At 40.1% G+C, this 61010-nt stretch overlaps 1 protein-coding gene across 2 annotated transcripts; it reads left to right on the forward strand.

Moving 5' to 3' along the window:
• The first annotated feature begins 357 nt into the window (after positions 1–357).
• Positions 358–57227, forward strand: usp25 (ubiquitin specific peptidase 25). 2 transcript variants are annotated; one of them, XM_074671936.1, is made up of 24 exons: positions 358–606; positions 10457–10534; positions 11471–11615; positions 12152–12275; positions 15843–16005; positions 19337–19423; positions 25478–25615; positions 27680–27753; positions 30952–31025; positions 32696–32847; positions 36004–36131; positions 36221–36316; positions 36448–36612; positions 37013–37251; positions 37366–37436; positions 37533–37761; positions 39990–40265; positions 42371–42510; positions 46570–46748; positions 48291–48369; positions 48501–48580; positions 50282–50405; positions 53900–54092; positions 56345–57227. In XM_074671936.1, exons 1-24 carry the CDS (start codon positions 565–567, stop codon positions 56515–56517), a joined length of 3249 nt encoding a protein of 1082 aa, XP_074528037.1. In that variant the 5' UTR covers positions 358–564; the 3' UTR covers positions 56518–57227. The 2 variants fall into 2 exon arrangements, with proteins under 2 accessions (XP_074528037.1, XP_074528036.1); XM_074671935.1 differs by having other exon boundaries at positions 27677–27753; positions 56345–57226.
• Positions 57228–61010: the final 3783 nt, after the last annotated feature.

Consider the following 61010-nt stretch of genomic DNA (forward strand, 5'->3'; position numbering starts at 1 on the left):
AGAAAAGCGGAAGGTTAAAAATAGATTGAATTAAAAATTGTTAATTCTTATTGAGATACTATCTACGAGAGGTTATATCATAATTGTAAGATGTTAGGCCAAATAAATAAGATACAATCTTGATTAGGGGACAGTAACTTAACCTATCGTTTTATTTTATTTTTTCATTTTTGTTTTGACTAGCGGAAATGGGCTTCAGTGCTTATGAGTTAATGTTATTGCAAAAAACTCGGCAACAAACGACACTATGAGTTTGCACTCGTTATCAAAATCACAAATATCAGGCATGTCCTCATATTATTTATACATTTGTTCGTGATTTACAAAAGCCTGGTCCGTGACGTAAATGCAGTTTAGTAAGACATGGGTAATCGATCCCAGATCTCAGGCAGGGCAGAGCAATGTTTTCATTCCTGCGATAGTCACTCTGCCATGGCGCCCGTAATGTCGCTGATTAAGGAGGGGACGTCATAGCATCGTGTTATACTTCGCGTTAGTGATCAGTATCTCCTGTGTTTTTCCAATCCAGGTTTCATTCAAACAAAATATATTTTTAAACCCGCCATGACCGTGGAGCAGAATGTCCTCCAACAGCATTCTCAAAAGGTAAGCTTACAGAAGCTAACTCAGGGGCTAACTTTAGCACGAATAGCTACATAGTTTTGGGATGCAAAGTATTTGAAGAGTTAACTGTTCAGCACATTCGGTGTTGAGGTTGGTCTGGAATATTTGTTTTAAATGGCTCAATCGCATTCCGTGGGTTGCAAATGTCTGTAAATTGAAGTAGATTTATTTGCGTCAGGCCTGCCGTTATGCTAACGTTTAGCGTTATCCAATATTTTGCTAGCTGTTAGCCGCTGTGAGCTAACGGTTCTATGTAAAGTTTCATCCAAAACCAGAGAGTTGTTAAATGGATGTTAAAGAGCGTTAATGGGGGCTGGCATTTTTATATAGATATACACTGTTTATAGCCTAATTGGAAAAGTTAGCGTCCTGAGCTAAGTGTGTCGTCAGTAGAAATAAGGCAAAGTGACAGTCACAGATTTACCGTTACACTATACAACCCCATGGTAGTAGCAAGTATGCGTTCTGCTCCTCAGTGTTCATGATGGGGTCAGATGCTTCCTGTCACCAATCCTTTTTGAGAAGTTGGGACGCTGTGGGAAATGTAGACTCAATCATATTATGTTCAACGAGGAAAACAGACCACACATTTTCGTAAAAACTGGCCCATGCATGGCGAATTTAATTTGGAAATTGTGAGAATTAGCGACTGTTGGCGTGGGGATTGTGTTCTTTTTATATTTTTAATGCCAGCAACATGTTTGGTAAAAGCTGGGGGCAATACTTGCAAAGTTGTGAAATCCATAACTTCAGCACCTGGCTTAACGAGTTACATTCAATGGAGATAGCTGCCAACATGTCAGTAACAAGGCTGAGTCTTACTAGACAGAAGAGGGATAAAGCAGATGAGAAAACTGAGGAAGCTGGGTTTTCCAGATGGAAAAAGGAAATGATTGGTAGGGGTAAACTGAGACACTTGCAATATTACCACACCTCTGTTACCATTAATAAATATTATTCTTTTATTTATGTTCTGTCTTCAAAATGTCCAAAAAGGCTTGAGTATGATATTTTTTTTAATTAACAGGAACTCGGGTAAAGATGTGAAAGTCTTATCAGGCAAACATTGCAACTTTTGGAATCTTGTCTGTCAGAGTTATGAAGATGATCAAAATAGTTTGGATAATGTGATGAAATCTCTGTACCCAAGTGTCATGGCTGAAAATCAATATTTGATGGCCGTGATTTCAGGGGTCCCTTGTTAGCATTGGAACAAAATCGGAAACTGTTATGGTTCTCAATGCGTGGGCTCAGGAGCACTTCCAAACAAGTCTTCTCTGCATCTACAAAAGCAAGTTAAGGCTCTAACTTTTAAGAGAGGGTGTGCTAAACTGCAGTTAAAACTCATCTCATATTAGCTATGTGCTGTTATGCATTCTTAAATATGAAAGTCAAAACTGTTGAGGACATTCCACTTTCATAATGAAGGCCTCGATGTCCTCAGCCTCCAAGTGCTTACAGAAGAGGTGATGCAACAGAGTGGTAAACCTGTTCCAGTTTTTATTGGAAATATGTAGCAGGCATCAATTTCAAAATGAGCATTTGTTTTTCAAATTAATGACATTTCACAGTTTCAACTATTAATAAGGTGCAATGCTTTGCAAATCAACACATCCTCTTTCTGATAATATTCTTCGTACAGCCCGCACTTTTTTGGGGCTAAATTTTTCAGGATTTAAAGGGGTACATTTTCTAGCACAGCAGAGCACTTTGCTGAAAACTTGTCCTGTTTTTCGTCACTGTCTTTTTTTGTGTTCAGATGTTTCCTCAGTTACCCCTCAGATGTAGATTGTGATATGTTTGTTGACACAGTATGACCAGAGGCTGCCGGAGAGTCATACCCGAGCCTCGATGCTTGGCATGGATTCTGTAACATTATCCAGACAGCAAGCCAAGTATGTGATGGTTTGTAACAGAGAAAGCAGATCACTAGGTTATATCTGATCACACACCCAGTTTACGCCTGTTCTAAGCTTATGGGGTTATGGGATTTACTCTGACCACCCTGCCCAGCATTGCATAGCTCTGGTTAGTTATGTAACCACTTTACTGATGCTGCTAACCGTGGGTTATATGTTTGCTCTGCTACTATGAATGAAAAGAAAGAATACTTTGCATAAGAGTTATGTAACCACAGTTATGTTGTATCACACCGCCTGCTATGCTGTGTCTCTGTTCTATGGCATGGGCCCACTGTTTTGGACCAAATCTGACATAGCTCACATTGCTGAGAAGACGTGTCTGTGTGAAATTAGCATCTGATGGGATCTAACTGTTGGCTGCCTGGAGCTCAGGCAAAAATAAATACTTATGTGATGACTCAAACTCAGAAGTAGCAGTGTAGCTCAAACCTTACTGTGCTGTCTGACCTCTTTAGGGACGAATGTGCTTGTAGATTTGCATCAGCAGTTAGATCATTAAAAATAATTTTTTTTTGATCAGCTCATCTGATGGGGCTGCATTTTTTTCTCTGTGGGAGCTCCTAGCAGGACTCTATGAGCACATATGTAAATAGTTGTGTGGCATATATGGCTTTAACAATTCATCACTGACTCAAGAAAAATGATTTAAAACAATCTTTTGAGAAGAATTACTTCAATCGATGCATTGATCAAGACTGCGCTTGTACTGAGTAACATTTCTTTGATTACTGGATTAGCCACTGGAATATTCAGTAGATTATTTTATTGCTAAAATATTCAGTACTGCATCTCTAGTAACCAAGGTTATAATAGTTAACTAAAACGAAAACTAAAAATTTTAAATACATTGCAGTTAACTCAAACTAATAAAAACTAGAAAAGAAAACAAAAATGATAAGTAAACTAAAACTGTATCTTGTCTTCACAAAACTAACCAAATAAAGTATTTCCTATTTCTATTTCTATTTCTATTTTCTGTTTCTATTGAAACTAACTAAAATTATAGAGAAAATGCCCTTAGTTTTAGTTTCTGACAATATTAACAGCCTAGAATTTAAATTAATCCGACACATTCTCCCAACCAATGTTACGACAGTTTTAGGCAGTTGTTAGCGCCGTACAGCACCATCATAGCAATGTACTGGGTCGTGCTTGTTTACTGCACTGACCGGCTGTGTGCTGTGCTGCGACGAAACGTAGTGGAGCAATGAATTAGAGCATCTGTAATAGTTTAATTTCATGTGAGTCTGACTTTAATTGTATTTAAGTCTGCCTTTATTGTTACAGAGTCCAAGTTTCTAAATATTTAAGCTCATATTATATGGTTTTATATAGTTTTTGTTTATATTATTTTTATGTAATTTAGGTTAACATTATTTTTATATAATTTATTTTTATATTTTTTATATTAAGTTTTTATAATTTTTTTGTTTTAAAGGCAGCTGCAGCCAGGTCAGAGTCAGCATTAACTGAGCAGTGAGCACTATGTTGGACTGGAAAATGAACAGTATTACAAAATATTCACTCTGACCTTTTTGAATCCTGCATCTGGCAAATTAAGTATGAAAAAAAACTAAAATTAAACTAAAACTAAGCCTTGTTGCAAAAATCAAAACTAAATAAAAACTAGAATGCCTGCTCTAAAACTAATTAAAACTAAACTGTAATGAAAAATAAAATGTCAAAACTAACTAAAACTAAACTATAATGACAAATCCAAAAGTATTATAACCTTGCTAGTAACATATGCACAGTGTTCTTGATTTTTTGTTTGCTGGTTTTGTCAGATTTTTCTGCAATTCCACAATTTCATTTAGCAGACGCTTTTGTACAAAGTGACGTACAACACAAGCAAGAACTTAAACTGAAGGGAAAACCTTAGTGTGAAAAGGTGCTTCAAATTACTTGGCTGCAGGTGCAGCCATCAAGTACTACAAGAAGTACTTTTTTCCATGTGTATAATGTAGCTGTAAGTAACCACAATTAATCACTGCAATAATATAATTCAACAACATTCAATATCCAGTCCTAAATATTCACTAGGAGCTGAATCTGAGACCCTCTGACTCATTCTACCCCTGAGGACAAAGAGAAGGGTCAGATTAAGTGCTTTAGTGTTCCCTGAACAGATGAGTCTTTAGACATCTCCTCAAATAAAAAGGGACTCTGTAGATTGTATAGAGTTAGGTAATTCATTCCACCATTTGGGAACAACAGAGGAGAAAAGTCTGGCTAGAGATTTGGAGACCTGGATGAGGGACCCCAGGTAGGCAGGAGCTGTTCTTGTCAATGTTTTGTAAGCCAGAAGAAGAGTTTTGAATTTGATTGGAGCTGCCACTGGAAGCCAGTGAAGAGAGACTAACAGCGGGGTAACTCGGTCATCTGCAGAGGTTTCAATGTACACGCTGCTGTGCTCCATGCGTGAAATCACAAGGGCCTGTACCAGAAGCTGGGTGGCCTTTTGTATGTGGTAGGGTCCAATCCTTATGTTATAGAGGGCATATCGACAAGATCGAACAAAGTAATTTATGGTGATATTGGTGATATCATGATGCAGAGTTTTAGCGGCACATAAAAAAGAGCCTCCCAACAATAATAGAGAGACTTTCTGAATGGTGAATAGTGACTTAGAGAACATCCTTAAAGGGACAGTTCAGTTTTTTTGAAGTGGGGTTGTATGAGCTCTATGTGACCACTAAGGACATTAGATACAGTACAAAGGTGTCTCCTCTCCCTCAGTAAGACACAGACTGTAATCGATGGTGACGAGGAAATAGGCGCTAACAGGGAGAGACCGTACCAAATTCAAAGGCTATTTTCTCTGCCTACAAGAACTGAAATCAAAAAGTAATACCACAGTTTAAGAGTACGCTACATAAAATAATTTTTAAGTGCATTAAGTCTTCGGAAATATAAACATTTATTAACATCCGTGGATGTTTCCTCTGTATTCCTTTCAGTCGCCATCTGTAGCAGCTCCTCTTCTGTGTGCTCCGGTTCATACAGGTATCCTTTTGGTTCCAAAGTGAATGGAACTACATCGTCGCTGTCATAGTCACTCATTTTGAATTTCCTACGCTGCCTCACAATGCTTAGAGTACAAACAAAAGAATTACGATACTTGATCAAACTTACACGAGGCTACAACCGGTACCTGAAGCATAGCTTGTTTACATTCCCTACAGCTGAAAGGAGGAGGGGGACGGAGCGCACTAGCGCTGCGAGGAAGGACACATGACCAGTTAGTTAGGTCCGGATAAATGTTTATATTTCCGAAGACTTAATGCACTTAAAAAATATTTTATGTAGCGTACTCTTAAACTGTGGTATTACTTTTTGATTTCAGTTCTTGTAGGCAGAGAAAATAGCCTTTGAATTTGGTACAGTCTGTCCCTGTTAGCGCCTATTTCCTAGTCACCATCGATTACAGTTTGTGTCTTACTGAGGGAGAGGAGACACCTTTCTACTGTATCTAATGTCCTTAGTGGTCACATAGAGCTCATACAACCCCACTTCAAAAAAACTGAACTGTCCCTTTAAGCTCATATATCTGTTCAGTCAACATACATATCTGTAAAAGTTAGATATGTGTTGTGTTGGTGAAAGTGTATCAGTGTCTTGTGGGAGTAAGTCAGTCATTAGAGTTGCCCTCCATCATCAAAGAGGCTCATTATAGCAAAGGTGTGGTGCTGGTTTTCATGTAGTGACCTGTTGAGAGTGAAATGAGGTCATGTTTGAAGAACTATTAATCCCAGGAGACATTTGTTTTTGTTTGCGACTCCTCTCTCACATGCACGTACCAAGCAGCCGAGGACGAGGCTGCAGATTCTCTGGGAATGCCCCCGTCTACAGCTTGCTGTAAAACCTCAAGCAGAGAATTATGTGGTGTTATTCACAGGCTGCCTTTTAATGGCTGATGACCAGCGTGAAAGAGAGCCATGCCAGACATGTCTCATAGAGACGAGATCTGTGTGTGTATGTGAGTGTATGTTTGTGTTTGTGTGGGTGTGAGTCTGTGCCCACATATCTGAGTAACTGGTCTTGTGGTTGACTTGGCCTAAATCTGTCAGAGGTGTAACTTCCCTCACACTTCACCAACCAGGCCACTCTCCATGCCAACAAACCTGCATCTATCAGTCTCTGTCAGTGACTCAAACACTCTGCCATCTTCTTGTTTACTTCTCCTCAGTGGGTGAAACATGGCAGGTGTAAAACTGTTAGAAGTGCAAGAGTTAAATCTCTCCACACACCAAACACTGGCAGCCATAATAATCAAATCAAATCAGATCAAACTTTATTTATAAAGCGCTTTTCATACAAAAGATATAAGTCAAAGTGCTTTACAGTACAATTAAAAACAAACATGCCACCCTTTGCCCACCAACCATAAACCCACAGTCAACAGAAACTAAACTAACCTATCTTTTTTCCCCCAGTTGTTAATCTGTGAAATTTGTCGTTATCCTAAACAGGCATGTTAAATAAGTCAAAGCACACAGTCATGTGGTATTTACTAGCCTCCTGCTGTGACCTTACATGCTCCCCACTGAGTTGTGAATGCTTGTCTCGTAAACTGTGGGCACGGTCACGGCCCCGACAAATTGGGTGCAGTGCATTATTTATGTGCTGTTACTCTTACAAAGCTGTGAACTTTATTTACACCCACCGCACAGACACTATGGCCTTGGGGTTTGGAAAAGCACCCGTCTCAAGAGCTTACATGAGCACCTGTAGCTGAAATCTTGTTTGAGAACAGGTACAGAAAAGCTCCCTGGAGGCTACAGAATCTGAGCGTCTAACTTCAGGAAAGTGCAGAGAAATAACTTTCTGATGTCCCGACTGAACAGTCATTAAACACTTCTTTTGATACTACTGTTTGATGGATAAGTTTTATAGAAGTATCCCTTTGAAAAAATCTTCAAACATCTTTTTTTATGTCTACAGTGTAGGGATAGGTACTTTTTACATTTGAAACAATATGGTACTGATGCCTGGTATCTGGCAATATATATCAGTATTCAATGGTACTAGTTTTCGGTACTTTTGTGTGTGTTTATGTAGTAATAAATGAAAACTTGTCTAATAATAAAATCTCAAAGTTTTCAGTTTAACATATTTATTTCCAATATAAATAAACTTACAATGCTGTGTTCATGTCCAGCATTAAAACCACCTTCTCTTCTACCCCCTCACAGTCGCAAGGATGTGTCTAGGTTCCGAAACATGGTACCATTAGATTTTACACAAATCAGTACTTGGTACTACATATGGTTTTCAGTTGGTACCTATGAAAGTACCTAATTCGGTATCCTTTCCTAGACGGTATGAGAATTTGAAACACGGCTATTTACCGTAAAACTTGTAATAAAAACCCGGTCATACTGGCAAACCATGCTGTCTGTGAATGTGTTGGGGCGAGAGCTTGAGGAGAAATGTGAACGCAACAATGAACAAATGGCATCCCGTCACACAAATTACATAAATAACTTAAGGGTATTTATTTTGGTTATATAATAAAAAAACAAGGTTTGGACCTGATTTATGAGAGCTGTAAGTCTAAATAACTCCTGCTGTGATCTGGCATTTTATGGAAAGTAAAATTCACTCAACTTCCGGGGGGGGTTGGTGCCTCTGTCAGGGCGGGCCGCCCCCACCTATATAATGGTAGAGGAAATGCTGTAGTTTTAATGCAGTCGCACACTTTTTTGGGGAGAAAAGGCTTCCTGCTGCTACACATTTTTGGAAAGTTACTGCACTGAACTGCCAACCAAGTATTTTCAAACCCTAACAAATGCCTATGTTTAGTTAGTGTGGCCTCCTCCTGATGCGGTTGGTTAGGATCAAAATTAAATATGTCTGTACTTTTGTTTCTCTTCATCCTGGTGGTGGTATATCTCTACAAGATATTCATACACATTACTGAAATCAAATCTTGGCAAAAACGTTATTTTTTTATGCGGGCAAAAAATGAGGCACAAGTGTTGCATTTCAATTGTGAGTGCCCAAAACTTTCAGTTTTTTCTACATATCTCAATTTCTCATTCTGGGGTTGTATGGTGATGTACACATTTGTCACCTTAAAATGTTTGAAAATGAACAAGCCTTTGCTGCACCTCTGAATAGTTTTTCAATGAAGGCCAGCTTTTGCAGAGCTCCCTTTGCTGGCCAGGCGTTTACGGTGGCCACATGACTGTAAACTGTGGATACAGGAGTGGGGCACAGTCTGTGGTTGTGTTAGTAGTAAGATATGAACGGACACACTGTTAGCAGCCAATTGTCTGAGACGTGTGTTACTGTTTTCTCAAGTTGGAGGGTGTCTTGAATCAAAGCACTCTCCCATTTTTAATTTATTCACTAAAATGTTGACTATTCAAAAATCAAAAATGGTAAAAGTGTGTATGAGACACCAAATCTACTTATTGAGATAAAAGTTGAAAAATATTTTGGCTTTTTTATTTTGCTTTGAATAATTGTTTTGAAAAATGGTGGCATCAGTAGTTTTGATTGCATATTCTAAGCTGAAATAAAAAGAGACAAAACAAATTATAAGTAGCAGCTCTAAACAGTTTTCTTTCATCATTTCATGAGAGAAATAGAAATAGAAATAGAAATAGAAATAGAAAATACTTTATTCAACCCTGAGGGGAAATTCAGGAGTCACAGCAGCATTTAAGGAAACAAAAATAAGAAAGTGTATAGAAAGTGCAAAAAGGTCCATAAGAAAATAGATGACGACATCTATGATGATGATGGCATTGATTGTTATTGTTTGCTGCTGCTGGTTTTCCTAAAACAGATTTTAAAAACGTCCAACACTTAGATGATGTCCGCTGTGTTAGAAACAGGCTCTAGTACTGAGCACTAAACCAGCAAACCCCCTTATAACTGACACAAGTATCTGCTGCCTGCTTCAGCCTCTACAACTGTCAGAGAGAAGCCGGAGTCCGTCTCACTCCAGACTGAAGCCTCCAGCCTCAGATACTGACATGAAGTGCTCTCTGCCTTTATTTATAGAGCATTTATTCAAGCTGTGCACTGCAGGTGAAGTGTGGTGAGGTTGTACAACCGTCCAGGTGGGGCTGACATCAGTAGGTCACCAGACTTTCATAAACTTTTAGGAGGGATGTGAATCAATACCTTGATAGTACTTTTTCAAGTGAATTAGATATGACAGTCAGGGATTTATGATATGTTTGACGGTTAACTTCAGTGCAGTTGGTGCTGATACAGATCAGTCACCAGTGTCTAAGGCTACGTTCACAGCATGCCGCAGGCCTTAATGCTTAAATCTGATTTCATTTTGTTTGACTGTTCAGATTACATTTTAAATGTGGCCTGTCTGCATACTGCAATGTGATCAGCTCATACTCCTGACGTGCTCAGTTGAACATTAATGACGTCACACACACACACAACAGTTTTTACAGACCTGAACATGGCGGTGGTCTCTTTGACTTATGTTTTCTGATAGAAACAGAGTGAGGCAGAAGCTGGCATGTTTGTGAGCAGGTTGTGTTAAAAGGAGCAGGAGGAGAAAGGTTGTTCATTGAGCGTGACTCCTGCCTCTGTTTTTGTCTGTGGCACAGAACTGTTACGTGCGTCACTCCAGATTGATGTCAAAGTCATAGTAAGTTAAATGCAACCTGGCTGTTCAGACCACAGTCGCCTTCAAAAAAATCTGATATGTTTCCGATTTGGTACTTCATTCAACTTATTTAGGAACTATTATCTCTTCACTTGTGTCCAGCTTTTGAAGGATTTAATTCTTGATTTAGATGAAAAGTTCCTTTTTAATCTTTCAATTTTGACCCCTATAGGATGTATTTGTCAGAACCTTGTTGTCCATCATATCCTGCTTTAAACATACCCCCTGAACTGTAACCTTTGTCATTTTTTCTCTCCTCTCTTAGCACCAACAGACGCTACTAAACCAGTTGAGAGAGGTTACAGGCACCACAGACGTTCAGCTGCTTCAGCAAGCCTTGCAGGTACATCACCACACACGTGTGTTTAAAAACCACCCACAGAGCAAATTAAAAAACATATATTTAACGAGAAAAGCACTCAGAGAGTGCAGACCTCTGCCAAGCATATTGTGATTTTCACGCTAAGTCCTACTTAATGTTATACTCCCTTTCAGCAGACTGACTGCTTCAATTCGGTGTTAGTTGCAGGTTTGTACGATAATTTGTTACCTGATAGTGTAAAAAATATGATGGCCCAGTACATTTTTCATATTCCAGATCTTAGTATCCAGAATATTGTCAGGATTTGAATCGTACTTTAACATCTGTCAGAAATTATGGTGACCTTGTCTTGTATTGTTTGCAAAGCAATCCAATAATTTATCATGGAGTTATACACACATATGGTGAAAACAGCCCTATCACACAATGATAAAGAATCCTTTAAAAAAAAGTTCCGGATCCAGACAGAGATCCAGATCACCTCTAAAATTTAATCTCTTCTTCATTATTCCATTTTAAACATTTCCCGAAAATTTCATGAAGATTCGTTTGTTAGTTTTTGAGTTATGTTGTTCACAGACAAACAAACAAACAAACTCTCCAAAAAACATAGCCTCCTTGACAGAGGTAATTATTTTAAATTTGAACACTCATCTGAAACAATTTAATAGTGTGATCAAACTGCATTCCTGCACAAAACCACAACCCGCTATGACCTCAGCGGTGGAGTGAAGTGGGACTTATAAAACACACAATGTCACAGATTTACACAGAAATAATGTTAGTTAGTTTTTTGACACAACACCCACAGTTACCAAGAACTAATTTATCACAAAGACATTTGGAAAAGTCTGAAACACCCTTGAATTCAAAGTGAAGTTACTTTTACTCATTAACACCCCTTTGTGTGTTTATAGTCAGCTGGTATAAGCTTTAACAAACCCTCTGTTTCTGCAGGTGAGCAATGGAGACCTGGCCGAGGCTGTGGCTTTTCTGACGGAGAAGAATGCAAAGGTTCCTCAGCAAGATGAGACGACCTACTACCAGACATCACAGGTGGCAAGCGACAGATACATCAGTGTGGGCAGCCAGGCAGATACAAGTGAGTAGAAGATCTTAAACAACCTGCAGGCTTTTGATGGTTGATAGAATATTTGAATAGATGGTTAAATACTTTTGGTTTTACTCTGTATTTTCAATTATGGCTTAAAAGTACAACAGATAACCAGACATGAAGGGTTTGGTACTCTGTATGAGGACGGTTAATGTTCTGTTTTGAAATTAAAATTCAGTTCTAATTGAAAGGTACAACAATTTTGCTTTCAATTAGAACACATTCAGGAAAATCAGAATAGGGCAAACTCATTATCAACAGGTCAAACTTTGATAAAACTGGAAACCAGAAAGGGACAAAAAAATTAAAGTTGCCCTGTTTTGAGAATTAACTGCTTCATCAATTGACAGAATTAAAACAACTTTGTAGTTGAACTGTGGATTAATCCCTCCAGCTGTTAATCATGCAAACATAAAGAGTCTGCAGTCTCAGTTTCAAAGATACTCGAGACAGCGCAAAAACAAGGCGTATGCCAGTGTGATCATGTATGTTTCTCCTTTTCTCTGTGCGTGTTCTTAACATAGATGTAATCGATCTGACTGGAGACGATAAAGATGATCTGCAGAGAGCGATCGCCCTCAGCCTGGAGGAGTCGAACCGGGCGTTCAGGGAGACGGGCATCACTGATGAGGAGCAGGCCATCAGCAGGTGGGCCTCACAGCATCCTTGATGGATAACAGCAAAATATGCCAAGAAATTCTGGATTCAGTATCCGAGCAAACACTTAAGAACACCCACACTCACCCTGCCTTAGATGAATATCCACACTAAACAGTACCACCTACATGGGTTGGCCCAGGGTGGGATAAAATGTATCATGTTTGCATTTTTTGTTGCATAATGCTGATTGTTAACTGACATGAAAATTGAAACACAGAATCCTTTACTGGAATCAGGGATGTCCTGAGCTGAACCTGCAGATTCTTCTTGATATGATCAGGCATTTTTGAAAGTCAGTGTTTGATAAAATAAAGATAATACTGACAAGTTTTTACAAAAATTCCAAAATAATTATAGATATTGACTGCAACACCTGTCGTAACCTAACATTTAACCCACAATGCATTGTGTCATTGAGCAGGTGGATTTGAAAAGTTAACATCAGCAGTCCTACAGAGGTGAAAATAGCATGCCTCTTTCTACCCTAACATGAAAAATCAGCTAGGCAAATTGTCATTTTAACCCTGCGTGGACTGGAAAGTATTTATTTATTTTACCATCAAGTCCAAAAACCAAACAATTGGTTTGGTCTGCTACAGGTGCATTGCACTGCTGTTTGATTATAATGTCCAAAGACACCACGCTGAAAAACATGCCGTGTTTCAGACAAAGTTTCCTGAGGGATATCATGAGGGGGTGACCAAAATTCAGAGTCTGACTGCGTCTTGCAACCGGAGCGGCACTACAATGAAGCAGACTTGGAGAGGACCACAGCAGCTTAACTTTGCTGCAAAAAAGTGCTGTAGAGTCTTTTGGTAGCCCTCCACTCCCTTAAAAGACTGCAAATTTAAAAATGTGCTAAGCATCTTGGAACATCTAATGTATTGTTCTGAAGAGGAACTTAGGTCTATGCTAGGGCTGCCCATCTTTCAGCCTAACAATTAAAACAGTGAACAATCATAATACATAATTTTAAAATATATTTTTATTGCATTTTCATGGACATACATCTATTATTATCAGAGACACAAAAGCCAAAGTGGACAAGGAAGGAACACTTAGGGTGCTAGTGAAACGTATCGAGCACCGCTTGAGCATGAATGAAAACCTCCTAGGAATACAAAAAAAAATATATACCAAAAAAAAAAGTATATATTAAGCACAATGCAATACAAAAGTAAGATAAATGTTAGAATTGTAATATTTAATGAATAAGAAGCTGAGGAGTAAAACAAAAAGAAAACACTCACACACCACCAATTTAAACAGACAGACTCCCACATACACATATTGTACACACACTCATGAGGAGAGGGGCTCCAAAAGTGCACAAGGGGTAATAAATAGAACTAAAATAAGAAAAAAATTAAATGCAGTTTAAATTAACATACTAAAATGAATGAGTAAAATATAATTCAATGCACAGATTTCAGTAAAATCTTTTAAAACCAGTCAAACTCTACAAAAACAATGACTGTACTGTTATATCACTTTGAATTAAAAATGAAAAAAAAGATTAAGTGGGTCTCAGGTTTCTGTTTTCTTTTTCAACCTCAAAGGGCAGGGAGCTCCAAAGTTTGGGCATAAAAACTTAAAGTTTTCTCTCTGCTGCTTGTGTGGGAAGCATTTGAGGACCTCGGTGACCTAACTGGAATGTAAAATGAAAGTAGGACTGCAATGTAAGGAGGAACAAGGCTGTGTTTCACTTTAAAAATAAATAAAATAACTTGTTCATCAGTTTTTTTCAGAAACAGGGAGCCAATGAAGAGTTTTAAGGGGGACCTGGTTTCTTTTGTTTTGTTAAAACTCTTGCTGCAGAATCCTGGAAAATGTTTCGGCAGTCCAGTAAAAAGTGGATGACAGTACCACTGCATACATCACTGTTGCAATGGTCAAATGGTATATTTCTCAAGCCCGCTCCTTATGGATAATTTGATCATTAAAGCTTGACTTGATTGCCAAACCCTCCAAAAGCTTTTGCACATATATAACAAAATATGCAAAGCATCTGATTGACTGAGAACTCAAGTCAGCGACCTGGAGAAGGCAGCTTTGAGACTGCCAGCAGGTGCAGATATGTAAAAAAAAAAGTAGAATAATGATTATATTCCTTAGCAGAGAGGCTCACGAGAAACATTCAGACTTTAGCTTTCACAAAATAAGATAAACATCATATCATATCAGCCTGAGCTGGTTAAGGCGAATTCTCACAGTAACTTGACATCAGGCCAGCTTTAAAACTTGGCTTATTTTTGTATTTGTAAGCTCTCTGCCAGCTGTCAGTGTTGTTTTTCAGGTGAAACAAACAGCATTACACCATGTTCTGATGAGATTTGACAGAGTGGGTTTTAGCTCTGATGACTTAACTGGATAAATGTCTTTTCATAAGCATGTTCCTCTCGTTAGACTGAAGATATAATAAATGGATAGGAATAATAAACTAGTCGTGTTAACCCCAAAGTTCTGTGTTCAGAGTTCTTGTTTCCTAAGGTTTGAAAGATTAACAACAAATTACTTTTCATAGAATTATTTTGTTGTGGCAACAAGTAAACACTTTATATTCCCTGTAATTCTATGGCTGAAAATACTAAAAATAAAATTCTGTCTGCTGACTGTATTAAGCTATTAAGCTAAATTATCTATTGAGTTTTAGCATGAATCAATCAATTAATCTTTAGTTGTAAAAACATTAAACCTGCTTCTCTTGAGCTTAAACTTTTTTGGTGTTTTTTGGAGGGGTTGATGCTTTCATTCCAAGGGGGTAGGACAAAGGATAGCGCAGGAAAGAGGAAAGAGAGACAGAGCGCAAGGAGTGACCACGGACTGTAAATAAAAAATACATGTCATCTTGTTTGGCTTGAGGTAAGGTTGCCACAAAAACTGCTCTACCTGGTGGCTGGCTGCAGTATAGGTAAAAAAAAATCTGGCTCCCCAATCATTCCAGATGGGCTGTGGTCAAACTTCAAGAAATAAAAACACCTCGTAGAAATGTTTCTCACGTCCAATAATTGTTGTGGTGATTTAAAGATATCATGTGGCTGATTTTTTTTTCTGAAAAGTTTTGTTTTCATCAGTTATACAAGCTTGAAAACAAGGTTGTACATCACGTTTAATGATGATTGACAGCTGCCGTTCTTGTGTATTTTTTTGGAGATTGTAGAATGTTTCAGGAGGTAGAGTCAAGAATGATTAGACTCTCAGAGAAAAAAACAGTATTATTTTTGTCACTCGTCTCCACTCAGATTCTCCCAGAATCCCTCACAGTCTTTGCGACGCAGTCTCTGGCTGCACAGCTGCTTCAATGGCTGCGTCTGTGGCTGGAGTATTTTGGCTTCAAAACCGTACAATGGTAAATGGCAGGGCCACGCTGTTCGCTCTATATACGGTCAACGGGAGTGACGTGCAGGAAAAGTGGTCAAAGATTGGAATTGAATCTGACTGTGTGCTTGAGGCCTATGCTTCTATCATTCTGTCACTGTCTTTCCCCACAGTGTTTGCAGATTGTATGGTATTTGTTAACCTTTCTTATATTTCTGTCTCTCCCTTTTTATTCAGAGTGTTGGAGGCCAGCATTGCAGAGAACAAGGCGAGTCTGAAGCGCACCCACACAGAGGTGTGGAGCGATTCACCCAACCCACACGACAGGAAGAGGATAGACAGCTGCCCTGTGGGATTGAAAAATGTCGGCAATACCTGCTGGTTCAGTGCTGTCATACAGGTGGGCACTAAAAACACGACACATTCAAAAACATGACAGTAAATCCTGTTCCTGTTTGTGATCTTAAAAGAATTTTAAGTATTCTGCTCTTACGCCTTCTTTTTTGGCAACCCAAAAGTTTTAAAGAAATCTACTCTGAAGAGTATCAGTGGATTGAAACAGCCACCTGAATGTTAAGATGAAGGGAAAACACAGGGAACTCTTCTCAGTATTAGCAGGCTGTCACAAAGAGTCAGCCTCTTGTGTGCTGTGAGTCAGTGGTAGAATGTGACCTGAGCTGAAATATGCCAGATGAACACTGGATACACCATCACATGATGCTGGCTCCTCTGTGTAATGTTACCCCCACCCTTAAGCTGAAGTCACCGCTTGAGTCGGATCCAGCTGCACTCGATACGAGAACACCAGTAAACAACTTTCTCTTACAAACCAGAGATGTAGGAATCCTGAGGGCTGGTGAATTTACTTTGACTCACAAAACAGAAACACAACTTTATGGTCCAGGATAAAAGAATGAAGCAGCAAGTACATCATCTTTAGCCTTAGTGTGTGTTTTTTAAAGCACACCAAACGGAGTCAAATGTCCCAGCAGTTATTATGTAGAAATGTTCTGATGTGAGAGACTATTTTAAGTCCTTCCTTTTCTCCGTAACCTCAGGCTGTTACTTAGTACTTGATGCAAGACATGCTATCATATTGTGTCATGCTTCAAGGAAAGGGATGCAGAGGGATGAAAAGAAGGGGCAGTGCAGCAGAGGAAACATGTTAAATAAAACTTTAAAGGTGATATATTACACTTTAAAAAAAACTTTGAAGTCAAGTGATTTAGAAATATGGAGTCCCCAAATCATGTATGTAGCGCTTTTCTCCAAAAAAACAGGATGATCATCAGTTCAGGCCTGCTGAAAATCCCTCTATTTCACTGCATGTCCCAGCGAGCTGTTTCATCCTCTGGAACAGAATATGCAATGAGCCCGGGTTTACCCCGCCCCTTCAGGAAGCATTCTGTTACCATAATAACTTTACTACTATTTTCAAACTTGCTTGCTTGAGGAGAGATTTTCAGAAAAGACAGGCTAGCAAAAACAGGGTTGGGTGGATCTTTTTCATATTGTTGATATGCAAGTAGCTGCGTTTCCATTACACTTTTTCACAAAGTGTTTCCATTACAAATAGAATTGCGCACAACTTGAGTAAAGTAAATTGTAACTTCCGTCTGGACGCTGCACTCATGATGATGCAGATTCATTGACATTAGAGTTTTTATTCACTGTTCAAACTGTCGGCCGTGACCACGCCAACTCAAAACAGGCAGGAACAAAACGCTAAATGAAAGTCATCATCTCACATTCTCACACACACACCTCTGCCCCTTCCTCCTGCTGCTCTCTGACTCTGACCCCCTCACAGCAGTCCTGATGCCTCCACAAATGTTGGTCAAAAACACAAACATCTGCAATGAACACATAACTAACAGTAGAGCTGTTAAAATATTAATACCAGAGTCCATATGTGTTCCAGTCAAGGTTATAAGAGTTTTGGATTTGTCATTATAGTTTAGTTTTAGTTAGTTTTGACATTTTATTTTCCATTATAGTTTAGTTTTAATTAGTTTTGGAGCGTGCATTCTAGTTTTTATTTAGTTTTGATTTTTGCAACAAGGCTTAGTTTTAGTTTTTGTTTTTTCATACCTTATTAACCAGGTGCAGGATTCAATAAGGTCAGAGTAAATATTTTGTCATACTGTTTATTTTCAAGTCCAACATAGAGCTCGCTGCTCAGTCAATGCTGATACTGAAATGTTGGCTGCTGCCTTAAACACAAGAAAATAATATAAACCTAGTGTAAAAAATATAAGCATAAATTATATAAAATAATGTTGACATAAATTACATAAAAATAATATCAACATAAATTATAAAAAAACAATATAATATGAGCTTCAATAAATAAAAACTTGGACTCTGTAACAATAAAGGCAGACTCAAATACAATAAAAACTTGGACTCTGTAACAGTTAAACTATTACACATGCTCTGATTCATTGCTCCTCTACGTTTTGTCGCAGCACAGAGCACAGCCAGTCAGTGCAGTAAACAAGCAGGTCCCTATACGCAGCTATGATGGTGCTGTGCGGTACTGACAACTTGACAACTGCCTAAAACTGTCTAAAATTGGTTGGGAAAATGTGTCGGATTAATTTAAATCCTAAAGGTTATTAATATTGTCAGAAACTATAACTAAGGGAATTTTGTCTCTCATTTTAGTTAGTTTCAGTTAGTTTTGTTAACACAAGATACAGTTTTAGTTTACTTATCGTTTTTGTTTTCTTTTCTAGTTTCTATTAGTTTGAGTTAACTGCAATGTGTTTTAAATTTTTGTTTTCGTTTTTAGTTTCGTTTTAGTTAACTATTATAACCTTGGTGCCAGTAGTCACGTACGATGAGGTGAGGGAGGTGCGTTGTTATGACAAAATGACGTTTTTGCGGATAAGGTGTTTCTATTGCACTTTTGTGAGAAACTTCAATATCAAAACTTCTGAAAAACCACCTCATGAGAGCATAATAACTTTTTTTTTTATTTGAGAGGTTTTTTGAAAAGGTGATGTTTCCATTACCATTTCTTTATTGCAATATTTATGTTTAGCCCAATTCTAGGTGCAATGGAAATGCACCTAGTGACACATATTTCTGTCAGTAAACCAAATAAAAGTGGATATTGTGTAATGTATCCCCTTTAAAAGTTCTGGAAAAGCACACTACAGACAATGCAAATACGGAAAAAAGAAGTGCAAAGTAGACGACAAGCATGATGATTTGACTTTGAAATATATTTTTAATTTCTTCGCCACAATCTTTGTGCATGCTATATCAGGGACATTTCCCTGTGTTTGAAGTGAAGACTCATAATACAATTTACAAGAGATGAACATAGACTTAATCCAAGACAAACACTACTTATTCCAGACAAAGGTCAAACGGATGGTCCTCACAGGCCTTTAAATTGGATTACTTTGTGAATCCCTTTGATGTGTTAAGGGTCTATTCTTTGTTCTTGGGAGGTGGAAATTATGTAGAAAACTTTGCCAAAGATATGAGCAGGGCCTCTCTGACTTGACCTTTTGATTATGATGGTTTGCCTGGCAGAAATAAGGAAGAAATAAGTACATGACACTGAGCTGTTCAAGAATCTGAATTTGGTTTTAAAGTTAAGTGACTCTGCACAGAGTCTGTGTTCAGTGGGCTGCAGCAAGGGTTCTATCATAAATGGGAATTATAACAAACAGAAATTGTTATATCCTTCTAAAAATAACTGTTTCTCCTTCCTCTAGTCTCTGTTCAACCTCCTGGAGTTCCAGAGGCTGGTGCTCAACTACTCCCCTCCAGCCAGAGTCCACGACCTGCCCCGCAACCAGAAGGTAAGATCCCTGCTGCCATTTTTTTTCTGCCCTGCAGCAGGGAAACAAAAAAAAGCCAACTGTGAATATTTTTTTAGCCTTTTTAGTTCGGTTGCTTTCATTTGCAACCTCCTGTCAGCTCTGTTTACATCCTCACAGCCCTTTTATAGCTTTATCACAGCGAGCAGTGCTTTAGCTCCATGGGTCTCACCCTTCCTTAGCCGAGAGGCTTCGTACAGCAGCTGTGTGATCTGGCCCTTAGGTTACAGCAGCTTAGTGTTTGGCCTCTCACTGTTCACATTACTCAGTGCTAGCAAGATACAAAGAGTCCCCAGTGGAGGGAAATGTTTCATATTTTTCTGTTTTTTTCAGGGACTGATCTTAACAAACACCTGAAGTGTGTGTTTTTATGGTCCCAGTGTGTAAACTGGGGCGCCACTTCATGGGCCAATAGTTCTTTGCTTGTTTTGTTGTTCTCCATTTCTCTTCCCCAGTCGTCGCCATAGGGTCAGAAGCTAGCCGCTAATCTGGTCTGAGCCTCTGCTGTGGAGCTATGAGAGTCATCTCTTCATATAGGTTCCCCTGGTCCTATTTACTGACCTTTAACTTAAGCGGCATGAGACCACCAGAGCTTAGAAACTAATCTTTGCAGCAGCATCCGTCACTCACAAGAACAGGAAAGTCAGTTATTATGCACCGTTAAGTCATGTGAAAGGTCTGATGTGGAAGATCAAGTGATGAGGGTGGTGGCAGGTATTACACATTAATTGCTGTGAATGCAGCAATGCATTCACAGCATATGTTCTTCTGTGACAAAAAAATTTCTCCTTCTTCTTCTTCTTCTTCTTCTTCTTCTTCATTCTTCCGCCCGCTTTTTGGACCGCTAAAACTCCTACAAACTCCAACCGATTTTCACCGTTCAAACTTCAAAACGTGTGTTTCAGTGGGGACAAGGGGGCTATGACTCTTCAGAAATTTTTCACGAATACTTTCCAAGAAATTCAACGATTTACGAAATTTCCGTCCCATAGAGATGAATGCGAAATTTTCAAAATGTCCTCTCTTCAGGACATTTTTTCAGCCTGCTTCAAACCCTCCTCATTTAGTCATACATTCAGCTACAAACTCCATTCAAACTTCAAAGTATTCAGCTATCTGTTGGCTTCATTCAGTGGGTTTCAAATGTTTCAAACATTCATAGTTTCTTCACAATGACCCTTCAAAGGTCATGATGCATTTCAGCTCTTTGAGCCGTTTAACATTGGTGTGTATTGGACGGAATGTTTCAGCTTAGAGTGGGAGATTCAAACGACAGAGTGGGGAGAGGGGGAAACAAAACCTGGAAAATTTCTGGGTAAACTGCTCTTTTGGTCACAATTTTTGCTCCACATAGGCATATTATATGTCAAAATGTAGGGAGGCTTGTCCTGTTTCTGACAAAGTGGTTTTTAAAGCAAAAGGATGAAGTTCAGTTCTTGACCTTCATGCATGAAATTTAGACGGACAGCTTCCTCTGGGTCTCAGGATTCCTACGGTGTGTTCATTTTTATTCTAGCCCTCACGGTTTTGGCAAGGTGACAGGAGATTCGGACTCTTGCTTTGCCACAAAATCTTCAGAAGATTACAGTAACAAGGGCAAAGTTCTGCACCTGCACCTGCTGCCCTTAACGAGCTGGTCTCCGTGGAAACCTTTGATCTCATGCAGCAGTTTATTTTAACTCATCAAAACATCCAGGAACAAAGACATGCGTGTGTGTTTATTTATCAGTGATCACCAATGTAAAATCTGGCTTCAGATAAGCCTCAGCAGACAGGTTTACATGATTGAACACACACACACACACACACACACACACACACACACAGGGCAGAAAGTATCACACTTTAACAGCATTTGACTTCCATTTCCCTAATTCAGCTCTTTATTTTCCTAGATTTTTTTCTTTAAATTTAAATTCCTTCCTTTAATTCCTGAATTGATTCAGCCATTCAAACTTTTAAATCCAATTTTAGATTACACTGATTCATGCTTCATCATCATTCTTTTTGTCAGAATTGCAAGCACCTTTACACCCTGATTTCAAAGGGAATGTGTTAGGAATCAACAGACTCCACCAGCTCTCTGATGGCAGTTGGTAAACAATGATCACCATGGCAATATCTGGCTTCAGATGGGCCTCAGCCTACAGGCTTACATGCTTAAAAAACTCACACACAGGACACACAGGATTACATTTTAACAGGGTTTAAGATATTTGACTTGCATTTTCCCTCAGTCAGGTCATTATTTCCATAAATGTTCTTTGAAATTTAATTCCTTCCTTTAATTTTTGAATAGACGCAACCATTTAAACTTTAAATTCATTCATCCATTCCATTTACTTGTCCATTCATTTCCTTTCATCCAAGAGTTCATGGCAGGCTAATTCAGCATTCTGCATTAGCAGTTGAGCGCAAGCTTTTCAGGAGTTCTTTAAACAATTTTCAGACATATCCTCAGTCATTCATGTTCAGCATTCTACATTAGCAGTTGAGCACAAGCTTTTAAAGACTTCATTCAACCATTTTAAGACAAATCTTCAGTCATTCATTTTCAGTACTCTGCATTAGCATTTCAGTGCAAGCTTTTTAACACTTCATTCAGCCATTTTCAGACATACCTTCGGTCAATCATGTTCAGCATTCTGCATTAGCAGTTCAGCGCAAGCTGCTTCAGCATTCTGCATTCACAGCGCAATTTCTTCAGAAATTGCTTTTCTAGTTTAATACATATGTTTCATAATAATCACAGGAGCCATGGCTCTTTGAAGGTGAACTTTAGCCAAGCTCTTTGTTCTTCTGGGCGTTATTTTCCATCCAGCTGAGGTTGTCTTTGTCTCTCGAAAAGAGAACACGGTTGTTTGAAATTTCCAACCTCTCCCCTAGATGCCACTAAGTCATACACACCACTAATTAAAGTCATATTGGTAGTAGAGGTGGGTGATAAACGGGTTTCATCGCCATCACCGGTATATGTTGCCATGAAAAGAATTTTGCTATACCGTAATTACCCCAGTAAAAGATTGTTACACATAATTTAGTCCAAGTAGGACGAGGCATCTGGTGTGCATGACAACAGCTCCCCTGTTTTGGACACAGGTTGTACATTGCCATAGGTAAGTGTCAATGGTCAAACCTCACAACCTAAAATGTGACACAACCATTTTTTAACAAAAGTAGTGGCATCAAAATAAATATTTTGAAGCAAACTGAATACCGTAGTTTGCAGACTATGAGCCGCTGCATTTTTCACACACTTTGAACCCTGCAGCTTAAACAGTGGTGTGGCTAAATTATAAGTTTTTACAGTCTAACAGGCTTCATAGCCTTGTAGCATCAACACCAGTAAATTCCTTGACTATTTTTTTTATCAGCAAAATAAGTGCCAATGAAAAATATGAGTTTTGCTAAGCTTTAACAGGGTTTAGGCATAAATACAGGGTTCGTACAGGTCCTTGAAATCCTTGAAAATGCTTATTTTTTCATGTTGTGTTTTCAAGGTTTGAAAAGTACGTGATTTTCTATTCAAGTGCTTGAGAATACTTGAATTTATAATCGTATATAACTCCCTACTCAGCTTTCTCACTCAACAGATCGATCAAATAGAGAGAAATAAAATAAAATTGTGGGGGAAAAAAACGTTCCATCTGTTGAGCTCGCGGGTGTAACATAACTGCTCTGTTTATATGTGCGTTGTGACGTCTCCCCCATGAGGATTGTTCCTTTAACAGCATGCCGGGAGGCATGACGGTTGGCTGGAGAAAGAAAAATACTAATTTTGGATTAAACGTAGCACAAATCCCCGTGCAGCATACTGCAATGTATGTAAAAAGGAGATTGCAGTGGAAGCTATGGGCGAGTCGGCACTCGCCAGCCACATGAGAGGTACCCTGTTAGCCCTACACGTTAATTAGCCAATTAGCCTGCTACCTGTTGAAGCTAGCCACCTTTTTATGCTACATGCTAGGCATGAGTGATGAAGGTAGTGTCCCATTCAACATAAAGGTAGTGTTGCCCACGGGTGTTTGTCGGGGTAGGTTATAAAATAACTGCGGTCGGGCGGTGACAAGTTCTGTCTACAAATACCGGGTCGTGCCTGGTCTGAGCATACGGCCGCGGCGGAGTGGGAGGCTCGCCCTGTACATACGAAGGAACGAAACTGCGTTTCTCATTGAGACCCGGCACAGACGAACAACGGTCATGTGATAACCTGCCCCGAGCATCAAACCATAAAGGTTGGATGGCTCGTTCGTGCTAAAAAATCGATTCTCAAAAGTAAAACGATCCTCATTTTCAAAATTTGACATCGATTCATAAAGTCAAAGCATAAATCTTTTAATCAAAAGAAAATATTCCCTTTCTTGGCCGGATTTCAGTTTCGGACTGCAGGTGCTCCACACAGAATATTCCGTTCCTGCAAGTCAGTGTGGGATATATAGTCATACCCTATCTGTGTATAACTCACAGCGAGTTTTTGTAAGGTTATATGAAGTAGATATCAGCCCAAGATGCATCTGGATCAGCGCGTCTCCTCACGCACTCCTTTATTAGGAGATCATAACTTTGGCATGCAGCAGTCTTAGCGTAACAGATTTTACTTAGCGTTAGTTATGTTTGATCAGAACTGCAGAGAGACAGCGTCAAACCACCTGTTTCAGTGTTTTTGCCCTGCTGCAACATGACGTCTGTGTCAGATTATGAGAAAACGGGTGGTTGTTTGTTACAAGGTGTTCAGATTAATTCTAAGGGTCTGAACTGGAGATATGACTTCACCGTTTGTCTTCAGACTGATCCACTGAGAGCTGTCAGCTGCTTCAATAACATACACGGTGTTGGGAAGGATGCGTTTAATTTGTTATCCCAGTCTGCCCTGTTTGTGGACCATCTACTGTGGAGGGATGTTGTTTTCACAAAGTAGGGAGCTGCATTAAAAAAATTGTTGCGACATAATAAATATAATATAAATCCTCATAATGCTCCTATTACTCTTAGTTTCAAAGATAATGATACCAGTTTCGTCAGCAAGTTATGAGAATCAGTTCTTTGAGAAGTAGAATAAAGACAAGAATCAGGAAAAAATGCTTTTTTTTTGTAAATGTGAGTCTTCTCTGTGAAGTTGTGAACAAATGTGCTGTTGAACACAAAACAATGAAATTGCCATTTTGTGTGCGCATCAATTTCTTAACATTATGAAATTATCAACCACTCACAGTACTTGAAAAGTTTGAAAATTGACCTTGAAATTCCTTGAAAAGTACTTGAATTTGACCATGAACAATCTGTATCTGTATCTGTAAATCTGATGAACCCTGTAAATAGCCAGCCTGCACCGGTGCGTCCAACGGAGTGTCCACTGTCATGTCAGCAGGTGTTTCTGCTGATAGAAAAGGTACAAGTGTTGTGCTAATTTGCTAAAAGTTAATTTACTTATTTTGTCCAATAAACATGTAGCTACAAAATGCCTTTGACAGACTTTTGTTATGAGGATGAAGCCTGAGTGCTGTCCAGCACCATATCATGTTGTTCTGGCAGGACAGGTTACTGCTTTACTCCTTGTGAGTGATGATGAAAAATATCTTAAAAGAGCTGTAAATGGTTCAGGAATCTTACTTTGAATTGAAAAAGCTGTAGATCAAGCAACTGCCTCAATAGCAAAAAGTATTTCTTATTCCTCACTCTGAATAATTTTTGTGCTCAAATTTTTGTCTTTTTGCATCATTTTATCATTTTAATATAGTTTTGTGTCCTTAAAATATGTTTTGAACTGTACAGTTTTTTGAGGACAAAGTTTTCCTGATGTATGGAAGCATCTGTGACCTCCAGCTCACATTTGTTCCAACTAAAAATATCACACATACAGTGCATGTTTTTACCGACTTAAAGTACTAATCGGTTTTCATTAACACTGCAACATATTCAAATTACATTTTTAAAATTGCACAGTAAATGGTGCCTGAATGAGGGAGTTTTTTTTGTTTTCTTCTGATATGAGGAGACAACCTGATTTAACAAATGTAACAAATGTTTTTGTTACAGGAGCACAGGAACCTGCCCTTCATGCAGGAGCTGAGGAACCTCTTCTCCCTCATGGTGGGCTCCAAGAGGAAATATGTGGATCCATCACGAGCGGTGGAAATCCTCAAAGACGCCTTCAAGTCCAGTGAGTCGCAGCAGGTAAGCCTGGATCTGCTTTTATGTGCTCAAGTTCAGGCAGAGGTTAAAAATGAAGATCTTCAAAATGTCATGTAGAGATTTCCAGTTCAAGCTGCTGTTTGAAGCTGTAAAGCAAAAGAAACCAAACATGAGACAAAAAAAGAGTAAGTACATAAGAAATTGTGTGATATTTGTTGGAATGAAAGAAATACTCAGGTGAAAACAGAGAGCAGTCAGGCATTTAGGGTCACTGGTCTGTTTTTATGTTAACCTCAGCAATATTAAAACACAGATTTGAAAAGATTAAACAGCTTCCTTTAAAAGCTAGTGATCATGTCTTAAAAGCAGTCAGGGGAACCTTTGATCACAGGATCATGTGCTCTTCAGCCCAACCGCTGTTTGTAATGTCCTGCAGCATTCAGAGGGATTATCAGTCTACGTCATCATAAAGACACGCATACAGAGGCAGAGTTTAGCTCCATTCATTCAGATGAGTTAGTGGTTTTTGAACACTAAATTCAACCTGTTATCAGCATAAAAATGAATTGTTGTTCTGTGATCAGTTTTTAGAAATGATACTATTCAACAGAGACAACGTCTATCAATTTCTGACCGTCACAAAGCAACCGGTGTTTTGGAGTTCATAGCAACTATGCTAACTGGTGACTCTCAGCCCAGATCTGATTTGGTGCAGTTCCCTGGACGTAGTTTTCTGATTCTTCTATTATGAACCGGCTCTCAGACTCGGCAGTCTGCGCTTTTTTTGGTCTGGGCGGGTTTCTGATCTATTGACACGCGTTTACGTCCTGATCTGTCACAGTCTGGAAAGTGTCCACGGTTAATGCAGTCATGAGCATCAAGTGACAGTTGTGTGTTTAAATTGCTCTCTGGGTACATGACCACCGAAAAGGTCTGTCCACTTGCTGATCTCTTCTGTCCACTCACTGCTATTTCACAAACATGGGAGCTGTTTACCATCCGTAAAAGTAATGATATTTAGTTTAAAAATGTGTTTTTTGGTGGTTAACTCTCCCACGTCAGTTGACAAACCATCACACCCCTCAGTACTTCTGGCAAGTTGCACGCGCATCCGGCGTTGTTGGTAAACAAATAATCCCTCTATACACACTCTTCAAAGCGTTGACTGTGAGAAACCCATTAATGACATGAAATTAACTCAGTCCTAATTGACGTAGACCAGAGTTTTATTCTAGTTGAGCAGTAAAAGATTTCTTCCATCTGTAATGTAATATCTAAAATCCAGTTAAAAGGGGACATCCAGTCCCAGGTTATCAGGAATCAGGAGACGCAGTAATGTAGAGCTGTGTGTCATATCTGAAACACTGCTGGCTGTACTCAGACACCAGAGTTTCTACTCAGCATCAAGGCCTTACAGGAGCATAAGATGTATAATGTTTTAAAGAGTAGCCTGCTTTATACACACATTCTGAATATTAAACATCCCTTAACCTCTTTCTCTGCCTCATCCTCTCAAACAAGAACCTCACTGCTCAGTATTATTATCATTTTACCAACTCAGCTCCACTGAATGTACAACACTTAACCTTTCTTATCCACAACTATTAATCCTCAAGCCCACATCGCCCCCCTGAACTGTGCAAAAATCATATTGATGGGGAATTAGCCGTGCTGTGCATATATTCTATAATGTGCTGTGACTGCCGAGGTTTCGTCCTTACCGAAACATCCACACTAAGCCAGTGGCTGTGCAGAGGTTAACTGAGGTCAACCCTCTGGCCTTTGTGCTCATCAGTCATGTCACTACCCTGTGTAGAAGTCAGGTTGGAGGGGCGCTGACCTGAATTAGCGTTTAGCATTGATGTCTATGAGAGAGTGGCCTTGTGGCATGCAGGTTCTCTTTGAGGTTCAGCGATCAGTCGGCTCAATGAATCATCTTTTATCCGAGGCTCAGCGTACAGCAGCACATGACGGACGTAGCATTGATTCGGCTGATTGGGCTTTCTTTCTTGTAGCTGCACTTTGACTCTGTGATCCTCATGCCCCTATCGGCAGTTGTGTAATTGGCCATTTTGTATGTTCTGTCTATGCTTTGCTCAACAGCAGGATGTGAGCGAGTTCACCCACAAGCTGCTGGACTGGCTGGAGGACGCCTTCCAGATGAAGGCTGAGGAAGACAGGTAACTACTCAACTTGGGAGATTAACTTAAGAGTGCATACAAAACTTTGAATTTTTTTTTCCCAGGTGTTATCTGCCTTTTTTTATAATCAAGATATCAGTTAATGATGCTGAGCGGTATTTACCCAGAAGATGGCGCTATTATCCAGCCAAAGCTGTGGCAGCGACATTTTCTGTCATGACCGCCAGTGAAGCTGCCACTGTCACCCACTGCACAAGTGGTGGCTTTACTGTGCAGAGCATGCTGGGAAAAGCAAAGTTGACCAGGTCAACGATACATCCAAAGACAATGGTGTCACACTACTCACTTAAAGGGATAGTTCAGTTTTTTTGAAGTGGGGTTCTATGAGCCCTATGTGACCACTAAGGACATTAGATACAGTAGAAAGTTGTCTCCTCTCCCTCAGTAAGACACAAACTTTAATCGATGGTGATGAGGAAATAGGCGCTAACAGGGACAGACGGTACCAAATTCAAAGGCTAAAAGTGAATGAAACTTCATCGTCGCTGTCATAGTCACTCATTTTGAATTTCCTAAGCTGCCTCACAATCCTTAGAGTACAAACAAAAGAATTACGATACTTGATCAAACTTACACAAGGCTAAAACCAGTGCCCGAAGCATAGCTTGTTTACATTCCCTACAGCTGAAAGGAGGAGGGGGGACGGAGCGCACTAGCGCTGCGCGTAAGGACACATGAGTTAGTTAGGTCCGGATAAATGTTTTTATTTCCGAAGACTTAATGCACTTAAAAAATATTTTATGTATCGTACTCTTAAACTGTGGTTTTACTTTTTGATTTTAGTTCTTGTAGGCAGAGAAAATAGCCTTTGAATTTGGTACCGTCTGTCCCTGTTAGCGTCTATTTCCTCGTCACCATCGATTAAAGTTTGTGTCTTACTGAGGGAGAGGAGACAACTTTCTACTGTATCAAATGTCCTTAGTGGTCACATAGAGCTCATACAACCCCACTTCAAAAAAACTGAACTATCCCTTTAAGCCCCATTCCCAGCAAGTGGTTCAGTTCAGATCGTCTCAGCACGGCACACATTTTGAGGCATTTCCACTGACTAATTTCAGGACAGACTGCCAAATAACTGCGACAAGCCAGCCCACTTTTTGGCACCCTTCCGTAGGGGTGCCAGACTGAACCGATCTAATCTTGGAAGCTGGAGCTACAACACTGCAGTCCGTTGATTGGTTTTCACGCGACAGCGGTTGCATTTCTTCTGGTGGCACACAGTTTCCTCTGTAACAAAGCTTGATTGCACTTTGTATCAAAGAGCCACACGGCAATCACAAAGAAAAGTAAATGCTGGATGTCTTCCATCGTTGTTCTTTGCTTAATGTGTCACATTTTTCTTCTTTGTTGGATTTATTAGTGGGGTACACTGTGTTGCGCTGCTATGGTGTCACGCTGTTGTGTTACTGCTGCGGCTGTTGGCACCCAGCTTACATGCCGCCTACCTTGAGGGGGCACGGTTGGCTGTGGAAACACAATCATACTGATCTAAACCGGACTGCTTGGTGGAAACTGGGCTTTAGTAAACCTGTCGAGTGCTGGTTGGAATTTAAATACTTCTTGAGACTCCTTCTTTAAGACAACAAGTGAACAGAAAAGTTACACTCCAGACAGAATAATTACAGAGCGTCAGACCTGTACTTCCCAGCTTTTAATTAGGGATGCACCGATCCAACTCCTCTAGTTCTGCTATGATACCTATTCCTGGGCTTTGGGTATCAACCAATACTGATATAGATCTGATACCAGCGTTAAATAACAACCTGCATGCTCTTCTGTGGGATTAGACTGGTAATGTTTTGGGTAAAAGGCAAAAAATGAGTGTATGGGATTATTAAAGTCAATATTTTTTTAAACTATAAAATATTTATTTAAACTATAAAATATTTCAAAACTTTCCAAAATTCTATTCAGTTTTTAAATTGTAAACCATGTAGACTGGTGATAAATCAAAAAAAAAAGAAGAAAGTGCACATAGGTAACATTTTAAATTAAGTAGCGAAGAGCGCTGGTGCAAAAAAAAAGGCATAGAGCTGGTTGGCTGGATTGGCACCATGAACTGAGCCCTTTTCACTGATAACAATCCAGCTTTAAGGGCCACAAGTACCCAATACCCAATACCAGGATCGATGACAGTGCATCCCTACTTTGATATCAACCTGTGCTGAGCTCGTCTACATGCAAGTTTGTTAACCCCACATGGTAACAACAGGTCGTACTAAAAAGAGCTCTACAGAGCCAGCACCTTGTAGACCTGGAGTGAAGAGGGATTTATCACCCTGAAAGTCAGGCCAAAGCTTTTTACTTATAGAGACTCCCAAAACAGACCTGGCTTTATTCACCTGTCTGACTTCTGTTCCTGGTTTTGTGACTTTACATTCATTTCTCTATCAAGAATATCTTCCTTTTCTGAACAGTCAAATGCCTCACACACTGTTAAGTGTTGCCTTGAAAAACGTAGCAAAGGCTACTTTGGCAGAATCCTGTAAAAGGCCTCATCTGACACTGACCTTGTATCAAGCAGAGTCATTGAATAGAAATGGAAAGAAAATGTTATATACAACCAAAGCTTGTAGTTACTAAAAGGCCTACATGTTTTTTTCTTCTTCTGATTTATTTTACGGGGCTTTTGAAGTCTTTTGCGAAAGGGCAGGACTGTAGATAGACTTGGAAACAAGGAAGCAGGAGTGAGCATAAGGCAAGAGTCCCATCCAGTGACGCGCAGCCGTCGGCACATGAGGCGACATGATGCAAAGTTTGAAATACCAAGCAAAAGAGTGAAAGAGAAATACCAAGGGCCCATGGATAAAATAGTAAGTTCAAAGTAGATAGCAGGTGCTCTGCAAGTTTGAAAAAGACACCTGGTGAGTTTGGGGGGGTGGCACCAGGATTTCTTCTTTCTGGCATCTGAGCTAAAAGAGCACCTTAAGAAAACGGTGCTCTTTTTGCAAAACAAACAGTGAAGAGACTCATTCTACACTATGATTATTCAAGTAGAATTTGTTTTCTCATTATTACCATTCTTGACCTTATTGTGCCACAGGTTTTTATATCCCAAGGTTGTTATCATAGACTGAGCATACAGTCAACAGATACTCATCAGAGAATGTAATGTTTGCTGTTTACATGAATCAGATTTGTCTCCTGTTACCAGCTCTGGTCTCTCTGTGCTTTCAGGGAGGGTGAGAAGCCAAAGAACCCCATGGTGGAGCTTTTCTACGGTCGCTTCCTGGCTGTGGGCGTCCTGGAAGGTGAGATGAGCTGTTAAATTAAAACCAATAAAGAGAAAAAAAGTGAGGGGTAGCCAGAGAATCACAGAGAGTTAAAGCATTAAGTGGGTTTGATTACATCAGCCAGAAAGCAAGGAAGTCCTCGCCCCCAGTAATGAAAGGTGACCTTGTCCTAATGAGATGTGCTCCATGTAAAGAGGAGTGCGGTTGCATTGATTGTGTAAGACCTTGATGGCTGATTGACATTGTGCTTATTATGCATGACAATACTGGCTCAGAGCCACAGAAAGCTGGGCTGGCGGACTTTGCTGCTCATAAAACGACCTTAATGCCTCATCTGCATGTTCGCTAGAAACTCCACTCTTCTTCTTTTTTTTTTTTTTTTTTTTGGGGGGGGGGGGGGTTCCTCATCAGTGGTTGAAGCGGGAAGGTCTGTGCATCTGTTTAATGATGAGTGAGTGACTGCTGAACAAGTAAAATCAGCTTGGATGCAGACGGGTGTGAAATGGCTCGTTATTGCTGCTTCTTCTTCTCTCACGCTCTCTGCTTTTCCAGCTCTGCTGACAGAAATCTGACCCGTGTACAGTGTTCGATATGATGAATATGAACCACTTAGTCTATCACAATGCAGGTGACACATCTACGAGCATTAAACTTCAATAACGCAAAAAAAAAAAACACTTAATGTGGACTGCTACTCTCTTTTTTTGCTAGGTCAGCAATTGCAGTCTCTTACATCAAATGCTACTGAAAAGTGAACAATACATATGAAATATTACTCCAAAAAAAATCAGGAGCTTATGATCGTAAGTAGTGAGTTTTAAGGAATCCAAAGTTGTCCTCAAAGGAGTCCTGACTAAAAAAAAAATGAAGGCTCAAAAACAGGTTTTACCAAGTAATAGTGCAAAGTTGAAGCTCAGAAAATCTTCGGCACTTGAAAAAGAAGCCAAATGTGTTAAACCTGGAGACAATACAACCTTAACTGAGAAATTAGTTTAAAACACATGGCGCTAGACATGGTTTGAGGAAAAGGGTTGAGATGCTAAGCCATTCAGTACTAGGTGTCACAAATTAAGGGAGCCAAGTGTTTGCTTCTGCAACATGGGTTCAAGGAAGTTTGTCAACGGCAATACATTCTTTAACCAAATAACCAACTGTGTGTGCAACCAAAAAATAGGAATGTGCACGTCATAACTGAACATGATTTGTCATTCAGACAGTGCACAGTCTCTGCTCAACCTGTGTAAAAGCTTTTCCAAACTTACAAGTAAATCTTACCCTAGCTGATCCAATTAAAGAGAATGAAAAGGTATGAATAATCAACAGGTTATCTGTTCATCATCAAGTGATCTAGTTAATATTTGAAGTAAAATAATGAGCTCTCTGAAGTAACTATCCTTTTTTTCCTTTTTTGAAAGGTTGAAAAGGCTCAAAACATCAAACACTGACATAATTAAAGTTTGTCAGTCTTGTATAAAAGTGTTCATTTTGTAAATCTGTTTTTATCTTAAAACATGTTACAATTATGTTTTAAGACAACTGAGGACACAAAGTTATGTACATGTAACATGCTTTTATTACACTGCTGGTATGATACTTGATCAACTTTTCAATTTTCGCAAGATCTTCCATCAGGAATTAGAGGTCATTGGATATCTTGTAACATCTATCATATACCTGTTTTTTCCCAGGTAAAAAGTTTGAAAACACAGAGATGTTTGGGCAGTACCCTCTGCAGGTGAACGGCTTCAAGGATCTCCACGAATGTCTGGAGGCAGCCATGATCGAGGGCGAGATCGAGTCGCTGCACTCTGCAGAGAACTCGGCCAGGTCTGGACAAGAGGTCAGTGAAAGAAGACAACATATGACTCTATTTGATATCCTTTTAAACTTCTGCATGTCATGAAGTACTGACATGACAGTAATTTTCTTGTACCAACATGTAGTCAAAGTTGATTGGTTGAAAGTTGGCATGGCCTATTTGTACAATAAACAAACTGTTAATGGCGCTGTAGGAAATCCCATTCATTTTCATCACAGAATGAAAAACCTCCTTTTTCATCAAACATCTTCAGTCACTGCTCATCAGTTTTACTTCAGATAATCAGGTTAAATCATTTTGGGTTACTGAGTAGATCCTCTCCAAAGAACTAACCCCCTGCCCCTTGTATGACACCTGAGCTGTTCAGGGTTTGACCTCTGCTTAGCCTGGTCCACACTGTCCCACAGCAGCGGGCAGCAGCTAATTAACAGAGCAGTGTGGCAGCAAGCCATCAGCAGGAGGGAGGAGTGATGCTCTATGTGTAGTGATATAACACATGTTGAGTCTGATGGAGAGGCTGATTTTGTTTTATTTGAGTATAAGTACTTTGTGAATGTGAGATAAAATAATCCAGTGAATTAGCTAACTGGAGTTCAGTATTAGTAAAAAATATCAAATTTTATTAAGATATCCCAAACTTATGAGGCACTGAATTTTGCGTTTTCATTTACTGTAAGGCATTATCACAGTTAAAAGAAATCAATGCTGAAATATTTCATTCTATATTTGCTAAATCTATGTGTCATAAGTTTCACATTTTGAATTTAACTTCTGAAACATGTTAATTTTTCACTATGTTCTTACTTATTGGGTTGTACCAGTATATCATGCAGAGACTCATTTCAGCTGCATTAACTGCCCAACACTGACTTGTTTTCACCTTAGCTAGGTTTGAACACAGTTTGACTGTGCAGAGTCTATTTAGCCAAATGCTTCTCTTGTCTTTACAAATGAGTGAATTTTCTGACCCCTCCAAACTCCTACACCGCCCCTCCTCCATTTATCAGCAGTACCTGCCAGGCAGTGAATCAACATCAGCAGAAACAGGGAGAAGGAAAGAGGGCAGCTCTAATGACTCATATTGACTGTTTTTATGTTCTGAGTGTTTCAAGAAGATTAATTCTCCCAGACTTTTAGTTTGTTTCCAAAGCCCTAAGGTTGTTGTTTTAATAAACCTTTCTGATGTTGTGGATGTAAACTAAAAGGAGGTATGCTTAGTTCCTTGAGGATAAAAACATATTGTAAAAAATACCAGTGGCACAGAAAAAAGTGCTGATTGTCATAACATATCACAGTGTTTAATACAAAGCTCTGATGCTGAGATGATGATAAGCCAGAATGAAAACAAACTATTGTTAGGTGTCTTTGTTTTTGTCTTTTGTCAGTCTGAGTCATAGCTGGGCGTACTAGAGATAACAGGTTAGGCTGAGGTTTGGTTTAGCCAAACAAGACATGAACTCAACCCCTAAAAGACCGGTTTAGCCAAGTGATATTTTTAGTTAAGGGTAAACAAACTTTGACACACCAGTGCTTCCAGTCCAGAATGTTTCCTCTTTCTCTACCCAACTGTTTAATGTTTTATGGTAATACTAGGGTTGTTTGGTTGAATAAATCATCAAGCATCATTACCCTGTTAGTCAGCACCACAACCATTTGTTTGTTAATAGAACAATGTATGTTTTCTTCACCATAGGCCTAAAACACCACTTGTGTTGTTTACAAGCTGTAGTGCTGCCACCTGCCACAAGCTGTAGCTGTAGCACAGTAAAGACTTATAGCATGGTGCTTTTGTGCTCTACTGCTTAAATGTATAAGCATAAATAAATTTCAGCGGTTTATTTTGATTCAGAAAATAGAGACAAAACTGTATAGGCTGTATCTGATTTCACTAGTGTGTTATCACTTATCCAGAGTAGTGTGTAACCAGCACAGAAATGTGGATGTTAGCTTGTAAGAAACTCTTACTTGCTCTGCTAATGGTAGCTACACGTCACAGTTTTCAGATCATTTGCCTGCAGAGTCTGTGATGGGGATATTAGCTCAATTAAAAAAAAAAAAAATCACATCGATTGGTTTTGGCTGTTTTCTGAGTGTTGTACCACTCTCAGAGGAGTCAGTTGGTCAAAAGTTTAAACACTGTTTAAAGAGTCAGATATCAGTCATCTCAAAGAGTATTTTAAAAAACATTTTTAACCTCAAGTTTATGTTGTGCTCTGATTTTCCAGTAGTGAGTTTGTTTCTGGTTTCTATTTGTGATACAGTGAAAAAATATATGAATTAATGAATTTGTCGTCCCAGTAGGGATGGGTACCAAATTAGGTACTTTTGGAGGTACCGACCGTATTATGTCAAAAGTACCAGGTATCAATTCATGTAGAGTCAAAAGGTACCATGTTGAGGTACCTAAACGCATCCTTGTAACTGTGAGAGTGAGAGAGTAGGAGATTTTCCATGCTGGACATGAACACAGCATTTCAAGGTTATATATTGAAGAATATATTTGTTAAATTGTAAAAAAAAACACACATTTTATCGTTAAACAAATTGATATTTTTTAACCACACAAACACAAATAAGTACCAAAAATCGGTACCATTGAGTACCGGTACCAATTGCCAGGTACCGGGCATTGGTACCATATTGTTTCAAATGTGAAAGGTACCCATCTCTACATCCCAGTCAGCATTATTTATAGATGATGAGAACAATATTTAAGAGTTATGCTTTAAAAAATAGAATTCAAAAATTGAATCACTTCATAAGCATCATGGAATAAGAATAATAAAATGTGTAGTCATTAGACTAATTTTTTTGATGATCAGTTCGAGAAAAACCATTCAAAATTCACAAAAATACAAGGTTAAACAAAATGAGCCGTCCTTCTCCTCCCAGTATGTTTGCTCAGCTTCACAGCTAGTATTGTCAAAACTGTCTGATTATGTAACTATCCAAAAAAAGATGGAGAGAAGGTGCATCACCCAAACAAATGTAACAAAAACACAACTCGATCCTTGCTAAACTTTTTGAATTTTAGAGACTTTTGATTCACAATATTCCTTTTAAGAGAAGTCTGACAGTGACTTGTTGATGCCTGTTTCTTAATTCCTGTTGCTTGTAAAGGGATAAACATATATGATACAATCAAACATTAAATTTCAATCACTTGCTCTGTTTCAGCACTGGTTCACAGAACTTCCTCCTGTGTTGACCTTTGAACTGTCAAGATTCGAGTTTAACCAAGCACTGGGGCGACCCGAGAAGATCCACAACAAGCTTGAGTTCCCATCCATGCTCTACATGGACAGGTACAACAAACAACTTGTGTCAGAATAGTTTAACCGTCTACCTGCTGGTACCTTTAAAGACTGAACCCTCTGTTCTGCTCTGTCCTCAGATACATGGACAGGAACCGAGAAATAACCAGAATCAAGAGGGAGGAGATCAGGAGGCTGAAAGAGCATCTGACGCTGCTCCAACAGCGACTAGAGAGGTATGAATAATAACTCCACCAGTGCATGTTTGTTTACTAAACTCCCTCACAGTCCTGAAGAGAAACTGCTCACTCTGGCTGTGCCACCTCTCTGTTCCTCCTCTTTTCATTCTGCTCCTGTTCCCCTTTAGGTATCTGAGTTACGGCTCCGGCCCCAAGAGGTTTCCTCTGGCAGATGTCCTCCAGTATGCTATGGAGTTTGCCTCCAGTAAGCCAGTGTGCACCTCCCCTGTTGAAGATATCGACTCATCAGCACCTCCTGGTGGCACAACAGGGCAACAGCTGCCCCCTCCAAGGTATGGTGTCGTTTCTGTCAAAGCATGTCGTTTTTCTCCACACATGAATTTTCACATTTTACGGATAATTTCAGAACATTAAGGCCCAGATATTCACAGGAACAAGATGTTCACACATACCTTAGAGAGTGGGTGGTTTTGTGTCAGACACTCAGTCCTAGACACACTGCATTTGGTGAAGGTGAGGTGAGATGGGGTGACTGGCTAGGTAGCATGTTCAGAAGGGGGGGAAGTAGTTGTGACGCTTACTGCAGGCTGCAAGACAATTCATGGTCTGCCCACTCCAAGTTTTTTTTTTTTTTTTTTTTTTTTTTCACAAAACCACAGCATGTCTAAGGATTATTGTCATGTTCAGTGATTTAGGTTTGATTTTAATTTTATAATCTGTGTCCCCCTGCAGCACAGCCGAGCAGGACCCTCTCCCTCCCTCAGAGAGCTCAGTCTCTGCCTCGGGTCCCGCCGCTGCCCCCGCTGCAGCCCAGCAGCAGAGAGTCCCCATTCATAAGCCCTTTACTCAGTCCCGGTTACCTCCTGACCTCCCCATGCACCCTGCCCCGCGACACATCACTGAAGAGGAGCTGAGGGTGCTGGAGGGCTGCCTGCACCGCTGGAGGAGTGAAGTGGAAAATGACACCCGCGGTACATCTATCTGCTTTCTGTTGCAGTCATGGTTCTTTCTGCTAGATAACCTTTCTGATAAAAAAAAATCTACATGCCTCTTGTGGAGATTTGATGCCATTTTCTTCTTCACAGATCTGCAGGGCAGTATAACCAGAATCCACAGAACCATCGAGTTAATGTACTCAGACAAATCTATGATGCAGGTCAGCAACACATTTCTGCCAGGAGCTATTTATGCAATGAGCCCAATCTTTTACATATCTTAACTCGCATCGTGTCTCCTCTGTATTTTCCTCCAGGTTCCGTACAAGCTTCATGCAGTCCTGGTCCATGAGGGTCAGGCCAATGCGGGCCACTACTGGGCCTACATCTATGACCCACACCAGCGCTGCTGGATGAAGTACAATGACATCTCTGTCACCAAGTCATCCTGGGAGGAGCTGGTCAGGGACTCGTTTGGAGGCTATCGAAACGCCAGTGCCTACTGTCTCATGTATATTAACGACAAGAAGCCCTTCCTCATTGAAGGTACTAATAGACACAGGTTCAGCATTTAACAGAATTAAGTTTGCTTAAAACTCTTACAGAAAGAACTAAAAGGTCCAGCCCTCATCTTTTGAACAGTTTTCTGGTCTTCGCAGACCAAGTATTTTTTATCCATTGTCTTTCTGCAGGCTCTGTTTGTATGCAGGGCACAAGCCTGTGTAGAGAACAGAATGCACCATCACGGAGCCCTGCACCTTTCTGTAGTCCTACGAGGATTGATTTTAATTAAGCTATTAACAGAGAAGTGCAGTGAATGCTCAGCTCTCAGAGCATGTCACTGAAGTTTGACTCCATTTATTCTTCTCAAGTTCAAAGCAGGGCAGCAATTACTGGACGACGATCAGAAGAGGGAGACTTGGCTGGAAATCTGTAACCAGATAGGCCAGCTTCTGCTTCACTTTGCAGTACTCCTCTGAAACACTGGGGGGCAGTGTGGTCTGTATGACCGACGGAGCATCTGTTCCAGTCCCACTGCGTTATCTTGTTTTTTGACATATTATGTTTATCATATAGAAATTATTATGCCAAAGTATAGAGAGGAGACATGGAGATGAAATGTTGGGCCTTTGTACAGTGATTCAGGAATTACAACCACGCTCAGCAAACCAATCACAGGGCTTACAGGCTACATATCAAAAGTGGTTAGGGATGTAACGAAACTCTCAACTCATGATTCATTATGATTTCCGATAAAGGGTTAACAATGCGATTGTAAAACACAAACCATGCAGTGAATGCAAAATTTAAAACACACACACACACACATATATATTTTTGAATGTCTAAAAACTACAACCATTTTCTCTTATTTTTAACAAACTAAAGAGAATTTCCCTTTTAATTCTCTGAGGTAAAAAGTGACAGTGAAATAAATTTTATCTTAACTGAAAAATAAATCAAAAACTTTTTTTTAAAACAAATATCACATCAAAATTAATAAATGAATAATACAAATAGACAAAATCTATTCAAATGAACAATCTAAGGTTTGCATGTGTTCGTAGTTTAGGATTTACACGTTGTTGTTTTTTAAGGAAAAGCAGCTCTCTCCTGTTTAGACAGGGCATCAAGATTAATTTTTTTATCTCAGCTGATTTGAATCTTCACACATTTGTATTTATTTTTAACTGTGATGCAATGCATCTATACACCCCTAACAGTGGTGATGTAAGACTGTGTGTATACTTCTGCACCAAAAAGGGTACACACAGACCGAAATCTTAGAGTATGCTGTCAACATGACATGAAAATATTATTCAAGCTCAAGGGTAGGCCTGGGCTGATAACAAATTTCGCTGGATGTGTATTGTCCCACAATAATTGATGATATTATTGTCAATATTATTTTGAGACCAAATCAACTACTAATATGAAAAGTATATATCATAATGATGCAATGCACCCTTTTAAATGCAATAAACTTTTATTTCTCAGGAGTATTTTTACTAATGTAATTGCAATATCAACAACTTTCAAATATCAAAAAAACCTAAATGATACAAATTTTGACTCAGTCAAAGGTTGCACTAAAATAAAACCTGAGATAAAATGAAGAATTTCTTTTGTGATGAAGGTAACTACACTCTCTGTGTCCATGTAAGTTCTCATCATCCAGCGCAGAGTTATTCTGAACACTCCAAACCATGGCAACAAGACTGTTCAGAGTTTGTGAAGATGTTTCTCCTCTCATCCATGAGGCTTCATTGACCTCATCAGCTTTATCCCAAACTACAAAAACAAACACGCACGCACATGGCGATATATATTGAGGCCGGCAAAATTATTGAGTTCATTTTATTCATTAAACGATCAATTGATTTATTGACCATCATCTCAGGCCTACCTACTCTTGGAGCTCTGGAAAGCTGGTTGCTTCCAGAGACTACTGTCAACAGACAGTAACCAATGGCCTCTTAGATCAGGGCTGCTACCAACAAAATAATTTCCTTGTCAATCAGTCATCTCCTCTGTGGCATATCTACTGCTTGGTTGTTTATATAAGGAGTGGTAGCATCTTACACCTTTAAATTAGGTCACCAAAAAACATAATAAACATAAAATTAGTCAGCGGAGTAATAATGTCATCAGTTTGAGTAGAACAACAAATGTTCCTCACTTGATAGAGTTTGTATCTCATGACTCCTCTGTTGCCACGTATTAATCGAATTGTGTTTATTGTCTCTCCATCTCTCGCTTTCTCGTCTGTGCAGAGGAGTTTGACAAAGAAACGGGACAGATACTCAGCGGCATGGACAAACTGCCTCCGGACCTGAAGCAGTACGTCAAAGAGGACAACGAGCTGTTTGACAAAGAGATCGAGGAGTGGGACGCCCTGCAGGCGCGGAAGGCCCAGCAGGAGAAACTTGCCCTGGCAACAGCAGCCGCCGCAGCAGCAGCAGCCGCAGCCTCAGCAGCGTCCACAACCACCACGTCTTCTTCCTCTCCTCAGCCCATGAGTATTGAGTCCAGCCCTCCAGACAATGCAGGTCAGGGTCACAACGCTCAGAATAGAAGAGAAGAATACTTAATTGAGAATCAATACTGGGTGGGAAGATAAATACAGCCAAGGGTTGTTCCCTGGAGAGTTAAAAAAATGAGGAAATGACCTTGAAGAGCGTACAGTCTCATGACTACAGCTGCCTTTGACAACATTTACTGTAAATCATATCACAGGGAACATCTTTACTGACTGCTATCAGCTTTAGAAATAACTGAGGCAAGATGTTAACAACAATCATATGGAAACACTGTCATCATTTGCTTAGTGATAAAGTGTAAGTATTGTGATTTTTCTGTAACTCTCCCAGTATGTGATGTGTATTAGGTCTGGGCAATATAGCATTTTATCCATATCTCAAAAGTTTTTGGCCATGTCAAGATTTACGATATATCTTGGTATGATATATCATATATCATGATATGCATACAATCAAACCGGAATGGCAACACTCGGTATTGTGCGTTTTGATATTTATTATGATTATTGATATTAATTATGTATCCACTTTGATGTATGAACACATTGGACCTAAATTTGTTAGAAAAAAGATCAGAGTAGGAAAAAGTCTTATTTTTTCCTTGTGGAAACCATAGACTGTAAAAAAAAGTGGACGTCTGCTTGCTCGGCTCGAAGTGAGGTCTCCACAAAAACTGCTCCCCCTGGTGACTGGCTGAAGTATAGGTTAGAAAATCTGTCTCCCCAGTCATTCCAGATGGGCTGTGGTTAAACTTTAAAAAAATAATACTCCTCATAGAAATCTTTCTTATGTGTGATTGTTGTGATGATTTCAAGATACCATTTGGCTGCCTTGTATTTAAGTCCTCCTTTTTCTGAAAAGTTTTGTTGTCATTAGTTATACAAGGTTAAAAACGAGGCTTTACATAAGGTTTAACGATGATTGACAGCTGCCGTTCTCATGTAATTTTTGGGGGGATTGTAAAACATGTCAGGAGGTAGAGTCAAGAAGTGATTAGACTCTGGAAAGAAAAAAAATTGTCATTATTTTTGTCACCCAGCTGCCAATGGCTGCGCCTGTGACGGGGGTATTTTGGCTTCAAACATACAGTGACAAATTGCGGAGCCAGGCTGTCCACTCTATATACAGTCTATGGTGAAAACCACAAACATGCAGTGGTTCATTTAAATAACTTATGATGCAAATATAAATAATGAATTTCAAACGCTAATGTACAAATTTTAGCAAATAATACTGTTAACTGTTTGCACCAATACGGGAAATCACCTGGCTTTTTTTCTATTTACAAAACCATCAAGTGTCAACAAAGATTTTAAAGAATTTTCATGAATCACCTCATTGCGCTGACACACAAAACTCAAAAACTACAGTACGCACTCGACACTCATTCACACCAACAATATAATCCAAACACATTACAAATCACAAATAGATCACTCACTTTTGCACATGTAACTCCCAAAACTTCCCCTCTCTCCTAGCAACCGTATGATTTTTCTGATCGGCTGAGGTAACGCACTTTGGACTAATAGGAAAGGAGTGTTAGGTTTCTCTGTTGTTTTTTTTTTAAGTTTGCTGGCACTTTCAGCACTCTGCTCAGAAGCACCCGCTTTTACTGTTTCACTCTGCACTAGACGCCTGACAGAACTCAGGAAACAGGTTTTCAACAATTTTTAACAGAAAACGTTTTCATGCTGATCATCTGAAACACTGAATCCAAACCATCTCCAAAATATCAAGCTATCATTTATCTTTGACTAACTTTTCTTCAGTTGCTGAATCTGTCTTGTGTTGTTGCGGAGTGAGGGGAGAGGGAGGGGTGTTTGTCACGTCACAGAGCTAAGCAGGTGGAGCAGAGACGCTGTGTGTGAGAAATACAGACACAGAAAAAGGGAGAGGAGAAATGTACGGGAAAATGGCACGCAAATCAACTTATTCAATACAAACAATAGAGCTATTTCTATATTGCGTTGAAGAAATATATCGATATAATTGAAATATCGATATATTGCCAAGCCCCAATGTGTATGTATGTAAGAAGTAGACAAAGACTTTAATGATCGACAGAAAAGTGGATTAACGTACTCTTCTGATGTGTCGCTATCCTCATGCAGCTCCCCAGCAGGATCCAGAGTACATGGAGCAACCGTCACCCACAAATGACTCCAAACACCTGCAGGAGGACACAGAGAGGGCCATCTCCAGAGCTGCAGCTGAACAAGAGGAGAGAAGTCCTGAGGCTCTGTTAAACGCCGTATGTAAAATAAACTCAGACTCACTGAACACCACACTCACACCAAAGCTGCGTGTGACTGCAAATACCTACTCAACTGGCTCAAGTAATGAGCATCCCCTTAAATACACAGTTTTTCACAAAACAAAGCATGATTTCCTCCCCTTCCTCTAAATAAGAACATTCAGAGGAGAGCTTCTTGTGGTCTTTTTGAGCAATTATAGAAAATCTTGTCATTTAAATAGTATTTAAAAAAAAAAAAGGTTTGATCATCTTTTTAATTTATATTTCACCGCATGTCTGTTCTTAACACTTTTCCTTCCCTATCATTACATCAGTACTCGCTCCTTCCTATTTCATCTGTCCCATTCTCTCTACAGTCTCCTCCCCCTCCTTCCTCCCCTAACCCTGAGGTCCAGGTGAGCCCCCCCTCCTCTCCTCCTCCTGATCAGCTCACGGAGGACGAGTCTCCCGGCCAGCGCACCGTAGAGGTGGCCATCCCTAACGTTGGGACGTTTGTGATTGAATCAGAGGAGGGGGGATATGATGACGAGGTAGCGCTCGCCTCAAACAAACCCTCACTTCTTTGTTGATCCGAGAAGTCTGTGTCTGTTTGAGAAACAGAGTGAGAGCATCTTTCACGTGGCTCTGATCGAGGATTTTCACACCTGAGAAAATCTGACTCTAAATGCTAACTGGGTTTACTTTTAATCCTGCAGAATAAAACCAGCCTGTTTGTTTGCCTTCCTGCTTTACTCTTGTGTGAAAAGTCTCTCTTAAAGCCAGTCTGCACCTTGGCACAAAGACAGGTTGACCTTTTCACTCCAGTCTCTATTTGAAGAGAAAAGATCGTCATATGTTTGAACTTGTTTGTTTGAATCTTAATTTTACCTGAATATGGAATAAGTTTGCCTTTTTACATCAGGGGACTGAAGTTTTTTTTATGCTGCTTCATTGTGCAATGTGTAAAGGAGTATTAGCACTGTCGGATGTAAACTTTAAAAAACAATTCTTTTGAGACCCCTCATGTTCTTGAAAGATGAATAAGACACAGGGACCAAAGACCAGGAAGATTTAAACAGAATAATGAAGTTTTTAGGAAAAAAAAAGTTTTTGTTTCCCGCTGGGAGCTGCCGGTTGTGTTTTTACTAGCTTTTTTCTAAGCAGTCTTGTGGTCCGCTAGCTATTGTGGAGGCAACGATGGTGTAACCCGTGGGAGTTACGGTCACTTTCCAAGACTCAAGTTGTTCCCAGTGGTTTGTGAGAAAGGCCATGTTGTCCTCTCTATTTATGCCTTTGTTGAGAAAACACAGTTCACAAGGCACTGTGTGTTATTGTATGAAGGAAGGGATTTGGAAAATGGCATCCAAGAGTGGATGGTTGACCCAACATGCATGAAGATATCTGGCATGATTTAAGGGTCCAAATTATCTTAAAATAGTTTTACTTTTATACATTTGGCTGTTTGTTATCTACAATTTGAAATGTGAATATCAGCAACATATTGGTTATCACCTCTGCCAAGGAGATGATGTTTTTAGGAGAGCTTGTCTGTTTTTCTGTGAACAACATAACTCAACAAGTAACGAACGGATCTTGATGAAATGTTCAGGAAATGTTCAAAGTGGGATAAGGAAGGAGTGATAAAATTTTGTTGGTGATCCGGATCACTGTCTGGATCAAGGATTTTTTTAAAGGATTCTTTATCATTGTGAAATAGGGATGTTTTCACCATATGTGTATATAACTCCACCATAAATGGTCGAATTGCTTTGAAAAACAATACAAGACAAGGTCACCATCATTTCTGACAGATGTAAAAGTACGATCCAGATCCTGACAATATTCTGGATACTATGATCTGGAATATGAAATATGTGCTGGGTCATCATAATTTTCAACACTGTCAGGAAACAAATTATCGTACAAACCCGTAACACCAAATTGTAGCAGACAGTCTGCTGAAAGGAAGTATAACATTAAAGTTGGACTAAAGTTTTGGTGACAATCACAATATGCTTGGTGGAGGTCTTTACTCTCGGAGTGCTTTTCTAGTTTCTAAATGCTGGTGAATTTTGGAAATGAGGATAAGGATCTGGCCTTTTCCTTTAAGAACAGGGTTTCTCAGATGTATTTCTTAGTAATGGCAGACACTGGAGCTGAATTGTCCAAAAGAAAAAGGAGTTTCAGAGCGAGGGCTGAAACATGGGTTAAGCTGTTATTGATAGTGTTGATTCCAACCCACAGTCAGCAGTTATTCTGCAGTGGTCTGTTCAAACTTGAGAGTCTATCAATAAAATGAAGAGTGAGGTTATGTTAGCTCTGATTGGTGAGGATGGAGTTTGTAGATGAGCACTGGTAGGACGTTATATGTTACAGACAAGTCTCCAAGCACCGGGCTGAGGAACACAAAACAGATAGTCTGCTTACCTTCTGGACACTAAACTTCACAAAAAGCTGAGTTTACAAAGTTAGCTTGTTGTCATGTTTCAATCAATAACGTCAACTGCAAATGAATTGGCAAGAGTCTCGTTTTTAGGACAGTGGGTGATGGTGCTCATTGGAAACTGTGGCTACGGATGCAGTCAGTGCTTTTAAAGTAAAACCGCCTCTAGATGGCCAGTGATTGGCTTCAGAATGGCAGTATGACAAATTTAGCGCTGACGCACAGACTGCTTCCTTATATACAGCCAAAGTGAGCTGTGGAAGATCCTACTTCTCCTACAAACAAAAACCAGAACATCTTTACTCTTTGATTTTCCATTCAGCTATTTTATGCAGGATCTGAAAATAGATTAATTTGTTAGAACTTTTGGTTCAAATTATTTTTCTAGGAGCCAAATTATTCACAAAGTTTAATTCTGTCTGACATTAATGAAAATACTAAAGTGTTTCATTTTATTTAAAAAAGCAATGAGCGGTAAAATGACTCGGGGTGGGAGTTGAGACCTTAGCCTCCACTTCATGAACTGTAGCCTCTGTACACAGTGCGCATGATTTAATTATCGAGTTAAAATGTTGACTTCAAGCCTTTAGAAATGTCTGTACATGGTAATAAATCTGCAGGTGCCCTAGCAAATGAAAAAGGCTGGCGTAGTTTCATCATACAGGTTGAATGAAAGGCTTACAGAGGTTGTTGTTGAGCTCCACTGGAAAGGTTAAGGAGGAAATAGTCAAAGAATCATTTGCAAATTTAGTTTACCCAACATGCTCTGCAACAAGTGTAGCTGAAGTGAAAAATCAGTGCCTCTGTAGGGTTTAATTGTCACAGTTTGAGCAGATTTCATTCAGAAAGCATTGTCTGTTTTTTTTAATCAGCTCATTTCAGCTGTGTTAGCCCGTTCTTCAGTGTGATCAGATCGTAGAGCTCCTGCTGTCACTGCTCCAGCCTGTCTCTGCACTGCCGGCTGTCTGTCACACACAGCTGTTGTATGGCTGTCTGATTTTCACACATTGGCCTCTTGAGGATCGCACATTGTGCCGTTGAAGTGACTGGCTGTGTCGCTCACAGTGTCACTCTAACCACTGCATGGTCTGCTGAGTGATGTCCGTCTGAATGCTGTGGCTCGTAGCGGTGCCTCGGAGCACGTAACATAGACGGTTGACCTGCTGGGTTTGTGGTGAGGACGTGTGGTCATGTTTAACGTGGTTCCTGCTCTTTGGTCAGGCGATGATGACCCCCAACATGCAGGGTGTAATAATGGCTATTGGCAAGTGCTGCGCCGTGTATGAAAAGAGCGGTCCTGAGGCGGCTTTCTTCAAGGTATTCATCCTCATCTCTACTTTACGTTTTGTTCTGTCACACTCTCTTTCCCTTCACCTCCATTCACCTTTCCCTTCATATCAAACTGTTTGTCTTCTCCTTTGTACTTTCTGACTGCCCTGCGGGAAAGTTAAAACACATGGTACAATGACTACAAGGTCACTTTTTTAGAAGCACATAAGTAAAAAGAACCTTTGTCCTTGTGAGGGTATCTTTTCTAGATGCTACCTGAACAAGAATTAGTATCGGTGTCCTTTCCTCCTTAACTTTCCTCACAGTGTTTAACCTTCCCTCCGCCTGTTTATCTCTCTGCTCAGGCCATAAAGTTGGAGTATGCTCGGCTCCTGAGGTTTGCCCAGGAGGACACGCCTCCAGAGAACGACTACAGACTACAGCACATCATCGTCTACTTCATCCAGAACCAGGCGCCCAAAAAGATCCTGGAGAGAACTCTGCTCACTCAGTTTGCTGACAGGAACCTGGCCTTTGATGAAAGGTAGGTCAGACTTCACCCGGACTAGCCTTGTACATTTAACTTCTGTAGTTGTCATGTTAAGTCCATCTAAATGAATCAAACTTAATGGTGCAACTGATTAAAGCAGGTCTCTGGGTAAAAAGATCAAGAATTAAAAAATCTTCAATCATCCAGTGGACTACTTGTTCAATTTATACATATTAAATGTGCAATTTGTCCCATTCACATTACATTGATAACACCAATGTCAGAGGATTCTGGTGGTGTAAGACTGTTAGGTAGCTTTGTTTACTTTAGTGTCTTGCCTGATGGTGTCTTGATTTTTTATTTTCCTCCATCTCTAAGAAAGTTAAAATGTAGTCTGGAATATTCAGATTTTAAAAAATGGATTTATTTTATGGAAACAAGTTTTTGTCTTTCTTGAATCAGTTTATTTATCATTATTTATTTATTTTTATTTATTTATTTATTTTTCTTTCTTTATTTCTTATTTATTTGTTTATTTATTTATTTATTTTTATTTTAAAGTATTTATTTTTCATTTTAAAGTATTTATTTCTTTTTTTTTCTGTTTTAGACAAATGTATTTATAAATCTAAGTTCATCTTTCCATCAGTCCTTGTCCAGTGTGTCTTAAAGTGTATCATACCAATACTTGTATTATTCATTAACTCATTCATCGGATTGTTTATTCATTGAATTATTTACTTGTTTATATATTTAAATGATTTAAAGAAAAAATTAAGTAATGTCAAAATCTTTCTTATTTTGAATGTTGTTGTTTTATTAATTGAAGAAAAGTTTTTTTATGTAGCTGTTGATGATGCTGCAGCATCATTCTAAAATATTACTAGGTCTTACAAGGATTTATGAAAAAAGTGGTATCCAGCATTTAGTTCTTTATTTTTGGCTTTATCAAAATTAGTCACTACAGAAAATTAAGTTAGTCTGTATGAAGTTTTGGAAATGACCAGTAGAGGGCAGCAGAGACCTCCTCTCAGATTCACAGAGCAGCAGCTGCACTGACAACAGACGGTGTCTTCTGGACGAGGCGGACTGATTTCAAACATTATGCCCTCGCTTTCTGTTCAAACACAGCTCTTTAGAGTCATGTCCTTTAATGACTTTTTGATGCTTGAAGGAAATATGAAGAAACCCTCTTGAGTCATGCGAGCCTGTGTTGCCAGGGTGTGTGTGTGTGTGTGTGTGTGTGTGTGTGTGTGTGTGTGTGCGTGCGTTGCCTCTTACTATCTGTTAAAAGTTTTCAGCTACGCTTGTTGGCCTCAATCCATATTCATGAGTGAAGAATTGATTTCTGCCTTCTCCTCTATTTTGAGCGAGATAATTAGATTTATGTGTGCATGTGGCCTCAATAGGAGCCTCGGGAGGAGTGTTTCACTTCTCCTCTCAGCACTAAAGAGTGATTCATTAGGCCGCGCTGAGGCCGCGGGGCAGGGTGGACTGTTTCATCTCCTGGAGTACCTCACAATGACTCACCATCTCCTCGCTAACGTTGCAACGTCCTCTTCCTGTCTCCCCCTCCTCCCCCTTCCTCCCCCACAGATGTAAGAGCATTATGAATGTGGCACGTGCCAAACTGGACCTAATTAAGCCAGAGGAGGTCAACATGGATGAATATGAGGTCAGCAGCCAGCTTTATCTTGAAGAGTGGCTTTGAATCTTCTCATACTGCACATTGTTCCTTCTGATCATATTTTATAAAATTAAAACTGAAGGGAGCTCGCTGACTCTAACTTATCTTCTCTTGATTAGATGTGGCATCAGACATACAGGAATTTCCGAGAGACGACCATCTTTATGATGACGGGTTTGGAGCTGTTCCAGAAGACTAAGTATGGAGACACCTTAACATTTCTCGATCAATCACAGTCATTGTGTGCTCAGTTAGATCCTACCATTGGGCCCTATCCACATCAGTCAAACACAGCATACCAATTCTTGTAGCCGACAGCGACTGACCACTTAAGCAGGGCCCATGATCACCAGAAGCTCAAATCAGAAGTCAATATCAACAGCAGAATAAGCTGTTTGACAATGGCTGAAGAAAATCTGGCAATATTTTCATTACTCAGCTCTGCTGCTCATCCCACAAATGCCTGTTTCTTACCAATACGACAACATTTACAAGGGACCTGAATAGCCTTTATAACAGCAAGATTTACTGCATTGTTACAACATAGAAATGATCAACTAAACACTAATTTCATGACATTTTGTGCTATGTTTACACACAGGGTCAGTGAATGGCCTTGCAGTTTAAGCATGTCTCCCATATACAGACACATTTCTCTGCTAGAAAGGCAAGAATATGAAAAGAAATAGAGAAAAAAAACAGTACATTTACTAAAAGTCAAATCCAACAATAAGTCAACAGTCGAGACCAATCACTTTGGTTTTGGACAGCAAGGGGAACAAAGTTAATCTGAAGCCGAGTTTTCACCAAGCAGACCGGTACGGCGCACATTTTGTGGCGTTTCCACTGACTCATCCCAGGACAGATCCCCAAATAACCGATACTAGCCGTCCCACTTTTGGGGACCCTTTCGTATGGGTGCCAGACTAAACCGATCCGCTCTCGGAAGGTGGAGCTACAACACTGCAGACCGTTGATTTGTCCAAAGAATCCTCACTTACCCCATGACAGCGGCTGCATTTTTCCTGGCGGCACACAGACTTCTCTGAAACAAAGCTTGATTGCACTTTGTATCAAAGAACTACATGAAAATCACAGAGAGGACAAAATGCTGCATGTCTTCCATCTATGCTCTTTTTTTACTGTGATTTATTAGCGGGGTAAATTGTTGCGCTGCTACCGCTTCACGCTATTGTTTAACAGCTGTGGCTTTCAGTATCCGGCTCACACGCCACCTACCACGAGGGGGCACAGTTTTGCTGTGGAAACGCAAACGGGATCAAGCTTAACTGTACCAAACCGTGCCAAACCGCACTGAACAGAACTTGACTGCTTGGTGGAAACGCGGCTTAAAAGTTATTCAATTTGACTTGCTGAATATTTTTTTATGTCATGTGAAACAAAAAAACTCTGAAAACATAAGGTTGGGTGAAAAAAAACCATTTGATTTCTGACATGATGAGCATTTTTTGTAGCTACATCAGACTTGAGATCTTTTTATGGCTCAGGGTCTGATTTTGTCTTTGCCTTGTCTGTAAAATCACAGGATACTGAACCCTAGCAAGGCATTTGTTATTTAAAAAAACATCCACATATGATGTAGTCCAATCAGATTTGGGCACACATTTCCCAGGTCTGTTTAGGTTTTGGTTTATCACTGTGGACCCATGCAGGCTTTTGATTCTCTGATTTGTAGCAGATTGTTAGTGTCTCACCTTGGCCTGCAGAGGGCAGCAGCCCACAGTCTGTTCTCCCCCCAGCTTCACAAAGTTTGAGTGCAGAGAGTTCAATGAGTTTATTTCCTCCCTTAAAGAGTTCACTTTTTTCACTCTCTCTGCAACTTTGATACTATTTTATCTGAATGTCACATCTGCTTCTTTCTCTCTTTCTTTCTTTCCAGTTACGTGGAGGCTCTGATGTATCTTGTGTACTCGTACCAGTACAACAAGGAGCTTCTGTTGAAAGGGCTGTACAGAGGGCACGACGAGGAGCTGCTCGGTCATTACAGACGAGAGTGTTTGCTGGTGAGGAAACACGAACCAGAACGTAGACATGTCGCACTAATTCTTATATTACAGGAGTGTTTTTGCTTCTTTATATCTGTTGTGACGTGAACCGATTATCTGGAGATTTTGGACATTCACTAGACGAAGAAATATTCTTTCAAACATCTGTATGACACTTTTTTTTAACTGTTCAGTTAAATGATGGATCCACGCTCTGATCAGGAGGTAACCTGGTTTTTGAAAAGCCGTCAGCTGCAGACCATCGTCTGTCTGTGCTCTCCTTGTAATCTCCATCTCCTCTTCGTCACTCCCTCTCCACTGTGTCAAACTTCCTCTGCTAAAGTGACTCAGCAAAACTAACACTGTCGGACATTTCCCCTTCAATACCGCAATACCGTTCTGCCGTGCTCCTATAATCAAATTGCTTTTGCTGAGATATTGCTTTGGCTCGCTCGCAGCCCACAAAAGATTCCGCTGAAGGTTTTTCATCTGATACTGACAGATGAAAATCCTCTCAGCGTCGTGATGTGAGCCCCTTTTCATTTCTCCCCTCCAGGCTGTGCTCTGGTATTATTGGTTGGGGCTGAGGGTATTTTGGTGCGATCAGCCTCATACTGGTGTTTAGCAGCCCTCTTGCTGCTGCACTCAGTAACCTTACACTCGCATTGTGCTCATAATGTAATCACTGGAGTGGGAATAGGAAGCAGGAGGGCCAGGGAGTGTAAACACATTACCATGAGACACAAGTGTGTCCTCAGCTAACCTCAGACCTCGACTCTGCACGGCCCGATCGGTCAGCTCAGATCTCGGGCCAGAACCTCTGGCTGCGTCCGCTCGGCTGTTTACCTTCGGCTCTTGTTTTAATTGAAAACACCGCTAACATTGACACAGTTAATGTACTTGGATGTTTTGCAAAATCCAGCCCCGCAGTCCCTCGATTCCAAACTGGCTCTGAGAAAACCGGGTCGTTTCCTCAGAGAGGAGGTCAGAGAGTTTGTCTGTGACAGCGAGGTTGTTTAAGCCAAGAAGAGAAAGAAAAGCCTGAATCCACATGCAGGCAGGAACATCAGGACCCACTTTAGCTCCTCTGGCTGCAGGAGATTTACTGATATTAATGATGTCTGTTTTTGGATTACTGCGAGTGCTTTAGCTGTCTGGTACTTATCTATTAAAACAGATTGAAACCCTCAGCAGAGAGAACAAGAAAAGTGAAATGACTGATGGTGTAAAAACAGAACACTTTGAAATCTTGTTTGGAGTTAAATAATTTACACAAGATAACAGGAGTATTAAGTCAGGAAGTGTGTCAGCAAGAGGCCACAGGGCAGCTGGATGCTGGAGTCTGAGGCTAAAGGTTTTGCTGTGAGCGGTCGCTGTGGGGGAACTTTGTCAAAGGTAACTTAAAGGTAAAGATGAATGCTGCTGTCTTAAAGATGACTCTGTTAGAAGTTAGGAACTGCCTCTCCTCCTCTAGCTCACTTTTCTCCTAACACAGTCAAACTTCATAGTCATGCCTCAAATCCTTGTCACAGACATGCTTTTAGATTTTGCCAGATTTACATTTTGAGGCTATCAGTAGACTGTGAATAATCATCCAAAAATCCACAGAAGAAGGATCACTGAAAATTGCAGAGCTTGTATAAGTCATGATGACAATGATATTTTCTTGGTATCAAAATAATCCAGTGATAGTGCTCGTGAACAGATAAACAGCTGATATGACCCAATCTCAAGGGGCAGATTTTATAAAATAGTCACTTAAATGTGCTGTGAGGACTGTGTTTGGCGTTGGTTGTGAAGCCTTTGGAATCTGCCACATTTTTTGGGATGAAGACTCAGTTTCCCATGAGCACTGTCAGCCACTGTCATAAAGATGTGATTCCTACAAATGGACAGAGCATGTTTTCTTCTTAAAGCTTCTTTTCTTTATTCAAGACAACTTTTTACAGCATGCAAAGAGATGTGGTAATGCATTTATTTGTGGTCGCATAGCGCTATCATTTAAAACATGACTATGAGCAGGATTGGTAAACTCAGTTTGTTGTGTAGTTCAGTGTCCAGAAGGTGAGACGACTGTTCAGTGGTGCTCAAAAAACGTGCAACATCAGTACACCTCAGTTAAAAGAGATAAGTCCGGTAGGGAAGGGCATTTCAAGCAAACAAGGTGTTGGATATTCGCTCCTAACTATTCGAAGATCCCCAGCCCCCTGCAAGCTGCCATCGCCGATCACCCATATGCAAGTACCTGCCAACATTACACTTTGACAGAGATGGAGAGGGCTGTTATGCTGTGCAAGAGGATCATCAAACTTACTTATTTAGGTGACGAACGAAGCCTGCCATTGACTGTTGCTCTGGACAGCCCCTAACTTTCTGCTCTCACACGGCATGCATAGTTGTTGACGACTTGTGATATGTTAGACTTCCCAGCCCATATTTGAATGTCTCATCGTCGCGCAACAGCTCCGTCATCCTGCATAAAACTGCGGCCTGCTGCAGACAGGACAAAACAATCTTCCCATGAACTATTTTTTTTTTGTTAATGACTATTCAAATGTTCAATGCTGAGCAAGTTCAAGCAAGTTTTTCTTGGGCAGTGCCCCTCAGATGTCAACACAACAGGAGGCTTAGCTTAACTACCGTACCAGAAGCTAGCAGGATAGCAAAGCTCACATGGTGCAAACCATAGACTGTAAAAAATAAAGTGGACGCCATCCTGCACAGCTCGAAGTGAGGTCGCCACAAAAACTGCTCCCCCTGGTGGCTGGCTGCAGTGTAGGTCAAAAAATCCGGCTCTCCAGTCATTCCAGATGGGCTGTGGTCAAACTTTAGAAAATTAAAACACCTCGTAGAAAGGTTTTCTGTTGATTGTTGTGGTGATTTGAAGATATCATGTGGCTGTCTTATTTTCAAGTCCTCTTTTTTTGTTTTAAGTTTTGTTTTCATTAGTTTTAAGTGGTTTAAAACAAGGTTTTACGTCATGTTTAACGATGATTGACAGCTGCCGTTCTTGTGTGTTTTTTTGGAGCATTGTAAAATATGTCAGGAGGTAGAGCCAAGAAGAGATTAGACTCTTGAAAGAAAAAATATATATTATTTTTGTCACCCAGCTCCACTCAGATTCTCCCAGAATCCCTCACAGTCTGTACTGCGCAGACTCTGGCTGCACAACAGCTTCTGATGGGGGTATGTTGGCTTCAAAACCGTACAACGGTAAATGTCTGAGCCACGCTGTCCACTCTATATACAGTATATGGTGAAAACAAATGGTTCAAGAAAGAGCTACACAGCTGCACAAAAAAATGATCATTGTGGACTTTGCTGAGCTCTAAGGGATTCATCACAGAAAGCTGGATCTAACCTCTTTCCATCTGAGAGAACCTCAAAACAGACAGCACCTACATATCAGTGAGACCTGGTATTCATTCAGGCATCATTAAGTATTAAATCTGTTTTTGGTTAAACATGGTTTGTATGTTTGAGATTTCCCATTTCTCTTCCCTCCCTAATAGAAACTAAACGAACAAGCAGCAGCCATGTTTGAGACCGGAGAGGAACCAGAGGTGACGACGGGCCTGGGCATCATGAACGAGCTTGTGGTTCCCTGCATCCCTCTGCTGCTGGTCCACGACGCAGAGAGGGACCTGCTGGCTGTGGAGGACATGAGGAACCGCTGGTGCTCCTACCTGGGCCAGGAGATGGAGTGTAAGTCCCTGAGAGAGCAGCAACAGCAAGCCGCCCCGGTAGATATTTCTGGAGAGTTGAAGTCGTAGGTTACTAGCACATTCCTCCAAACCCCTGCCAAAGATCAGCAGAATCAGGCCACTGCTCAGCATATCAGGGAGGATTTCAAAATGTGAGGCTTTTTCCACTCATCCTTCAACAATTCAACATTTCTTTTGTAGAAGGAAAAATATGGGGGCAAGTTTTCAAAATGAGATGATTTCAGAGCTCCTCTGCTGTCATTACTGTTCCACTGAAAGTCAGCGCTTTGAAAGGCTGACATTCAGAAAGAGAGGAGGAATGATACAGGGGAGCAGGGTTGTTTTGATGCGAGAGTTTTGAACTTTGGTACAATAGCTGTAAAAAAAATTGATACAGATACTTGTTTTGATACCACAGCAGCACAGACGTGGAATCAACCAACTACTGGTGCTCAAAATAATGGTCTGGTTTTTTTTCTTAAAATGAAAAAAGGTTTCTGAGGGCGGAGCAGCATCTGACATGCTGTTAATAACAGTGCGAGATGAAATAAACTAGATTTTTTTAAAGTTATGTTTATGTCAAATGAAGTATATCCTCCAGTGAAGGACATTTTATGGACATCTGAGTTTGACCCTTTTGAGAATTAGGCAAAGTTATCAGTCAATCTGTCATTTCTCTTTAAATACAGGAATTTCTGTTACTTGTCAGTAAACACAACATTCAAACTGGGCTCCTCCTCCTTGGCTCAGTGCCAGCTGTAGCCCACACCCACAGCCTTCAGCCATGACTACATGAACACACACACAGTCACCAGATTAGCAACCGCCTGCAGCGTTTCTTTGTGGGAGAGACTCCAGAGCTGGGTACCTGACTTAGCTTGTTAGCATAAGCTAATCACTGGGTTATTTGACACATACCTGCTCATTAGAAAGCTAACTAGCATCGCTTCTTGTCATGTGCTGCTCTCCAAGTGCCCGAAAGCGAGTGAAAGTCGAGCCAAGCTTCCCCCCTTAATTAGGAAAAGCTTTATCTGTTTAGCGTTTCATTTCACTTTGGTTGTTTTTCTTGCTTCATGCTACGTCCACCATCGTAGCTGGTTGGGATAGCTTCTCCCACTTGCTAATCAACTCACAAAGTCACTTGCGCTCTGGGCGTGCTGTGAATTGCTGATGTAACAATGCAGACTCTCCACCCAGAAATGTCCTGATACAACCAAAACATCAACTTACAGGCAGAGGAGGGGGTTGATGCACACACAGACACTGACACACATGTACAGAGGCCCATAGGAGATAATTGAGCAGGATTATACCTGTTAAAGTTAACATTCTATTCTTTAAGATAAATGCTGCACTCTACTTTTGAGTGAAGTGCTGGTTCACATGTCAGGTGTCTTTCATATTCTCCAAAAGATTTCTTCAGATTTCCTGCACAGGATAATCACTAGGGGTGGGAGAAAAAATCGATTCACATAAGTATCAAGATATTTTGTTTTCTGATATTAAAATTGAGATTCTTTGTTATTTTTTTTTATTTTTTATTTTTTATTTAAATCTTTCATTTCAGTCTTTGTTCATAAGCTGGATTTGGAAAAAAAGTTACCACTTTTCCTCAGCAGAGGGCGAAATGTTTTTTCTCAGACTCACATGATGTGCGTTTTTTGGGAAAACATGTCTCCTGATAGCCTTTAGACACCATCATTTTTAACTTTTTTACACAGTCTGGCGTCGAAAAAGTAGACTTAAAATCAGAAATATCAAAGAATCGCTATATAAATTATTTTCAAAAATCAAAAAGAATCGAATTGCGAGAAAAACGTATCGTCCCAGCCCTAATAATCACCTCCATGTGAATAAAGTGTTGTGTATGCTCGTGAGAGGGGAAGGAGTTGCTGTAAATAGATAAAGTGTTCAGCAGAGAAGCAGATAAACAGATGATGAAGTTAGTTGCAGCCAAACGTAAGCCGACTCATTTCAGATTGAAAAAAAAAGCAATTAGAGCTTCAACCTGTAAATCATTTCCTGGAAGACTAATTAGAAATCGAGGATGCTGCAGCTTTTTATCAGCCTGTCTCTGGTATCATTCCTCAGACGTCTGCTCACTGGAGTTTTACTGTCCGTCTGCTCAGGAACACGCTTTCTAACTGTTGTGGTATCACAAAGGAAGTACTTACCCTGTGATTCCTGTGTTTTGAGGTCTAATTATAGCCAGAAAAGCTAAAGCCTATGATCTTTTTGTTTTTCTGCCGGCAGCAAACCTCCAGGAGAAGCTGACCGACTTCCTCCCAAAGTTACTGGACTGCTCGACAGAGATCAAAGGCTTCCACGACCCCCCCAAGGTGCCCACCTACTCCACCCTGGAGCTGTGTGAGCGCTTCAGCCGCATCATGGCCGCCGTGTGCAGGGTCCCCGCCGCGGGGAGATGAGCTCAGAGGGAAGCCGCTCCCCGATCACAGGCCCGACCTGGGGCTCAAATCCATGGACCTCTCTTAACCCATGCCTTCCTTTAAATCCAGGGGTCACTCGCTTCTAGCTGTTATTCCTCTGTTACTCTTTTGCTGCTATAGGTTTTATCATTATAAATATTATTTCACTTTTATTTCAAGAAAACACACGGGAGGAAAGGAGGAGTAGATGGAGGAGAGGATGGACTGATGGAGGGAATAAAGCGATGAGGGGAGGAAGAGTTGATGGAGAGCAGAGGTGGTTGAAAGCCAAGTACATTCAGCTTCAGCTTTGCAAAAAAAAAGCAAACAAAAAAAGAGTTTGAGGGTTTTTCCTAGTTTATTATTGTTGTTGTTGCTGTTTGATTCAAGCTTCCCCGACCACGCTCACAGTCCTTCTGAAGCCCTGCCCCCGCCCCCCTCTCTGCGTGAAAAGGATCCCCCCGCTGCTCTGCCTCCAGTTTGGTACAGTATTACCATGTTTTGTTTTATTTTTCTAAGGAAGGAAGGAAGGAAGGAAGGAAGGAGGGAGCCTTCAGATGTCTGAGCGGCTCAGAGAGTCTCACATGGGTCTCATGTCTTTGTGGACTGAATGAGATGTTTTAAGTGCTGTGGTAGACAGCCACAGACTTCCTGTGGCTTGTTAATAAATCGAGAGAATAAAATTTTATTTATGGCCCTTTTAGGCCAAATAAACAAATGTTTTTTTGCCTCATGTTGTTTCTTACTTTTCTTCACAATAACTGACCTCACACTGATATTACTCGTCACTGAAAGACATCGAAAGCTCTTATTTTGAAACTTCGTCATGTTTACATGGGCATAGTTACTGGAAGTGGAGACCTGTTTAAAGTCAAGCTGACACGATGAACTGCAGGCCTGTTCATTAAGCGGCTCTATGGCAGAACCGGGCCTTTAAAAAAACCTCAGCGGTGCCGTTTAATCATTTATGCAGGAATTAGTATGAAACAAGACATTAAAAAGATATACAGTATAAGGAAAGCAGACTTTTCCATCAACGTGACTTCTGAGGCTTTAAACACACACACACATACTTATTAACTTATTATTTCAGTATTTGTCAGTATAATTATAGGGAAAAATCTTTTATCCATTGGCTATAAGGATCATGAAGTTTTTTGTTTTTTTTTCAAAGATGCAGACTTGAGAAAAAAGTGGAACTGTTTTTCCTCCATCTTTTCTCTCCAACTTATCAACTCTCAAATTAAAACCAAAAAGCCCAGAAGGTAATCTTTAAAAAAGTAACACAGAAAGTAGCACAGACACATTAAGGTGGGATATTTGATTTGTGTTATGATATATTTCAGAGGTCCACAAACTTTTCAGCCAAAATACCGATGCTGGACACTGGCAACCCTCAGAAGAAAATCAGACTACCTCTTCACATTTTTGTTTCCTAAACTAATCTGTCACCACTGATACCATCCTCTCAGTCACCTTTGGATTCTTGTGTTAACAAAGAAACCAGATCTAAGAGTTTAAGTTTGCATTGTTCTATAAAAAAATTAAGCCTTTTTTGTTTAATATTTACTTTAATGGTTGAAATATGCAACTGTGAGTATCGTTCTACAAAAAAAGGCATTTTTGTGAACCTCTTTTTTAGAACCTTTGATTTATTTGACTTCTTGAACCAGAGCAGTGCACCTGAACCAGCATTTCATCATCAGAAATCAAAGTAAATGTGCTGGAAAAGTACAAACTCATCTGTAGTCCTAACACAGTCATTTACTGTAACTTTAACCTGTACGGTAATGAAAATATACCAGAGATACATTTATTTATGAAGTGTTTTACAGACAAGCAAAACAAAGCAAGAACCCAAGACACAAAAGAACTTCAACAGAACCCAACCCCAAAATCTCAAACAGAAAATAACAAACGGCTGAAAAAAAAAAAAAAAACAAGGATCCGACATAAGAACCAAATATGAACCACCAGAACAGGACAGAAAAATAAACTCTTTGATAAAAAAAGTGCGCACTTCATCTATAGCCCTACTGATCAGCCATAACTTTATAACCACTGAGAGGTGTTGTGTAGGGAATCTGTTATCCCCTTAAAGTTAAACTGTGCCGGTGGTATAATACAATGGTCCCCAACCACCAACCAACTGGTACCGGGCCGCACGTAATAAATACTCTACTTACATTATTTCATTTTGCTTTATTATCTAATTCTGAACAACATTTTATTTTGAAAAATGACCAGATTTTCTCTGTCATAACTGTCTGTGACTCATTTTACGTCAAACCCCCAAGCTAGCAAAATGGAAAAAGAGCAAACATCTTTGGAAAGATTTTTTAAGGCAGGGTAAAAGAGTCATTAATAACACAGAAGAATAGCCGACCGATGAAAAGATTTTCTGACATTAAACTGGTCCGTGGCACAAAAAAGGTTGGGGACCGCTGGTATAATATGTCAAGCAGTTTGTGAACATTTTGTTCCAAAATATTGTGGACCTGTTCTGAGGGGGTCATTATCTTCCAAAAGTGATCCAAGAAATAAAACTGGTCGATAATGAGCGATAGGGTCACACACATTTATTAGCCGAGGCTAATAAATGTGTGTGAAGGATGAAGACTGGTACAAGTGGTCCAACTGAAGAGCTACTGGATTTCAGACTGCTGACAGAGTAAATGCTGGTTCTGGATACAGTCCATCACAAAAACAGTCTCCTTTGACGTGAGCATCATAAAAGAGCTTGACAAAAGTGGTCTGGACATGTTTACAAAGTCTCCAACGTAAGGGTTTGTCAGGCTCAGGTTAAGATTATTAGAAGATAAGTAAGAGTTTGACAGGTAAGGGTTAGGGTTAGGGTTACAGTTTGACAGGTAAGGGTTAGGGTTTGACAGGTTAGGGTTAGGGTTTGACTGGTTAGGGTTAGGGTGAGGGTTATAGTTTGACACGTTAGGGTTAGGGTTAGAGTTACTGTTTGACAGGTAAGGGTTAGGGTTTGACAGGTTAGGGTTGGGTTTGACTGGTCAGGCTTAGGGTTAGGGTTGCAGTTTGACAAGTTAGGGTTAGGGTAACAGTTTGACAGGCAAGGGTTAGGGTTTGACAAGTTAGGGTTAGGGTAAGGGTTTGACTGGTTAGGGTTAGGGTTTGACTGGTTAGGGTTAGGCTTGAGGTTACAGTTTGACAAGTTAGGGTTAGGGTAACAGTTTGACAGGTTAGGGTTAGGGTTACAGTTAGGGTTAGGGTTACATTTAGGTTAAGGGTTAGGGTAGAATTAACGTTACTAGTAGGTTTAGGGTTAAAATTAGGGTAAGGGTTACTGTTGGGGTAAGAGTTACTGTTAGGGTTAGGGTTACTGTTAGGGTTGGGGTTACAGTTAGGGTAAGGGATACTGTTAGGGTTCAAGTTAGGGTTATGGTTACTATTAGGGTTAGGGTTTGTTAGGGTGTGGGTTAGGGTAACTGTGAGGGTAAGGGTTACTGTTAGGGTCCAGGTTAGGGTAACTGTTAGGATTAGGGTTACTGTAAGGGTGAGGGTTACTTTTAGTGAGGGTTACTGTTAGGGTCAGGGTTACTGTAAGGGTTAGGGTAACTGTTAGGGTTAGGGTTACTGTCTGGGTTAGGGTAAGAGTTACTGTAAGGGTAAGGGTTACTGTTAGGGTAAGGGTTACTGTTAGGGTAAGGGTTACTGTTAGGGTAAGGGTAACTTTTAGGGTAAGGGTTACTGTAAGGGTTAGGGTAACAGTTAGGTTGAGGGTAACAATTAGGGTTGGGGTTACTGCTAAGGTTAGGGTTACTGTAAGGGGTAGGGTTACTGTTGAGGTTAGGGTAACTGTTAGGGTTAGGTTTACAGTTAGGTTTGGGGTTACTGTTAGGGTAAGGGTTACTGTTTGGGTTAGGGTTACTAATAGGGTTAGGGTTACAGGTAGGGTTAGGGTTACTGTTAGGGTTAGGGTTTGGGTAACTGTTAGGATTAGGGTTACTGTTAGGGTTAGGGTTACAGTTAGGGTTAGGGTTACTGTTAGTGTAAGGGTTTCTGTTAGGGTTAGGGTTACAGTTAGGGTTAGGGTTACTGTTAGGGTTAGGGTGACTGTGAGGGTAAGGGTTACTGTTAGGGTCCGGGTTAGGGTAACTGTTAGGATTAGGGTTACTGTAAGGGTGAGGGTTACTTTTAGGGTGAGGGTTACTGTTAGGGTCAGGGTTACTGTTAGGGTTAGGGTAACTGTTAGGGTTAGGGTTACTGTTAGGGTTAGGGTAAGAGTTACTGTTAGGGTAAGGGTTACTGTTAGGGTAAGGGTTACTGTTAGGGTAAGGGTAACTTTTAGGGTTAGGGTTACTGTAAGGGTTAGGGTAACAGTTAGGTTGAGGGTTACAATTAGGGTTGGGGTTACTGCTAAGGTTAGGGTTACTGTAAGGGGTAGGGTTACTGTTAGGGTTAGGGTTACTGTTAGGGTTAGGTTTACAGTTAGGTTTGGGGTTACTGTTAGGGTAAGGGTTACT

The sequence above is a fragment of the Halichoeres trimaculatus genome, unplaced genomic scaffold (assembly GCF_033239565.1).
Source record: "Halichoeres trimaculatus isolate MK-OKI-2021-1 unplaced genomic scaffold, fHalTri1.1 fHalTri1_scaffold_6, whole genome shotgun sequence".
Classification (NCBI taxonomy): domain Eukaryota; kingdom Metazoa; phylum Chordata; class Actinopteri; order Labriformes; family Labridae; genus Halichoeres; species Halichoeres trimaculatus.

What these genes read in the sequence shown, in the direction of transcription:
- usp25 (XM_074671935.1), top strand. Translation starts at nt 565, where the DNA reads ATGACCGTGGAGCAGAATGTCCTCCAACAGCATTCTCAAAAG. An exon ending in TGCTTCAGCAAGCCTTGCAG is followed by an intron (nt 10,535 to 11,470) that starts GTACATCACCAC and finishes CTGTTTCTGCAG; the next exon opens with GTGAGCAATGGAGACCTGGC. An exon ending in ATGAAGGCTGAGGAAGACAG is followed by an intron (nt 27,754 to 30,951) that starts GTAACTACTCAA and finishes CTGTGCTTTCAG; the next exon opens with GGAGGGTGAGAAGCCAAAGA.